At 36.3% G+C, this 57591-nt stretch overlaps 1 protein-coding gene and 2 pseudogenes across 1 annotated transcript; 1 reads left to right on the top strand and 2 right to left on the bottom strand.

The window, feature by feature from the left end:
- The first annotated feature begins 7026 nt into the window (after positions 1-7026).
- On the top strand, positions 7027-37733 carry LOC141518974 (vomeronasal type-2 receptor 26-like). The gene is made up of 6 exons (XM_074231397.1): positions 7027-7313; positions 8384-8675; positions 15234-16040; positions 22844-23062; positions 24064-24187; positions 36060-37733. Exons 1-6 carry the CDS (start codon positions 7069-7071, stop codon positions 36965-36967), a joined length of 2595 nt encoding a protein of 864 aa, XP_074087498.1. The 5' UTR covers positions 7027-7068; the 3' UTR covers positions 36968-37733.
- Positions 24146-30243, bottom strand: LOC141517181 (acyl-protein thioesterase 1 pseudogene; annotated as a pseudogene).
- A 7092-nt stretch (positions 37734-44825) lies between the features above and the next one.
- LOC141516649 (small ribosomal subunit protein eS4-like) lies at positions 44826-45597 on the bottom strand (annotated as a pseudogene).
- Between the last annotated feature and the right edge of the window lie 11994 nt (positions 45598-57591).

Consider the following 57591-nt stretch of genomic DNA (forward strand, 5'->3'; position numbering starts at 1 on the left):
TGCCTGAGTATGGAAGCAAGTGAGAAACCCAGCCCTGTGGGTCAAAATTAAAAGAATTCCATGTCTACCATGGTTGTACCCATGGTGCTCTGATATATGGCCAGAAAGTCTATCCAGTTACTGCAGAATAACAGTATATTGAAGACAGGATCTTGGCTTTGCTGAAAGTGGTAGGTTCCTGGTCAAGAAAACCAGTATGAAGCTCCTGAAAGCTGCAAGTTTATATAGCTTAGCTCACAATAGAAGGTAAGGATAGAGCTCTTATTACAGTGAATGACAAGGACACTAGGCTCAAAGTATATATCCATCTCAAGGAATAGTGGGTATGTCACAAGGTATTTGCCACAGAGACATATATAACAAAGAGAAATTGGAGAATAAGATACTGTGCAGCACAGACACTTCTTGAGTCTCCTCCCTTGCTATGTGACTGAAAATTGGAACCACAAACATGCTTTTAGTTAAAATGAAGGCAATGGACATTGGAAACACAACTGCAAACGTGCATTTTTCATGAGACCAGTGATAATATCCTGAATGAAGAGCATGTAGTGGAGGAAGCAGAGGGTGAGGGAGACAAACAGAGTATATATGAGTGAATGGAGACAAAAATGAAGAAAACATTGTATACCCTACCAAAAACATTGTGAGGTGATCAAACCTAATGGATACAGCTCCTCTCAGTAGCTTCACATACAGAGGAGGGAAAACTAAACTATGGGATCTGAGTTGCAGAGCAATGCATACTATATTCACTTTTTAATGCTTCTTGTATATTTTTTCTGGGTGATGTGGTTAGAGCACTGACCTTGGACTCAGTGTGACTGGAGTTTGAATTTGACCTCACTTACGCACTATGTAACCTTTGGCAAAACAGTCCAGGGACATTTCCATTCATCCTGATTCATATCTGAGAACTGGAACATATGGTTCTGGAGGAGAAAGTGAGGTTGGTGAATTAGTGCAGCACCCTCTCGCTGACATCCAATTCATGAGCTTGTCATGGTCTTACCTCCATGACATCATGGTTTTTTTTTTTGAGAATGAGGGACTACTATTATTCTTTCTCATGTTTTGTCTCCTTTCTCCATAGTTGTAATTCCTCTCTTACAACACAATTCATGTGGAAATATATTGAACACAACTGCACATGTCCTATTTTCACCAGACTGTTCACTGTCATGGGGAAAGCGAGAGAAGGGAAGGTAGGATAAAAACCATGAACTTATAAATTGCAAGGTGATCAGTGTTAAAAAAAACTGGTTTTGCAGGCTATTGGAAAAGTAAAATAAACTTCGAATTAAAAATAAAAGTAAACCTAAATAAAATGGTATTAGCAAAATTTGACGTACTATTAAGATCCATTTATTCTTTTTTTGTGATGTTGGGAGAAACTGGAGAAGAGCTAAGTGACAAGGGGTCATCCCCCATGGGAAAACTGATGAGAACACAGAGACCTGAGAACCCCAGGATAGACCAACTTATCAGAGTTGTAATCACAAATTATTAAGGAAAAGCTCACAGTGTCGAGTCCAATGATTTATTATGGTGAGCCAAGTGTTAATGTCACTATATTCACTGATATCATTTCTGTATCTGAAGCATGTTTAAAGATGATAAATTATTTAACTCCATGTTAACTTTGAGAATGAAGAGTGTGAATGCACTCCAACTGAATTTGTACAGTTATAGTATGACATGCTGTTATTTAAAGTTTCTCTCAAAAGTATGACTGCCTTTTTGACCATAAGATTTACACAAATGAGGTTACAGGTAGATTATGAAAAATGTGATTTAGCAAGCTAAATGCTTTACTGAGAATTCCCTTTGCATCATTATGATTATGATTATGATTATTATTCATTCAGTTAGATATGGTTTAATATGCACATCTAAACACCAAGCTTAATGTCATGAAGACCAGAAAAAAATTCTTTTCATTATGCATACTTGTGGGCCTAGGTCTTGACCCCTCAACCCCTTCACAGATTTAGTATAGGGAGAATGTAAGTAGTACTATAGTACAAGGTCAAGGTCAGTGAAACCTACTTGAAGGGACATCAGAGAGTCTTCTGGATAACTGAGAATTCAGGTATGAAGCCTCCAGAAATTGAAGGTAGGGAAGGTGTTTAACAGTCATATATTATCTGTGTTTTTAAAGTTCTGAAGAGGAATGCACTTGCAGACCAGCTGAACAGGAAAGTCCCTCACTCAATGTATTTTTCACTTACACACAAGAGACATGAAGATGCCGGGCCTCTCCTTTTCCATCCACAGGGAACAACAAGAATAATAACCAAAGGGCAAAAGTTTTCCTTAAATAATCCCCGTTCTTTTTAACTTTTGCCTTTGTACTAAACAGAGGTCTGTTGTATTGCTTCACATTCTGTTTCCCACAAAAGAGGGACTGTTTGAAACTTGAGAATCCTTTGTGAAAGAAAATTCCTTAGCAAAGATGGACAATGTCCCCCAATCACCTTACACCATCCTATTTTTTGGCTTATTAGAAATTTAGGATTTTGGACATGGGCCTGGATAACCTAAGGGTCTCGCTGGCAAGATTGTGTATGATCCTACTTTTGCCTCCAGTACATTTTGAGTATCAGATGGGGAAAAGTCCATGTCAAATAGCAAGAGCTTACAATCCAACATATGGAAAAGGAGACCTAATCTTAGAAGGTTTCTTCTCCTTGCTGAAGGAGACAGAGGATAAAATTCAAAAGGAAGGTTTCAAATACTTTCCTGTGATGACATATCCAAACATAGAGTAAGTCAATTTTTTCTTTTTCTAATTAATGAAATAGTCATCCATATTTCTGAGTGGTTGCCCTGCCAGTTCAGTTGTATTTTATTTAGACTTGCAGTATAGACTGAGTTAAGAGTCAATTACTGTTTCCAAATAAGGGAGCACTTATTTCTTATTGTATGCTTACCTGATGAAAAAGTTCTCTAGTTCACTTATGAATGCTCTCCTCTGAGGAGTTTTGCATAAGGGGTGCTTCTGGGACTTTATAGCCCAAATTGGGGAAATAAACTAAAGTTGCTATCTTACCCATCATAAAAGAAGATGAATTCAGAATCCTCCACTTAGTCCAGAATTTCACCCAATCTGCCAAAAGCGAGTTAGTTATCATTTTGGAAAACACCATGCATATTCACAGAAGAATTTATGCAGCTTAAAAGGAGTTCAAAACTTACTGCTTTCAACTTTTAAAATTTGTATTATCTTTTTTCCTCTTCATGTTTTCTGAATTTTGATTTGATTATTCTCTCACAATATAACTACCATAGATTAATGTCTGGCACCATTCTATGCGGGGGTCCAGCCTCCACGGGGTTCCTGGAACCTGACAGGAGGGAAGGAGTCGGCAAAATGAGTTGAGTCAACAAAGGAGTATAGGCAGGAGCATGTTGACTGACTGTTAGCTGCTTGGATTTATTTTTATAGTCTCAGCATCATGTATGTTTGAAGCAAGCTGAGATCATTTCCTTGGTTACAAGACGGTACAATTTTCATCATCGATCATATAGTTCATAAGGTTACAAATTTTAATCATGTGATTACAAGTTTAAGTAATAATCACGGACCACAATGACCTTCACCTGTCTGTTACCATGTTTATTTCTACATTGTTAATTGTTAATTCATTTAGGGTTATTAATTAACAATTCTTTTAATGGAAAGTTTTTTATCTTTTTTGTGTAGGTAATGTTTTTTGATATACTTCCTTAACAGTCTGTAGAAAGGGTCTTTATGCTTGCCCACCCATCCCTTAACTCTTACAATAACCAATTTTTCTTCCTGGCCTAGTTGGTAGAAGCCACAGTTTCTGTGACTTTTTTATTCTTTCCCATGAAACTAAGGATGCTGGAGTTCACGTATCAGTCACCTGTACTAACTGTTCTCTCACCATCTTTTTCATATATTCCTGTGTATGGTAAGGGGGGCAAAACTATTATTTTCCCTGGAATTCTTTCTGTCTCATCTTGTATCTGTTTTCCCTGTATATATTCTGGTATCTCCTTGGAATTCCCAGTTCTGGGTTTTCCAGAGATTTCATAATGTTGAAGCCTTTTTTTATGTCTCAGGGAGAGGCAGTCCTATTAAATTTAGACAGAGGTTTACAATCTGTTTTATTCAAGGAATTTTTCTGAAATCCTTCCTTTATAGTCATTCCAGGATTAGGGTGAGTAAATATTGTAATCAATAATAAAACTATAAATATTGGTATGCATGAAATCCCTATATATATTGAAGAAGGAAATGTTCCATCAGGCAGTGTGACTGCCTTGAGTCTTCTTAGTGTGACTGTGTCAAACAGCTTAGACACCCTGGCTCCCAACATTTGCCCTTTTTATTTTTAGTTTGATAGCAGAAAGTTCAACTTGGGCCATTCGAATTATCTTATTATAATCTCGAAGAGGACTGGAAGACAAAAAAAGGAGGATTAACAGAGATAATATAGCATCCAAAGATGCTATACTATACATAATTACATTGCGAGAATTAAAACAAGACTTCAAGTTTGTTAAACATTTGGAAGTCACATCAGCAGGAGTCAAAAGAGCCGATGGAGCAGAAGACAAGGCAGATATCTGGGAATGTAATTTTGATAAATCTAATGACAAATCAGAATGATTCCAGATATCAAGGACATGGTTCTTAACATTGTCCCAGGGAATAGCCAAAGCATTCCACGGCAGGGGGTAACACAGACAGATTTCAGGGGAAAATGACACCTAGCAGATTGACAAACTTTCAAATCTTGTAACTGATCCCCTAAATATAGAACTGTCTCCTCTATAGCATTGACTTTAGCTTCTAGCTTCCTATCACTAATTTCTTGTGAGCTTAGGGCTCGGGAAACATTCTTTGTAATCTGATCCACCATGTGTGCTGTATGCAATTCTTGAATAAGAGCGGTAGATGTTAAGGCAACAGAAGTTATAATAGCAAATAAGGCAGAAATTCCAAGTATCAGGGAAACTACAAATCTTTTTTGCCGGGAGACAGCATTACTAATAACATCTAAAGCAAATAACCCAGAATCCTCAGGCCATGTCTCATTGAGGGTAGTAGGGAGGAGGATAACAGAGGGCTGAGGGATTACAATAAGAGCATTTACATTGGATTTAGAATAAATGCAAGTAGAACTTATACAGGCCATACAGTTAACAACAAATAAATCTGGAGGCATTTCTTTTATAATAAAATCAGCTTTAGATGGAACTAACAAGAGAGCAAAAGGCACTGAAACACATGATCTAACAGAGGGAGAGTCTTCTCCTGGAGGCAGGTGGGGGAATAAATGCATCTTCAAGAGAGAGCTTCCAAACCTGGTTCACCAAGGAAGAAATAGGGACACCTTGTGAGTCATCATTCCTCTGGGGGTTTTGCGGGTTTGGTCTTTTCCTAATAATGATGGATGAATCGATCAGGGATCCAGATAGGTGAGTCCGCGTCCTTTGGGAATATACAAGCAAACCCTCCTCTGGATGTTAAAAGAACATCAGGAGCCAGAAAGCAAATCTTTCCACTTGACTAATGGCTTTGGAGTCTTTTCAGGTATTAACCAGTGATTGGCTGCTGGTGAAAAACCATTATTATCTACAAATACATGGTTTAAGACAAACATTGCATGGGATAAAATATGATGAGGAGAAGAATATTTGTAATCATTAGCTTGATGTTTAAAAATTTGTGTCTTAAGTGTCTGATTAGCTCTTTCCACAATGGCTTGTCCTTGAGGATTACACGGGATCCCTGTAATATGAGTAATTGAAAATTGAGAAGTGGCAACTTTTGAAGTATTATTGAGATCCGTTTATTCTTTTTTGTTTTCTTGGGAGAAACTAGGGAATAGCTAAGTGAAAGGGGTCATCCCCCATTGGAAAATTAGTAGGAACACAGAGAAATGAGGTTATCATGTCAGAGTTGTGGACAAAATTCTTAAAGAAAGCCCACAGTGTGGAGACCATTCATTTATTAGGGTGAGACATGGTAATATCAATATAATCCTTGAAATAGTATTTGGCTATGCTGTATGTTTAAAGAAGGTAAATAATTTAACTTATCAACTTTGAGAATGAAGAGTGAAAATGCACTTCAAGTAAATTTGTTCAGTAATAGTATTACATGCTGTTATTTAAAGTCTCTCTCTCTCTCTCTCTCTCTCTCTCTCTCAAAACTTTGGATACTTTTCTTTCCACAAGAATTTCAATAATGAGGTTATAGTCAGAGTGCTAAAAAATAATTTAACAAGCTAAATACTTTCTTGACAATTCTCTCAATTCTCTTTGGTTTATTGTTATTCATTCAGTTAGAAATGGTTCAATATGCACATCTAATCACCAAACATAATGACCTCAAGGCCAGAAAACAATGCATTTCATCATGGATACTTGTGGGCCTAGATCTTGTCACTATGATACTTTCTTCTCTTGTCATGTCACATTGACCTCTGACTGATACAAAATCTGGAAATTTTGTGTCATTGTGCAAAATTTAATATAGGGAGAATTTCAGTAGTACTGTACTACAAGGTCAATGAAATGTAATTTAAGGGAGATCGGAGAATCTTGTAGATATTTTAGAGCCCATGGAAGGTTTGAAACCTCCAAAAATTAAAGTTAGGGAAAGTATTTCACAATCATATTTTTCACAGGTGTTTTTGAAGTTCTGAAAAACAAGGATGCAGGTGCAGACTTGCGGAACCCGAAGGACCTCAGAGGCCCTCACTCAAAATATTTTTCACTTAAACACAAGAGACATGAACATGGATGACCTCTTCTTATCCATCCACAGGGAACAAAGAGAACAACAACCAGAAGGCAAAAATTTACTATAAATAATGCCTGTTCTTTCTAGCTTTTGCCTTTGTCCTAAATAGAGTTCTGTTTTATTGCTTCATATTCTATTTCCCATGAAAGAGGGGGTTTGAAACTTGAGCATTTCTTATAAAAGAAAAATCCTTAGAAAAAAATATGCCTTTGGATGAATGGACAACGACCCCCAATGAACTTACACCATCCTACTCTTTGACTCATTAGAAATTTAGACTATTTGCCATGGACCTCAATAACCTAAGGTTCTTGTTCCTTACATTATGTGTGGTCCTAATTTTGCCTTCAGTACATTTTGAGTATCAGATAGGGAAAAGTCCATGTGAAATAAAAAGAGCATACAATCCCACCTATAGAAAAGAAGGTGACCTAGTCTTAGGCGGCTTCTTCTCCTTGCTCCAGAAGAGAGATAATAAAGTTCAAAAGAAAGACTTCAAATTTTTTCCTACCCTTATAACTGCAACCCCAGGGTAAGCTATTTTACTATTTTTTCTGATTAATGAAATAGTTATCCATATTTCTGACTGTTTTGTTGGTAGTATTGTATTTTATTTAGACTTGCATAATAGACTGAATTCAGTATCAATTACTGTTTTCAAATAAGAGAAGAAATATTTCTTATTGTATGCATACCTGATGAAAAAGTTCTCTAGTTCACTTATGAAAGCTATCCTCTGATGAGCTTTGGGTAAGGGGAGCTTCTATGACTTAACAGCACAACTTGGGGAAAAAAAACTAAAGATAGCCATTTTAGGCATTAGGAAAGAAAATAAATTTACAGCTCTCCATTGAGTCCAGAGTTTCATCCAATATGCCTAAAGGGAATTAGCTATCAGAAGAAAAAGACAAAATATTTATCCTTTTTTTCATACTGGTTGACTGATTTTAGGAGCACATTGTTAAACTATGTATTTTTGCCATCTATGATTATAAGAATAACATTGAACTATGTCTAACTTATCAGTTAATCTAAAATTTACAATGTCCAAAAGACTCACAGAAATCAGACGAAGGAAAGGTACTTAAATTGCCTGGAGTTTGCAATCATTTTGTATCTAGGAAATACTAATTCTAAGGCAGTTTCCAACAAATGAAAAAGCAGAAGACTATGTGCAGGCCATGAGTTAGAGATTATAATGTCATGAATTGCTTTAATTCATATCATTGTAATGCTGCCTATTTTAGAGATAATCATTTATGCAATTAATCCCACATCTGAGTAATGAGAATCCTATAGTCTGATGACTAAATTGTGACATTAATTTTTTAAATAGGTGAGTTGTTTTAATAATCTCTTAGAAGATGTTTAGTGTTTCATTTTACAGATAGGGACAGTATTGTTCATGGTTGCTCATGGTTGTTCATAAAATGATTTGCTGAGGCAACACAGCTGGGAAATGTTTGAGGCAGCATTAAAGAAAGTGGCTCCTGATTTCATATTCAAATTTACTGTATTATGACACATTGTTGTGTCCATGAACATCGAATATTGTCTATTTTATTGATTTTTTTGTTTTGTTACATTTTCCTCTCACTTCAGGTTGGTTTTCGAAAATTACCAACCTTTCTTTGCTTTCCAATTTGCTGTGAATGAGATCAACAAGAACCCTCATTTGCTGAGCAACATCACTTTGGGATACCAGGTGGTCAGCAACTTCCAAAACAACCGACTAGCTGTGGAAAGCTCCATAATATGGATGGCAGGGAAAGGTCCAATCATCCTTAACTATGATTGTAGTGAGCAGTCCAATTCAGTGGCTGTCATTGGAGGCACGACATCTGCACAGTCCATATCCATGGCCACCATTCTAAATCTTTATAAAGTTCCACAGGTAAGGGGATCCAATGCTGTCACTCAATTTAATACAAAATATTATTTAAAAGAACAGAAAATCTTCATCATCTGTTCAGTGCAATGTTAGAGATTTGGCTTTCCTTTCTGCAGAAGTTCCAGGGACAGAAATCACAAAAAGCAATGCAAAAAGGGGCAATAATCCATTTCCTCAGGGAAATTCTTCTGTCCTCTAGATGAAGAATGGCTAAATTGGTTGAAATCTCATGGCTTTTAACCAAATTCAAATTTGCTTCTAATTTTTCTTAATAAATGTAAGGAACTTTGATGACTTGATTTTATCTATCATTTATCTATTCAGTATTTTATTTTTCCAGGGATTCATGTCAACAAATTCTTTTATTCCTTTCCAAATCTTACAGTTGTAAATTTCCTCCCTTCCTCCCACCCATGTCCCCTCATTTAGAAATCAAGCAATTTGATGTAGGTTATAAGTATGTTGTCATGCAAAACTTTTCCATAATAATCAGGCTATGAAAGAAAATATACAACCCCAGCCCATTAATTGGAGACTAAGTGGGCAAATTATAGAAAATTAATGTGATAGAACAGAAGTGTTCTAAAAGAAATCATGAAGGACCCTACTACAGAGTAGCCTGGAAATACCTGCATGAACTGATTTTGAGTGAAGTGAGTAGAACCAGAAGAACATTGTCAGCACTAATAGCAATGCTGGGTTAGGGTTTATTTCACTAGTACAATAATCAAAGAAAACTGCAAAAGACTTGTGTTGGAAAACATTACCCATATTGAGAGATAAAACTGTGGAGTGTAAATGTAGACCAAAACTTAATGCTACCAACTTTTAAAAGAAGTCTTATGTATAGTATTCTCTCACCATATAACAAATTTAGCTCTATGTTTAGAATCATTATACATGTATGCCCTATGTTGAATTGTTTTCTCTTCAGAAAGGGGGAGGGAAGGATAAGAGGGAGAAAAAGACAAAACTCTAAGCCTTTCAAAAAATTGTTTCTTGTAAACTGCCATTCCATGTCATTGGAAAAATAAATTAATTAAATATAAAATTATAATAAAGAAAATATATCTTCCTCAAAAATAAGACATCAAGAAAAATGAAAATGCAAAAAAAAAATCCTTCAGTCTATATTCAGATACCAACAGCTGTTTCTCTGGAAAAATCTTCATCAAAAGGGCAGTACCCATACTTTGGTCTAGGTTATGTCCCTTCTTCATTTATTATCCCAAGTTCCAGGTTCACTTTTCTGTGGTACTGATTTCATACTGACTGGACCAAATAGGAGTTATTTCAGTTGTGCTTGCCATTTTATTTTAATGGGTCCTATGGAGGAGTTAGGGAACTGGGTTTGGAATTTGTCTGACCCAAACAGGAGCTAGGTCATGGTATGCTGGGATACATACACTCTCTCCTAGGGATGCACAAGTGTTCAGATCTTTCAAGGTGATAGTCATTAAAATAATGTGTTTCCTGCTCTCCCAGCATATGCACTCATCTGAGAATGATAACAACATTTTTTTTTTTCGGTGCTGGAATTGGAACAGTTGTCCATGCTGCTCCGCCCTAGAAAACGCTGGTGAGCTACTTCTACTTCTGTTCCTTGAGATGGTGATCCAGGGTAGTGATCCAGATGCATTTATGAGCAAAGCAACAAGGTCTGCCTCAGAGATAGTAAAGTGACTTGTAATTCCCTTCAGATCTGTAGGCTGAGAGTTTGGGAGGAAACCCTTGTCCACTGGCATGGGATAGACACTTCCTGCTGACTGTCTCAACTGTCTTGTGAATCCATGGGCTGAAAGGTCTGGAAACCTCCACTGTTTCCTCTGAGGTCATAGATCCCAAGGCCTGCTCCTGGATTGTTGGGAGCCTGTCAGCCTGGTGTGTCTTATTCTGCACTGCACTCTTCTCTCATTCTAGTGAAATAGATTTTACCTGTCAAATTGCAAAGTTGTCTTGGGCTTTATGTTTTTATTCTGCCTTCATCTGCCCTCTAGAATGTGTTTAGAGTCATTACTTAGAGCTATTTGGAGGAGTTTGGTGGGGGGAGTTCTGCTAAATCCCTTTCTTAATTTGCATTTTGGCTCTTCCTCCTCTGACAACTTTAGTTTAAATAAATAGTTCTCTTCTTCATCTCAACTAATCCCCATGTACACACTCATTCCTTTTCATTTTAAAATGGGTTTGGGAATTTTTTTCAAAAAGCATGAGCCATTTGTCTTCACCAGTTTCTGGTAACTAGCAGCATGTAATTCTGTGTTTACAATGATCCTCCCATTTTGACTGAGAATTTGCTTCCTGTATGAATCTGGGCTTGATTTGCCAAATATATGACAGTATCCTTCTATTCAATCCATTTTTCCTATTTTTTAATTTTTTTCAATATGTCAAACAATAATTTTCAACATTTATTTTTCTAAAATATTCATTCTTTCATACTGTCCTCCCCCCATCGTAGGTTTGCAAATAATCTTATATAGGCCATGTATAGGTATGTTACCCTTATTAAAATGAGTCAAGCTGCAAAAAGAATCAGGAAGAAAAGAGAAACCATGGCAAGGAAAAACAATAGTCAAATTCAGAAAGTGAAATGAGTCGGGTTTGATCTGCAATCAAATTCCGAATTCCGAATTCCAAATTTTTCTGGATGAGGTTGTCATTTTAAATAGGAGGTCTTTTAGAGTTATTGTGTATCACTGTACTGCTGAAAAGAGATAAATCTACCACAGTTGATCATCACACATTTTTGTCACACCACTCAGCATTGTGAAACAAGGGAAACAAATATCTATTAAAGGTTTCATTTCTCAAATATGTATAAAATTAAGTATAATTTTCAAGTAGAAAGTCCATATTGATATGTCATTAAGCATATGCACAATCTGACATACAAAGGAGTCATAGCTATTTATAGAAATTTGAAAATTATAATGAATCACTTTAAATTGGAGAAATGCTGTAGAATGACACAACTGAGGAGTCACTTAACTTTTTTTTTAACATTTTCTTCCATTTATTTACACATTACTAAAATATTCTTGTTGTAGGAGTAAACATAAAACCACATCCCCGAACAAAAGTATAACACCTCATCAGAAATGAAGTGAAAAGAAAGAGAAAAAAATATTCAGTCTGTGTTCTGCTACCATCAGCTCTGTCTTGGGTGTATTGCATTCTTGATCATGAATTCATCATAGAAGTTTCTTCCAGTTTTTCCATAGTAGCTGAAGCTTATTGTAATTCCCTCCATCCATTCCTCCCCACCACCACCATCTATTATATTTTCTCTTTCCTTTCACTCAGTCCCTCTTTTCAAATGTGCTGTTAGGGTAGTTGTGTGCTACATTGGGCAGAGCAGGAGCCTTGGGGCCAAGAAGCCCCAAGCCTACATCCCACTTCAGAGACCCAGCAACCACCTGACCCCATAGTCCCAGAGACAACACCCAATCCCACCAGCATGCAAAAAAGAATATGTGTTGCATATGATTATCCTCTTCCATCCATTGTGCCCCCTATTTTTTTAAAGGAGATCATTAGCAATTATAATTAGTAAAATAAAATTTAAATTAATGCAATCCTTAAGCCTGTATATTTTAAGAACAGTATACCACTTCAGCATAATAGTTCAGACAGATAAATTGATTATGGAAAAACAATTCCTTAAGAATACTGAAAGAGGGCAGCTTGGTGGCGCAGTGGATAAAGCACAGGCCCTGGGGTCAGGAGGACCTGGGTTCAAATCCAGCCTCAGACACTTAATAATTACCTAGCTGTGTGGCCTTGGGCAAGCCACTTAACCCCATTTGCCTTGCAAAAAAAAAAAAACCCTTAAAAAATACTGAAAGAGAACTGTAAGGCAAAACTTCTTAAAAGTACAGATTTAGGTTTTTGAAATTATCACTGTAATGAAGACTATCTTTTAATATCACTGACTAGCTCAGGTATAGAGACACAAAAATGTGCAGGTCACAGGAAAGTTAGATTTGTTTGGCCAATTTCCTTTCCAAAAATGAGATCAAAGATAATGTGTATTTTCAGTTTTACTCAATATATTCATAAGGAATATGCATGAAGTGAATCTTTAATATTCAAATTAAATGTTTGGCTTTATTGGTTCTATTGTATTCTAATTTCTTTTATTAGTGTATCTTGTTTATTTTACTGTAGGTTGCCTATTATTTGATTTACTAGGCCTTCCACTGTGGGTGGCAAACTGATTTACTTGTATATGATACATTTTCAAATTCTCTTAAAGAACCAGGGGGTATGTGCTGTAGGTTATGTGGACTTCTAGTCACTGGCATGACGTATCAAATGTGACTTGGTTTTTGTTATTTCTATTACAAATAGTTTTGTTATTCTTACTGTTGTTTTTAAGCACATATTTCCTACACTTAATATCATTTTTCATAAACTGCTGCTACTGTTCCTGCCTTGTACGCTCTCCTGTCAGGTGTATGCTGCCTCCTGTAGCAGTGTTCTCAGTTTTTGCATCATGATATCTCAGGTCGTCTCAGGTACCCATAGAGGAGAAAGTATACTTTGCATTTTTTATTTTATAGGTAATAATTTCAATTCCATGTGGTATGTGTCACTTCCTTCCCACGTCCTCATTCCAGCAGAGCAACATTGGGAAGATTCAAATATTCAACAATAAATGTTTCAGTTTATGAAATCTTTGTCTGGAGGTAGATAAGACTTTTCTTCATCAGTCCTTCCTATGTGACTTCAATGTACTATTACTCAGAATCACTTAGTGACTCAATAATTGTATTCGGCACATGCCTGCATGGTATTCAATATACTCTTTGATTTAATCTTGGCCCTTTTCAGCATTTCATGGCAGTTTCTCCATTTTTTTTTCACTAACATCCATTTGTTTGTTTTTTCTTATACCTCAGTAATCCAATATATCACAATAATAAATCCAATAGCACAAATATAATCCATTATATCACAATTTATTCGTTTGTTCCCAATTGATGGACAACTATTCAATTTGGATTCTGTGCCATCCCAAAGACAGTGGCTGCAAATTCTTTAGAATCTATAAACTTGTTTCAGTTTGTTATAATTACTTAATAATGTACCTAATTACTAGTATAGCTGGGTCAAATTGTACTGAAACTTTTATATCTCTTTCAGTGTCATTTCCAGTAACTCCTCAAAACTGTCAGCTCACTTCACAATTCCACCAACAGTATGTTAGTATCCGAATTTTTCCATTTCCTTCCCAAATTCATTTTTATCAATTTGATAGGGAGGGTAAAGAATCTCAGAGTTGTTTTCATGTATATTTCTCTAATCAATAAAAGAAGATATATTCTTGGCATATGGAAATTAGGACCATCCCCAAACTATTGATGAAGGAATTTGCTTTCTGACTGGAGCTCCAAGATAGTACCATTTAAAATTACACAGCTGAGATCAAACTGACTATTATTGCTGGCCATATTCTGTATATTATAATCATAGATCTGAGCCTAAGAATAACTGGTTGTTACAAGTACATATGTCTTAAGTTATCACTTTTCCACCAAGCGAGATGAAAGATATTAGAATGAAGCTTTATTCTCTGAATTAGTTGTCTATGAGCTGGAGGGGAAGGGAAGAAGACTTCAGAAGGACATCATCTTGGGCACCTTTATCAGGGTATTCTTTCTGACTTGGTGACTGGGGTATGCCTTAAGTTACATTTCTGCACTACATATTTTATCTTATTTCTAGAAAATTGTGGGAGAAGGATAAATCAAAGCCAGTATAAAACTTTCTCTTGTATTTCTTTCTTCTGACACTGGTAGATTATTTTGGGTTCAGATCAGACATTTGTGAGCTCAGTGAATATAGAGGAGTGAATCATTCCTTAATTAACAGTTTTGTCACTAATAGTGTAAAGCCAATCTTGGCAATAGATTTCAGTGTGAGATCTCCATCCCCATCACGGATAGGGTTAGGACTAGAACATATTTCCTCCTTGAACAAGCAGGAGCACATAATTCTTAGTTTAAAGGAAATATTATTCTTTCTGGAATTATGTGAGGAATGGGAAATATGCAACAGAAAGACTGGATAAAGGAAATGGGGAGATGAGAAAGATCAGGCATCTATCTAGGCACAAAGAATTATCTAATAGGTGCATGAAGGAGACTGTAAGCATGTCATTCTTAAATAAACACAAGAGAAATAGGAAGAAGTGATTTGTTATTCCAAAGAAGCTGATTAAGGTACAAAGTTAAATCAAAAGATACTAATGGATAGCATGTTCTAAAAGAGGACTTTTTTTAGGAAGGAGCTTACATTTCCATCATTGGAAGCTTTCAAACACAGATTTAGTAATTGCTTCATGGAGGTATTGGAGAAGGGATTCTTCTTCAGGTAAAGTCTCAGAAATTCCTTCATATCAGTATCTTTCCTAAGAGTGTAATTGTGTGACATGAAACTATAAATTAAAATCAAAAGCTCTGATTTATTGCCTGCTCTGTGTAAGTGATTAATATATTTGTTTTTGGAAATGTGAAGGAACAGAAATGACCATTCCAGTCTTCTTTATTTTTCTTTTAGATAAACTATGGTCCATTTGATCTTCTCCTGACTGATAAGCTCCAGTATCCATATATCTATCAGATGGGCACCAAGGATTCCACGCTTCACCTTGCATTTGTGCAAATGATGCTACATTTTGGCTGGACTTGGGTAGGACTAATTCTTGCAGACACCATAAGAGGGGAGAGTTTCTTCAGGGACCTACAAGCAGAGATGGCCAGCAATAGTCTCTGTGTGGGATTTATGGAAATAATCTCAAGCACATTTGACCTTTATTCGGGTGAAAAGTATGGCATCCTTTCTAGGACCCTTGCATCATCATCCAATGTGATTTTCACCTATGGAGATTCAGATTTCCTTCAGCATCTTTTGCTTACATTGGTTGACTATATCCTATATGGAAAGGTGTTGGTGACCACATTTTCCTGGGAATTTTTTAGTGATCAACAGCTTGAAGAGGTTAATAATTTACATGGAACAATAATACTTTCTCCTCCCCAGAAGGAGATTCCTGGTTTCATAGATTTTGTAGAAAGCCTGAATCAAAGTGTGGTGTCTGAGAACATTTTTCTAAAACAATTCTGGGAGTCAGTCTTTACTTGCAAATTTTCAGAAAACAATAATTTCGATATGTTAATTCCTATTTGCCAAGAAGGCCTTTCCTTGGCTGATGTACAGGCCCCAGATTTTAATCTGATCACAAGAGAACTGAGTCTTAATGTTTACAATGCAGTATATGGAGTTGCCTATGCTCTGCATGAGCTGCTCCAGTCTGAGGTAAGGGAGACATCAGAACTTGCAAAAAGCCCAGGCCTCTCTTACAAGGTAAGATTTCTTTTTGACTCCTATGTTTAGCAGAGAGTACTCTCAACCTCCTATTGCTAATTATCTGTTGTATGAATGAAGCAGGAGTGGTGAGAGTCTGCAATACTACGTTTTGTTTCCTACCATTGCTTCTGGTATGTTTCTTACTTTGTGCTTATAAGGAATCCTGGTGAAAAAAAAAAACAATGAAATGATCTCAGAAAAAGGAATTGATTTCAGCTGATATGGCAGCCATGGGGAAGTTGTTGTTCTTTTTACACATCTCTCTGAGTTTTGGGAACTTCTTAAGGTCTCTTAAGTCCTAGCAATGGTGTTGATGGGACAGAAGCTATCCATAGTTTTAGAACCATTTGGGCACAGTTCCAAATTGTTCTCCACATTGGTTCCATGAGTTCCCCACTGCACCATCAATGCATTGGTGTCCCAGATAAAGCATACCATTCAGTATTGATCATTTTCCTTTTTTGTCATCTTGTACAGTCTGATAGATGGGAAGTCGTTCCTCACACTTGTTCAAATTTACGTTTCCCTGATCAATAATGATTTCAAGCATTTTTTTTCATGTGATTAAAGATACCTTCACTTTCTTCATCTGATAACATACATTTTGACTATTTATAAGTAGGGGAATAATTTGAATTCTAATAAATTTGACTCAGTTCGTTTATATTTTAGAAATGTGTCCTTTGTCAAGAACACTGTTTGTAAAAAAGACATTCCCACCATACTGATTCCTGTTTAATCATGGTTTCATTGTTTTTATTTGTGTAAGATCTTTTTAATTGATTGAAATCAAAATGATCCATTTTGTATTTTATAATATTCTCCATCTTTTCTTTGATTATTAGCTTCTTCCATTTCCATATATCTGACAAAGAAATTATTCCTTGAAATTCCGACTAGCTTAGCTTAAAATATCACTCTTTATGGCCAAATTTGGAATTCATTCGACCTTATAGTGGTATAGAGTATGAGATGTTGGTCTATGCCAAATGTCTGCCATATTATTTCCATTTGTCCCAGAATTTTTTTTAAAGGAGTGAGTTCTTTTCTGAGAAGCTGAAGACTTTGGTTTTATCAAATATTTGATAGCTATAGTAATTTGCTATTCTTTCCTATGTACCTAACAAATTCTATTGAGCTACAACCCTGTTATTTATTCATTTTATCTCTCAATATTCTTCTTTTTGTTCCACTGTATGAATTTAGCTGTTTTTTCTATCTTGATAAAATAATTTTCTTTTGAAATTTGATTGATCTGGTTCTAATCAAGTAATTAAATCTGGGCAAAATTATCATTTTTTCTATTAGCTCAGTCTAAGCATGAGCAACTGACACCTGTCCAGATATTTCGATATGGTTTGATCTGTGCGATTATTGTTTTACACTTTTTCACCTAGTCCCTGAGTCTGCCATTACTTTGAATGGAATTTCTCTTTGTATCTCTTGATGCTGGCTCTTATTAGTTATATACAGAAGTGGTGATGACATTTGTCTTTATTCTATATCCTGCAACGTGGGTGCAGTTTCTAATGTTTTCAAGGAATTGCTTTAGATAATTTTCTAAGATTCTCTAAATAAACTGTCATATATGAAAAGAATGAGAGTTGTATTTCTTCATTACCTATTCTAATTGTCAATTTATTTTTCTTTAGTGTTGAGGTTAGCATTTCTAATGAATTATTGAATAAAAGTGGTGACAAAGATATCCTTGTTTCAAAACTGATCTTATTGGGAATACTTCCAGCTTCTCCTCATTAGATATAATGACTGGATTTTAGATAGATTCTGTTTATTGTTTTAAGGAACACTCCATTTATTCCTACTCTAGTGTTTTGAAAGGTCTGTGTTTCATTTTCGCAAAAGCTTTTTCAACATCTATTGAAATAATGATATGTTTTCTGTTAGACTTTTTAATTATGGTCAGTGAATCTGGTCATTTTAATAATATTGAAGCAACCCGGCAATTCTCGTATAATTTGAACTTGATCACTGTGTATTATGTTTGTGAAAACATGCTGGAATCACACTGATAATATTTTATTTAAAATTTTTCACTCACATGCATTGTGGAATTTGGTCAACAATTTTCTTTATCTGTTTTGCCCCTTACTGGCTTAGGTATCAGCACATTAATGGTTTCATAGAAGGAATTTGGCAAAACTCCTCCTTCACATTTTATTTCAAATAGCTCAAAAGAATTTTAAAAAAATTTCTTCCTTTGATATTTGGGTGAATTTTCTTGTGAATCCACCTTACAAGTGATATTTTTACTTAAGGAGTTCACTGATGTTTTTTTCTATTTATTTTTCTGTGATGGGATATTTAAATATTTAATTTCCTCTTCTATTTAACTTGGTAGTTGATGTATAGTAAATATTTATCCATTTCACTTTGTTATCCAATTTGTTGTCATACAGGTGGGCAAAACTTATCTATATCATTCCTTTTTTTCTTCCTCATTGGTAATGAATTCAGCCTTTCCATTTTTGATACTGGTAATGTGAGTTTCTTTTTTCCTAATCAAATTAAACAAAATTTATCTATCTTATTGTTTTTTGATAAAAGCCAACAGTTTCATTTGTTACTTTAATAGCTTTTTTTACTTTTACTTTTATTCTTCTTTTCATTTTCATAACTTAAAATTTGAGGACATATTTGTTTTATCTCTAGTTTTTTGGTCATATGCAATTCCTTGTAATCCTCTTTCTCTATTTAATTCATGGATGCACTTCAAGTTGTAGAAGTTCCCACAATAACTGCTTTGACTGAATTTCACAAATTTTGCTATATTGTCTCATTGTTTTCAATGAAACTTCAATATTTTGATGATTTCATGCTTGAAACACTCAGTCTTTTAAATTAGATTATTTAGTTTCCAATAAATTTTAGGTCTTTATTGCAAGAGAATTTATCGAATTATTTTCTAAAAAGTATACATTTAATATTTCTTCCTTTATGCATTTGGTCATGAGGTTTTAATGCCCTAATATGAGGTCAATTTTTGTGTAGGTGCCATGTGCCACAGAGAGAAGAAAAAGTATATAGCTATGAATCTGCATTCAGTTTTTTACAGAGTTCTAGCATATCTGACTTTTCTCATATTCTATTCACTCCTTAATTTCTTTCTTCTTGATGTTATGATTAGATTTATCTAATTGTGAGAGTCAGAGTTTAAGGACCCCTACCAGTCTAGTTCTGGTATATATGTCTTCCTGTAACTCATTTAGTTTCTTCCTAAGAATCTGGATGTTATCCCACTTGGTACACACATCTACTATGAAAATCACCTCGTGGTCAATGGTACCTTTTAGAGAATGTGATTTCCTTACTTATCCCTTTGAATGAGATCTATTTTGCAATTACTTTTTTTGAGGTAAGAGTTGCTACTGCTGCATTTTCAGTTCAGGTGAAGTATAATATATTCTGCTCAGGGTTTAACTTCACTCTGTGTGTGTGTGTGTCTCTGCTTCACATGTATGTCTTTTAGCAGTATATGATAGGTTTCTGGTTTTTCATCCACTCTGCTATCTGCTTGCATTTTCATGGGAGAGTTCATTGCCATTCATATTCACTATTATAATTACTAACTCTTTTTTGTGTCCACTCTATCTCCCCCCCACTTATACTTTTTCCCTCCCTTCATGCTTATTACTCCTCAACAGTGTTTTGCTTCTGCATGCCAGCTCCCTCAATCTGTTCCCCATCAACCAGCTACCTTCCATTTTCCCCCCTCTTTCCCTATTCCCTTCCACACTTTTCCCCTTCTAATCTTTAAAGTGAAAAATAAATTTCTGAACCAATTCAGTGTTTGTATCATTCACTCTTTAAGCCAAATCTGATAAGAGGAAGTTTCAAATTGCAATTACCCCCCCTCTCTTCTTCCCCTTTCCTGCAATAGGTCATTTTGCCACTAGATGTGAAGTAATTTACTGCATTCTGACTCTCCCTACCTCCAATCTCATCAGAATCCCTATTATTTTAATGTCTTTACTTCTAAAAATCATTCCATCAAAATCAACTGATGTCCATACTTTCAAACTAAGTACATTTCCTCTAAGAGAGTTATGGTTCTCAACAGCTTTGAGATGTAGGCATAAAACCAGTTTAATCTTATTGAATAGCAGTCTTTCATTTCCTTCTCTTTACCTTTTCACATATCTCTTGAGTCTTCTATATGAAAATAGTTATTTTTTTCAGGGGTGGGTGTCAGCTCTGGTCTTTTCTTCAGAAAATTTTAAAATCCACCTATTTCATTAACTATCCATCTTTCCCCCTTAAAAGAGTGTGCTCAGTTTTACTGGTAGCTGATTCCTAGGGGCAATTCAAATCCCCTTGACTTTCAGAATATCAGATACCAGGCCTTTCAATCCTTAACATTATGATAGGAAGGTCATTTGTAATTCTGACTGTGGTTTTTCAGTATTTGAATTGCTTCATTGTGGTTGCATACAGTATTTTCTCCTTTGTCTGAAACTTTTGAGTATCCTACAGTTTTCCTGGGCAGTTTCATTTTGGATCCATAGAGGGGCTGATTTGCAGATTCTTTCCATGACATTTTACCTTCTGATTCCAGGATATTGGGGCAGCTTCTTTTTAAAAAAAAATTTCCATCCACATGCATATGTAGACTTTTTAGGTTTTAATGAGCTTCTAATTCTAGCTATGAATTTTTTAAGCTATAAATTTCCTTCTACCCTCCCTTCCCATCCCCTACCCTCAACTGTGATCAGTCAGGTTAACAATGGACACACATAATTTTGATAAAGGTTTACAGATTAGTTATTTTCAACATGAGGAAGTGGGATTAAGGGAAAGAGAAACATAAGAGATAACTTTGATAAAGTGCTCATCGCATTCTGATGGGTCGCACATTTTTGCTTTTCATTTTGTTTTATTTTCTTTCCTCTTGATAGAGGTAACATTGTCTATGGCTGGTATAATATGGTCGTTTTCGCACTCTGAACTGCTGAGAGGAGCTGCTTCTATCAAATTTATTCACCTCACAATGTTGTTGTTAATGTGTACATTGTTTTCCTGTTTCTGCTCCCTTCACTCAGCATCACATCCCTTAAGTCATTTCATGCTTCTCTAGAGTCTGACCATTTATGGGTTCTTATATAACAGTAGTATTCCATGGTATTCATGTACCATAACTTGTTTAGCCATTCCCCACTGATGTGTATCCCCCAATTTCCAATTCTTTGCTACTACAAAAAAGAGCTACTATCCATATTGTGGAGTAAGTAGGAATTTTCCTTTTTTTAAAGAATTTCTTCTGTATTTTGAACTGAAATTGGAATCCCTGGATCAAAGGGTATGAACAACTTTATTGCTCTTTGGGAATAGTTTCATATTAATCTCCAGAAAGGTTGGATTCATTTAAAACTCCACTAGAAATGCATCAATGTCGCAATCCTCACACAATCTCTCCTACATTGTTCATTTCCCCTTTTTCTCATCTTGACTAATCTGGTAGGTGTGAGGTGATACCTCTTTATTGTTTTAATTTGCATTTCTCTAATCAATAATGATTTGGGGTATTTTTTCACAGAATTACACATAACTTTAATTTCTTCATTTGCAAAATCTTTTGTAAATCCTATGACTATTTATCAATTGGAGAAGTCAGGAAAGTTCTTGATAATTTTCTGTGAAATGGAGTCCAAGTCCCCTTTTTGATCATGGCTTTCAGGTAGTACAATTATTTTTAAATTATCTGTCTTGTATCATTTTTCCATATCAGCAAGTTTACCAATAAGTTATTTTGCATTTTATTACATTTTGTTCAATTTTATTTAATAGATTCTTCATTTATCAGGAAATGATTAGCTTCAATTAATCCAACTCTTTTCCTCTGGGAGAGATTTTGTTCATCTTGGCTTTGCATTTCCTTTATTATTTGATCAATTCTATTTTTTTTCACAGCTCCTCCTCGTGGTTACGTCTGTGCTACACGTTCAGCCGCAATTCTCTAGTAACAAACGATAGAAATGAAAGTATAGTCTTGCTCAATTCTATTTTTAAAGTAGCTGTTATTTTTCTAATTGCTCAATTTATTTTTAATCATTTGTTTTCTTCTTTTAATTTTTGCATTAATTTTTGTTAATTTTGTCTTGCATTTCTTTCCACATTTTTTCCTGTTGTTTTTAAATTCCTTTCTGAGCTCTTCGAAGAAGTCTTTCTGGGCTGGAGCCCAACCTCCTTTAGAGGTTCACTTGTAACCACTTCTGTTCCTCTTTTCTGAGCTTGTGTTTGACTCATTCTTCTCTCCAAGGTACCATTCAATGATTCCTGGGGCGGGTATCTGTTCTCTGCCCTCTTCTCAACAATGATCTCCTGTGACAGATCTTGCTTGAAGATGTTCCCTTCTTTTTGCATTCTTTTTTGTATTCTGGCAATCCAAAATCTTTTAAGGGACCTGATTCTTGTAATTTCTGGGAAAAATGCCAGAGAGTTTATAAAAGAACCTGGCTTCTCTCTGTAATCTTGAGTCATGGACTAAAGTTTTAATAAAGAATTGAGTTTGCAAGTGATCCAAGACATTTGGAAAATAAGCTGAAATGTCTTCTGAGGGAAGTTCAATACCTACAATTCCTTAGTATCTGCTGATTCTGTGATGCTTCTGTTGTGCAAAGTTTGCAACAGATAATGAGAAAATAAGTGTAGAACTCTAGGAGGAGCTTAAGAAGAAAAAATAGAAAAAACAAGAGAACGATAATTTATGATAGTGCCAAAATAATTTTATGTTGATAATCAAATCTGGGATATAGGCATAAATACTTCCCTTGTCCTTGCTTTAGCTCCACCATTTTCTGAAGCACAAAGATCCTGTGAGTAGTGCTCGTGATGAGCTATGTGGAGATCCATTCACTGAGGCTGTTGAGACATATGAAATCCTGAATTTTAAATCTTTTCCTGATGATATTGTGACACTGGTGAAAGTGGGTGAATTCATCCCTCATGGTGCGGGATTCAGGATTAATCAAGAATCTATTGAATGGCCAGGAGATTTCTCTCAGGTAAGGCGACAAGTAATAATGTGAGATTTATCAGTTTGCCTTTTTAGAATCCTGCACAGTGCCGTTTCTTTATTGGCACCAGGAAATTCCCCATTGACCTTAGAAATGACTGTGACAGGGAGCTAGTATCTATTCACTCTTAATGCTCTGAGTAAGACAGAACTGTGATTTCCCTATTTACAATCCTACTTTTAAAATATTTCCAAGTTGCAAAAAGTTCTGAGTATTTCACGTTTAGAGAATCTTGAAATATATCAGTTGCATTTGCTCAAATTTGACATATAACAAGGAATGCATAGTGGAGAAAAAAATTTGCCGATTGGGACATATTACATGAAAAACTCTCCATGTTCTGGAATCCTGCAATTATATAAAGATTTATCCTGAGTGGAAGTTTAAAAATATATTCCCCTTATGTAGTCAATGATTTATTTCAACTTTACCTGTTTAAAAATGGAGTGAAGTGGGGCAGCTAAGTGGTGCAGTAGATAGAGCACTAACCCTGGATTCAGGAGTACATGAGTCCAAATCTGGCATCAGATATTTAATAATTACCTAGCTGTGTGGTCTTAGGCAAGCCACTTGTCCCCATTTGCCTTGCAAAAACGTCAAGATAAATACATACATACATACATACATACATACATACAACAATAAATAAATAAAATAAAAAGTGGAGTGAAATTTAGAGATATACTGGTACTTCAGGGGTAGAAAAATATATATGTCAGAAATACATAAGTGATAGATTTAAAAAAAGTAACAAAAAATTCTCAGGAAAAACAAGAGATTTAATTTTGCCCAAGGGAGGATTTTGTGCAGGTTAAGTGGGCAAAAGTGTCCATTGAAGAATAGACCAACCTTGCTCTGTTGAATTGCAAAAAGTTTGTAATAAATGTCTTGCCTAGTAGAGAAATGAATTCCTTGTGGACTCAATGTATCTATCTTTCAGCACTCGTTCTTACAGTGACTTTTTCTTCTTTTCTATGAGGGAAACATAGACTCCGATTGCCATGTGCACCCCCAGCTGTGGTCCTGGATTCAAGAAGACCATTCGTGAAAATCAGCCCATCTGCTGCTTTGACTGTGACCTGTGCCCTGAGGGACATATTTCCAACCAGACAGGTGATTTTTTTTTTCAGCTTTAAACTTTATTTCACATTTGATAGAAACTGTGAAAAAGATGTACATCTTCCCAAGTACAGCAAAACATTTCAACGGAATATAAGATTTCTTACCATAAATAAAGTAGTAACATTTTGTTGATTTTCATACCAACTAAAACAGTTTATGTTCTTCAAAATAAAGAAAAGTGATTCAGTAAATGATTGTTTTAAAATTTTAAGCCCAGACCTTAAACTTTTGGTTTCATTATTAACATTCCATACAGTACATTACTAAATTACATCCATTATGTGTCAATTAGCACCTATTTAATAAAGATGCACTGATAACATAGCAATAATAGAACAATTACAATTCTAAAACACCAAGCATATTTTTCTGCTAAGACTTAAAGTACTCTAATAACAGAATGCTTAGTTAATAGGGTTCTGACTAGTTACCCAACCCTTTTGATACATTAACAAATTTGCCTCTCAATTTTCTGAATGATCTGAGACTTTTGTCTGTATAAAAATCAATTTCTTTTATGTTTGCAAAAAAATTAATTCTAAAAAGCTTTTGAAAAAAGTCTTAATCTGACATTGCTCAAATGACAGAAAAAAAAATAAAGCAAATTCTGGTAAGGGCTAATGTATTTTCCACAGTGCTTGGTTTAGAATAAATCTATAAAACAGGTAATCTCAAATCTAAATCCATTAATCTACTGAAATCCAAGAATTCCTGTAATTGTGAGAGGGAAATAATTCAAACTAAACACTTTATGTTCATAATCAGTTTGACAGTTATTGTCACCTTGAAGGTCATCAAGGCGTTTACAGAATTGAAACTTGATGATTAAACATTCCAGGACATGGAACTGAATAAATTGTCTAAGAAAACTCAAGCGTTTTCTTAAAGGTACACTCCTCAGAAATGTAAGAAACCAGCTCTAACAAGGCAAACCATTACATTTCACAAAGGCAAACTATTTCCACTCTATTAGGGTTTCAAATCAAATTGAAGGAAATCCTTTAGGACCAAAATTCAGAAAGCATTATTTTTCAGCTGATTACAGCAAAATCTTGAAAATTACTCTCATCACCTAATCTGTAGAATGTGCTGTACTAACTGGATCTTAGTTTACATTAATATACAATTTGAGAAAAAAGCTAATTTTGAAAGTTGTGTTGTCTACTTTCTTCCTGTCAAATAAATATTTTTTGTATAATGTGTATAATTCAGGGTATCAATTCATAAAAACATATAAACACCAAATAGCTATGGTCTGAAGAAAATATTTGGTTGGCTAGAAGGATAATAGAGGAAGAATGAGTTACACAATCAGAGAGGAAAAATGAGACAAATTAATTTTGAAGAAAAGGTAACAGGGCCTGGTCCCTAAATATAAGGGCCATTAGGATGGAAGAGCATAACATTACTTACACATTGACACTTTAAAAGCATTATCCGATATTCTCAGGGATAATGTAATACCATCTCGTTCCTATTATGGATTACAAACACATATATGAATACATATATAAAAATACAGAAGATGCATGGTGACTAAGCAATTTTGGAACAAATCCTTATATGAAGCACAGCATGCACGAAGTGATTATATTTTAACTGCTCATTTTATACCTGAACAAATTTTCATTAAGCATACTAACACTTTATTTTTGAATTACTTAATCAAAAAAGTCAGATTGCAGTGTTTTATCTTAGTACGCTGAATTACTTTTGGAGAAAACCCAGCTGCCTCATTTATTATAACACTTGTATATTTTATAACAGATACCATACAAATATATGTATAGAAATTTGAAAGACCATAATTTTCTGAAGAAGAGACATTATTTCATCAGTATCACCGGCATGTATTTGCAAATCGGTAGCAACACTGCCATAGTAGAAGTAAAGTTTCAGGACTGGGCTTGTGAAAAGGTTTATTCTTGGCTACAATGATGCTGGTGTAGTTCTATAGAAGGCCTGTTAAATGATGTCAATCAATTGGAGGTAGGAGTTTATCCACGAATTGCTTAATATCCAACATTTCCTGGTTACACGAACTGTGCCTCATGCCTTCATAGGTGCGGAAGTTTACATTAGATGGATTTACCAATGTTTTTAGCTTTTCAACAGTAAGAGAACCAAACATATGGGGAACCAAAGGGTCACTGTCCCCATGGCACTGGAGCATAGCGCTATCTTTATTAACACCACCGATGGGACCCTGTGGAAATTTCCTATCCTCGAGGGCTAAAACACCCGCTAATTTGTGCTGTGTTGTAAGAGCAGTATACATAGACAAAGCTCCTCCCTGAGAAAATCCTCCTAAAACAATTCTATGCGACGGCATGCCATTCTTCACTTCTTGACCTATTAAAGCCTTAATATTTTCTGCAGCTTTATTCCATGTTCATCCTCCTGCGAGTCAGGAGAGAGTCCAATCATATCAAACCAAGAAGGCCCGGCCATACTCATATTTAAGGTAACGGGCATAACTGGTGCATGTGGACAAATATATTTGCTGTGTGAACTTCTAATACCTGCAAAAGCTTCTGCCCATCCACGCCCCGTCTCTCCTAATCCATGAAGGAACATGGCGGCGGCGCTTGCTTTCCTGGCTGCCGGCACTATAGCACGTTGTTGGCGCACGTGCACCGGGCTCGGCCGAGGACGAGGCTGGGCGGCGCAGGCGCAGCGCGGCCTCCTAACTGGGGGCACGCGAGGATCGTTTCCGGGACCAGACGAGCGCGCCCCCGCTCGAGAGCGCGCGGCGCCGGCGGCAGGCGCGGCCCCCCTCCCCCAGGTCCACGGCGCGGCCCCGAGGGACTCAGACAGGTGATTTCTTAAAGATGCACAGTACTTCTCGCCGAATAACAGCTGTACTATTTTGTAAGGGCTTGGGGGAATCTTAACCTGCAGTGACTTTTACTTAACAAAATGATATTTGCTGAACTGTAATAATGCTGTACTCATTCAATCACTTTCATTCACTGAACTTTTAAGACATTCCTGTAACTAAAAGGAGCATCCCCTGGTTGTATTTAACAAAAATATATCCAATGAGAACCCAACAGTATTTTACTTCTTTTGGATTTAATAATTCTTCCCTGCTTTTATAATGAACTCTAAACTGTGTATCTGCAAGAGAGCTTAATCTAGTGTTTTTCCCTAAAATTCCTAGCCCATAAGGTAAATATTAATAATCCAAAATACAAAATCTAAGCATTATCTAAGTGCATTTGAATTTTGATTGAGAGCCGGAATAGGCGTCTTGCTGGTGGACGTATCTTCATGAAAATTATTTCGTTGTTCTTGCTGGGTTTTTTGGATTCTTTGTTTAGGACCAGTTGTTTTTCTAGAGGTCAACCAAGATTTGCCCCAAAACACTGTGTAAGGGGGGAACCAGGATGACAGGCAGGAATTCACATAAGCTCTCCCTCAGACCACTTTAAATACCTTTAAAATGATGACTTTAACCAAGTTCTAGAGTGGCAGAACCCACAGAAAGACTGAATGAAACAATTTTTCAGTCCATGACAATTTCGAAGATCTGTGGGATGGGTCTATTAAACAGGGTTAGTACAGGCCCACAGGACAGTGGAAACCAGCTCCGATCATCCAGAATAGCTCACAAGTGCATCTGTGGGGGTGACTGGGTCTATGGCAATAACAGGGCAGTTTCCAGACCTTTCAGTCCAGAGTTTGCCAAGGACAATTCATCAGGAGATCTCTGCCACACCAGAGTGAGAGCAGAACCCAGTCCATTGCAGGCTTCAGAGTAGACTCAGTCCTAGAACTAGCAGCAAAGTAAAAAAAAATAATCAGAAGTACACCTGGGGAGCTGTCAGGCAAGAAGTCAACTTGCAGCTGCTTCCAAAGCACTCAACCCATGGATTGTAAGGGGTTGGGGGAAGACTGCAGAGGCTTCTTTTTTCCTATGCCCAAAGCACAACTCTGTTACTTTGCCCATTCTCATATCTGGATCACGGTCTGGAGCTCTAGTCTCAGGGAAAGAAACTTTACTGCCATATGAGAGACGGAACCCAGGGCAAAGTTCCCTGGAGAACTCTGGGGCAGAGGGGTGTGCTATGGTCATCCAAAAGAGTATAGGCCTGGAAAGCAGTTAGAGTTACTCAAAAGTCTTTGAAGGAATTGAGCTTCTTGAAAACACCTAAAAATACCCTCAAATGCCTGACATGGTGAATCTCCCACACTGGAAGCAGAGCCCCCAACTTTTTAAAAGAATTAATATCAAGACTTAAGAAATTAGCAAACAACTGTTGAAAAAAATCTAACCATACAAAATTACTTAACCCTATGACCTATTGAGGATCAAATTATACACCCAGAAGATAAGAAGATCAAAATTTCTATATACAAAGTGTCCAAGAAAAAGAGGAATCTGTCTCATGCTCTGAAAGAGCCCCAAAATATTTTTAAAATTAAGTGAGGGAAGTAGGGGAAAAATTGTGAAAAGTGTTTAGTCTGATGCAGGAAAATCATGAAAATGAAGTCAGCAAAGAAGATACATCAAAATACTAAAGAGAACAACATCATATAAGGCAGTTTGAGTCAAATGGAAAAAGTAATAGAAAAGACCAATGAGCAGAATTCCTTACAAAGCAGAATTGGATAGATGAAAAAAGAGATACAAAAGCTCTCTGAAGAAAACAATTCCTTCAAATGTAGAATGGAGCTAAGGGAATTAAATCACCTTGTGGGAAATCAACAGAATGAAAAAAATAGAAGAAAATGTAAGATATCTGATTGGAAAAACTACTGATCTGGAAACCAAATACAAGAAAGAAAATTTAAAAATTATTAGACTACCTGAAAGTCATAATCAAAAAAGACCTTTCACTTCATTTTTCAAAAAATTCTCCATGAAAATTGCCTTGATTTCCAAAAAGCAGAGGGTAAAATAGGAAGTGAAAGAATCCACTAATCACTTACTGAAATAGATCCCCAAATGAAAACTTTCAGGAATACTATAGTCAAATTTCAAAGCTTCCAAGTTAAGGAGAACATATTACAAGCAGTCAGACATAAATGATACAATTATCTTGAAGCTACAGTCAGATAATGCAAGATTTAGCTCCTTATACGTTAAGGACTGGTAGGGCTTGAAATGCAACATGCTGGAAGGCAAAAAGACTTGGATCACAACCAAGAATATATTATTCAGTAATAATAAACCTACTCTTTCAGGGGGAAAGATGGAAATTTGATGAATTAGTGAGCTTCCAAAATTGCCTATTGAAATGACTAGAGCTGACCAGAAAATACAATCTTCAAGCTCATGACTCAGTTGAAGCCTAGAGAGAGTGAATGGTAAAGACAAGTTATGAAGGACTTAATGATATTGAACTTCTTGAGAAAATCATACTAATTGTTCATATGAACATCTTATTTATTAGGGCAGTTGGAAGGAGCCTATATAGACAAAGCACTAAACGAGTTGAATTTGAAGGTATAATATATTCAAAAAATGGAGTTGATAGACATGAAAGGAATCTATTGGGAGTTAAAGAAAGAAGAGAGAGAATGGGGTAAGTTATTTCATATAAAATTGGCAAGGAAAGGCTGTTTCAATGGAGTGGAAGAGAGGAATGTGAGTAGGAGTGAGAGAGAATTTATTCTCCTTGGAAGTGGCTCAGAGAGGAAATAAGATGCACACTCATTTGGAAATATAAATGTATCTTACCCAAGAAGAAAATAGAGGAGGAAAGAGATGATAGAAAAGTGACAAAGGGCTTGGAGGGGGTAGTGGTTCGCTGTTAGAAATAGGGAAGGTCTAAGGAGTAGATAGTTAGATACATCACACTTTTGGGGATGGAAAGAGTAAAAGAAGGGAGAAAAGAGAGTAAGTGTGGGTATGGAGAAATAGAATGGAGGAGAACAAAGTTAGCAATACCAACTGTGGGAAGAAATTTTGAATCAATTTCTCTGATGGCCTTAGGTCAAATGATATTTTCTATTCCCCCCAAAATGTAAAAAATCTGACATCTCCCACATTCCCGATCTCTCTGCAATTGGGGTCCAGTGTCAAAGCTGAGAGGTGTCATCCAGATTTCTTACATAATTGGCATGCTAAATGTGAACTTATTGTTTTAGTGTCTTGTCTTCATCTGTTTGACGACTTGCATTTTCCACTACAATATCACCTTCCTTTAGTCTCTTGGAAGCTTTCAGTTTTTAGGATGATTTCTATTAATATTATTGTCAATCCAGGAGCATAGACTATTTTTCCAGTCATTTAAGTCAACATTTAATTCTTTAAAGAGTTTTTCACAAATGAATCAATAGGATTTTGAATAGTTCCAAGCATATTGTGATATTTTATACACTTTGCAGTTATTTTAATCAAATTTCCATTTATCTTATAACCTCTTAGATTTCTGATTATGATTTTATCAATTTTATGATTTAATAAGATTGCAGATTCCTAGGTAAGTAAAGCATTGTGTCAATAAAAATAGTGAAAATCTTCTCAGTTCTTTTACTTTCTTTACATTTTAATATTCCTACCATCATTCTGGCAGTATACCAATCATGAGGAGGAGATTTGTCATTTTAAATTAATTTTAATAGTTATTGGGAATGATTGTAGTATTGTAGTGAATGCCTTACATTAACTGTTTGTTACTTAAATATATAATATTATATTATAAAAGTCCCATTTAACATTTATTTGTGAAGTATTTTCATAATAAACATTCTATTTTGATAAAGTTGTTTCTGAACGTTTTGAGATTTTTGATTTATTGATGTTTTCAACTTAATGTCAATTATTTTATGATCAACAATATATGCATGTATAATATAAATTGTTCTTGGAGACGATCAATTCTATCTTAGATAAATCACGTTAGAATATCTGACTAAAAATTCGTCAAATTTTTGAATATTTAGCATGATATTAAATGATATTGCCTATGTTTTATGCTTCTTTAGTAAAGAAATTATGTTTCATTTGCCTCATAAAAATGCATTTGCAACTGCTGGCAAGGAAGGGAGGTATCTAGAAAAAGAAGGGCATGCCATATGTACCATTTTAAGCTTCCTATGAAGGAGAAAGCAAACAAATTTCTGGGAAATTGTCTAAGTAGTACGAACTGGTTCATCAAAATCTTGCATGTCCCAAACTAAGCTTGTAGTTTCAACAAGGACTATTGTGGGGCATTTCCTGCTGCCCTGGGTCCCAACACATGAAGTATATAGGTTGGCTTCTGAGTCCCTCAGTTCATTCCCTTTGGAATTCTAAAATTGTTGTGATTTCTATTTATTCCTGCAATGGACTTCCCATGGACACATTGGCTGTTTTCTCATGCTGCCACGTGGTGGAGTCACCCAATATGTTCCTTCTCCTTACAAGCTTTTTTTCAGGAGTAGTAAGTAAATCAACTACCCTTCCCAGACAGTGATAAAAATCAGTTACTCTATATAATCCTAACATAATACTAATAATTCTGTACCTTCCCAGACCAAAAAAGTCAACCCTGATGAAAACTACTTTTCCTATATTTTCTTCCTTTGTTGAAATGCAAGATTCTTGAGTACAGCCTTTGTCTTTTTTTATTCCTTTCTAAATTCTTGATAATAGTATTGTGGTATTGGTTCTAATTGATGTTGCAGTAGTAGTCCCTTCCTTGAGTGATTCCTTTACAATTATTACAATATTTACATCTGATATTGAATCATTTTAGAGATTTAGTTGATCTTCTCATAGTCTCCATGAGAAGAGAATTATCCCAATGGCATCTGATTAAGTGTTATTTATTAAATAACTCAGAGAAACATTTTTCCTACTACATTTAACTAGTAATTTCTTATGTTTCAGTTTTTGGTCCAATGTATTAAACATAAATATAATTAAAAATAAAAATTTTGAAATTTATTAATAGTCAAACAAATAATAAAAGGAAACTGCTCCTATGAAAAAAAATCTAATCATCCCTGAAGTTGAAGTTATGCATAAATACTCAATAACATTATAACACTAAAGAGCTGCAAATATGAAGAAAGGTTTGAAATCCCCAGTAACTCTTTTGTGAAACTTAGAAAATCATTGTGATTTGTGAACAAAATATTTTTTGAATTAAAAAACTGTCAATATATAATGGAACATACAATATTTGACAATTGTTTGAATTCTATAAACTGAAATATGTACCATAAAACTACAAGAATTTTTAGTACTGAGGTTACATTAAAAGAGACACATGAAATAGTTCTTCATATAAGTATTATTAATTCAAGGAAAAGAATAGAATTATGATTGTCAGTGTGTCACGTCTCTTTTAAATAAAGAAATTGGGAACGGAGCCAAGATGTCGGCTTAAAAGCAGCATTTCCCAGGAACTTCTTTCCCCCAAAACTCGAAAAGCCAGCAAATGATGACTCTAGCCAAAATTTAGATGGGCAAAACCCACAGAAAGATTGAGTGATACATTTTCTCAGTAAAAGTTAACTTACAGGTTCTGCGGGAAAGGTGTGTTTCACCAGGACCTGGGTTGGAAAAAAAGCCACAGCTGCAGTGCAGCCCAGCCCAGCCCAGCCCAGGCCAGCCCAGAGATCACAGGCAACAGCTTGAAGAGGAGATGAGAGAACTCTTCTACACCAGAATGAGTGTGGAGTGAGGAGCACCAGCAGTAGAAGCAGCAATGAGAATATAGAAAAAGCAGTCGGCACCCCAAGAGATGGTAAGGGGATCAGGGAAGTCTGCAGAAATTTCTCTGCTCCCCCTCGGGATAGGACTCTGCTGTTTGCCTTCACTCTGATCCAGGTTGTAGTTTGGGCTTCCACAGTAAGTTGCCAAGCAAGACAACCCCTTACAGCTCCAGGACAGAGGGAAGTAAGGTAGTGATCTACATATCAAAGCACAGGCAACAGAGCATAAGACCTTGCAAGAATAAAGGTCCCAGTGAGCTGTTCCTCCCAATGAGGAAAAAACCCAAAGCCCTCAAAGTGCTGTCTTGGGCTGAGGAAATAAATAAACAACAGAAAAAGAAGAATCCAAATCTAGAGAATTACTTTAGTCCCTTGGAAGATCAAAACACATACTCAGATGATGACCCAATTGAAGCTTCCATATCTAAAACCTCCAAGAGAAATAGAAAATGGTCTCAGCCTATGAATGAGCTCAAAAACAGACTTTGAAAAGCAATTAAGTTAGGTAGAAGTCAAATTGGGAGGCGAAATGAGAGCAATTCAGATGGATCATGAAAACCAAGTCAACAGCTTGGTAATACAAAAAAAAAATCCTGAAGAAAAGAATAAATTAAAAGTCAGTTTCGACCAAATGGAAAAACAAGCAAAACTAAAGGCAAATGAGAAGAATTCCTTATAACGCAGAATTGGCCACATGGAAAAGGAGATAAAAAACTCTCTGAAGAAAATAACTCCTTCAAATGCAGAATGCAAGCAAAAGAAGCTGATGACTTTGTAAGAAATCGGGAAGAAATAAAACTCTTACAAAAGAGCTAAAAATTAGAATAAAATGTGAAATATCTACTGGAAAAGCAATGGAACTCAAAAACAGATTGAGAAGAAATAATTTAAAAATTATTGGACTACCTGAAAGTCATGACCAGTTAAAGAGCCTAGATTTTAGTTTTCAAAAAATAATACAGGGCTGGCTCGGTGGCACAATAGATACAACACTGGTCCTGGAGTCAGGAATACCTGAGTTCAAATCTGGCCTCAGACACTTAATAATTACCTAGCTGTGTGGCCTTGGGCAAGCCACTTGACCCCCCATTGACTTGCAAAAAACCTAATAAAATAGAAAAAAAAGAAATAATACAGTAAAATTGCTCTAAGATCGTAGAAGGAGAGGAATAAATAGAAATTGGGGGAATTTACCAGTCACCTCCTGAAAGAGAGCCCAAAAGAAAAACTTCCAAGAATATTGTAGCCAAATTCCAAAGCTCCCAAGTCAAAGAGAAAATACTAAATGCTGCCAGAAACAAACATTTCAACTACCATGGTTCCATAGTCAGGATTACACAGGATCTGGCAGCATCTACATTAAGGGCTCATAGGAATTGGAAAATGATATTCCAGAAGGCAAAAGATCTTGGCTTACAACTGAGTATCAACTACCCAACAAAACTGAACATGGTCTTTCAGGGGTAAAAGATGGATTTTCAATGAAACAGGGGGCTTTGAAGCTTTCCTATTGAAACAACTAGAGCTGAACAGAAAGTTTGATCTCCAAGTTCAGGAATCTGGTGAACCATAGAGGGAGCGCATGAGAAGGACCAACTATGAGGAACTTAATGATATTGAACTGTTTGTATTCCTGCATTGGAAGAAGATAGTTAACTCATATGAACTTTCACATTTATAAGAGCTGCTGGAAGGGTCATATATAGACAGGACATAGGAAGGAGAAGGATCTAATGGTATCCTATAGTAAAAAAGAGTGAGTCAATGGGTAATAAAGGAAAGTACTGGGAGGAAGGGAAAGGAGATGAAGAAGAAGCTAATAAATTTCACATAAGGGTCAAGAAAAAGCTTTTTCAATGGAGTGGAATGGGGCAAGGTGAGGGGATTGAGTGAGCCTTCATTCTCATGACAAATGGCTCAAAGAGGAAATAACATACACACTTAATAAGGTGAGTAAATCTATGTTACCCTAGAGAGAAATGAGAAGAAAGGGCTGGGATAAGGGGAAATTGGGGTAGGGAAGTGGGGAATATGTGATAGAAGAGAGAGAAGATGGATGGAGAGGGTACTCAGATCCAACACATTTTTGGACAGGGCCAGGATGAAAGGCAAGAGAGAACAGAATAAATGAGAGTGGGGAGGAATAGAGTGGAGGTACAGCTAGTAATAGCAAGTGTGGGAAAAATATTGAAGCAGCTTTTCTGGTGGCCTAATGATAAAGGCAAATCACTCCAGGGTCAGAGACATTAGAATCTGAGCACAAACTAAAGTACATTTTTTTTCTCTCTCTCTATTCTAGAGGTTTCTCATCTTTATTTTCGGGGAGGGTTATGTTTACACTTAGAACACATTTAATTTCCATCAATGCATAACATGGAAACAATGTAAAGACTAACAGACTGCCTTCTATGAGGGGGGAAGGAAGGCATGGTGGTGGGGGATATTGTAAAATTCAAAACTTTACAAAAATGATAGGTAGATACTACAATTGTATATTATTGGAAAAAATAAAATGTTAAATTACTGAAAAATAAATACTCAGTGGGTTCTCAACTTCTAAGATCTCAGTTTCTGAATTACAAACTTGATGCTGACACCTGATTAGTTTAATCCCATCATCGTTTAGAAGTGCAAGAGATCCACTAGCTTGACTTTACCTCAGTTGCTGGGTCTGTAGGCACGCATAACCACACCAGGTAAATTAGCATTATTAGTATTAGAATTACAGTTATTTCAAGGTAAATTTAAAGATCTGTATTCCAGTTTCCACAAGTGGTATTACTACACACAATACTTCACTTAACTGTCAAAGTAATCTTCCTAAAGTAAAGGACTGACAATGTAGCCAACAGCCCCTCCATCCAATAAACTGCAAGAAAATGTTTTATTCTAAAATGTGTCACCCAAGTGATCATTGTAAGAGACTTACTATTGGAAAGACTTATGGATAGTTAAATTTTTGTTTGTCAAATATTTGAAAGGCAATCAATATGCTACCCAAATTATTGCATTCAAATGTGAAGATATGCAGATACTGAAATATGTGATTGTCTTTTACATCCTCTAAATTTCTTGTCCTTGTGACACAGAACATTGAACAGAAAATGAGTCTGAGCTCAATGTGCAAGGTCTAACAGTGTGCCTTACTGAAGAAGGAAAGCTGATCAACATGGGATTTACTGAGATTTTTTTGTTTTACTTTTGGATGCAGATGCAGAGCAGTGTCTGCAGTGCCCTGAACATCAGTACCCAAGTAAGGAGAAGGATAGATGCCTTGACAAGACTGTGACTTTTCTGGCCTATGAAGAACCTCTGGGCATGACTCTGGCCTGGGCAGCTCTCTGCTTCTCTCTGCTCACTGCTCTGCTCCTGGGAGTCTTTGTGAAGCACAGGGACACCCCCATAGTCAAGGCCAATAACCGCAGTCTCAGCTACATTCTGCTCATCTCCCTCATCCTCTGCTTCCTCTGCTCCTTGCTCTTCATTGGCCATCCCAACTCTGCCACATGTCTCCTGAGACAAACCACATTTGCAGTTGTTTTTACAGTGGCCATAGCCTCCATTTTAGCTAAAACGATCACGGTGGTTCTGGCTTTTAGGGCCACACAGCCACGGAGCATGCTCCAGAGGTGGTTGAGCCCCAAAGCATCTTATTCTCTCATTGTTATATGTTCTCTAATCCAAATATGTCTTTGTGTCATCTGGCTTGGGACATATCCCCCATTCCTTGAGATGGACAATCACTCTGAGCCTGGCTTCATCATCATTCAGTGTAATGAGGGCTCCATCCTTGCCTTCTACTGTGTGCTGGGCTACATGGCCCTGCTGGCCTTAGGGAGCTTCACCCTAGCTTTCTTGGCCAGGAATCTGCCAGATACTTTCAACGAAGCCAAGTTCCTCACATTCAGCATGCTTGTATTCTGTAGTGTCTGGATCTCCTTTCTGCCCACATATCAGAGCACCAAGGGCAAGGCCATGGTGGCCGTGGAGATCTTCTCCATCTTGGCCTCCAGTGCTGGGATTCTCGCCTTCATCTTTGCTCCCAAGTGCTATGTGATCCTTCTGAGGCCAGATAGGAATACCCTGGAGATGCTTAAAAAGAAAGCTTATATTTCCTGAAAAGTCAATTCTTTTCTAAATCTACAGGATCAAAAATTCTTCCATGGCATTGAAATAAATATCATTTATGTCAGATATACTGTACCTTTCTCTGTCAAAAAGTTATGCTCATATAAAAAAAAAACACACTCCCCCAATGACCATAGTAATATCAGAGTTCTCAGAATCTCCTTACATTCCTTCACTTGAGACTCTTACTGTCAATTAGGTTGAGGTGAGAGCACCTTGATTCTCCACTCTAAAACTCTACCCAACTTAATTTTATCACAGCTAATAACTCTCCTGTGGGCTTGCATATGGATTTAGGGCATCCAGAGTGAGATGGGGTTTCCTGTTCATACTGCTGAGGCAGTTGCTTTCTTGTGAGGAGGGCTCACTTCCCATATAAGCCCTCGGTTTTTGACCTCTTGAAAATATAGAAAAGTTCAAGCATAAAATGTAGTTTAAATTTTTTCTCAGTTTTCTTGTCAGATATCTAGGTACTAAGATTTTGGTGCACCACAGCTGGGGCTAGTGATCCTGTTATCTTCATTAAAGACACCTGTTCCCTCCTCTTATGAGGTTTGATTCATTTTAGATCTTGACATGATGAATAAGGCAGCATATGAGCACAGTAGTCACTTAATAAATACAGAATAACTAACTGTTGGGCCCTAAGGACAAAGTTCCAGAGGTTTAAGAAGTAATAATTTAGCAAAGGCAAGAGAGTAGAGCAAAAAAGATTGAGATAATAACGAGAATTAAACAGGTTGTACTGAATACTATTCTCTACCCTTTCAAAAGGTGAAGTCTCATTAATTATTGGGTTTATTTGCCTAAATGATTATCTGAAAGATAACCAGTATTGTAATGATAGTATATGAAACAATTCATCATTTTATTAATTTGTCATTTGATAATTTTGATAGTGGAGTTTATTTTTCCTAAAGATAAAAGAATTGAAAGTTCCATGCAATAAAAGAAGCTTTCACTGGTAATATTTTCCTGGTACTTTTGGACATTTTAAAGCTCATATTATTGAGATTTTAGACATATTTCAATGGTATGTTTATAATTATAGAACTCTAATATGGAGTGAATTCATCAAAGTGCTCCTAAAACCTATCAATGGATTTAAGCAATCATAAACATTTTGTCATTTTCTGCTGCAAACACCATCAGACAAATGAGGTTTAAAACTTTAGATTAGGTAAAACTTTGGACTCAGTGGAGGATTCTGAAATCATTTTCTCTTCTGGTACCTAAGAACATCATCTTTAATATCTTCCCCCAGTTTGTAGTATAAAGAAATTTTTCATTAGGTATGAGTACAAGAAGAAATATTGCCTCCCTGATTTGATTACAATACCAGATTATGAACTAGGTCCATTCAGTGAGAATAAATAAAACATAAATCTACTGACAAACTTGTTAATAAGAAATATGGATGATTATTTCAGTAATCAGAAAAAGAAAATTAGACAATTATCGTATTGCTACAGAATTCAAGAAAGGATGAAATTTAGTCTTCCTTGAGAACTTTACTTTCTGACTTCACAAAGAAAAGAAGACATGTATAACTAGTGGCTCAAAATTTCCAGATGTTGCATCAGTCAGAGCACAGTGTCATGTGACCAAAGTAGATTGGGTAAATGGTAGTGTTAAGGCCCATAAGTCCTCAGAGTGGAATGAGATTTATACTTTTCTGGCCTCGATGATATTAAGTTTAGTGAATAAATGTACACACTATAGTATAGGTAACTGAATATTAGGAATCAAAATAGAGCTCTCAATATATTTCAGTTGATAAGTCTCATTTTTATAATCTATTACCTCATTAGTGAAATCATGTGATCAGGACGAGAGTTGTAGTTTTGAGAAGGATAAGTAACAGGATGTCATAACATACCCATCCTAGTTTATTTGGAATTCACTCAAACCCTTCACTCGGAATGTTACTATCACTAGGCTAACATCAAGGTTAAATAATTTACCTGCAATAAACATTCATCATCAACAGCATCAGAAGCCATAACTAAAATTTTATTTATTTTTTATTTTAATGTTTTTCATTTTTTCAGTTACAATGCAAAGATATATTTCAACATACATCTTTTGCTAAGCTTTTGAGTTTGACAGTTTTCTACCTCTTTCCCTTTGTTTTCCCCTTTCCATGATAGCAAATTATCTGACATAGGTTATGCATATGATATCGTGCTGAGCATATTTGACATATTGGTTATCACTACTCCGGGGAAGCCAGATGGCACAGTGGGGAGAGTGCAGGTTTGAATTCAGGAGGACCTGAATTCAAATGTGGCCTCAGACACTTAGAAGCTTTGGGCAAGTCACTTAACACTGATTGCCTACATCCTATGCAGTCTCCAGTCATCATGATTCTTATATGGCTACGAAATGAAGGTGGCTCTGAAGTAGAAAGTGAGATTAATGATTTAGTAAAACCCCCTTTACACCAAATCCAATTCTCATCCTTGTCATGACATCAACTCCCTAATGGCTTCTTGAAAAATGAAGGGCAAACATGATTTTTATCCCCGTTCTTAACATGTAATCCATCTTCCTCAAATTTATTAAACACATTTAATAAATGATTACGTTTTTACTGATTTTCCCTTCTTATAGATTTTCTTGTAAATTTTCAACAGCTGTTTAATATATATATATATATATATGAAAAAAGCAATTCTAAAACATATTGCCATTTTTCATTACAGAACTTGAATTAGATCTGCAATCACATAATAACCCAAGCATCAAGATTTATATATAATTGGATGGAGGTAGTAAAAATAAGTAAAAGATTCTCCACAGCTGCTGAGCTTTGGAAATTCTAATGGTGAAAAGTTCTCCATTGCCTCAGCCTTTTTTCCAGTTGGATTGATGACTGACGGGTTTACTTTGTTGACTTTTCATCCCCAGTGAATACTCTCCCTTCCTTCTCTGGCTCCCATTTTCATCCTAGCCTTACAGCTACTAAATGAAAATCTTCTGTTCAGTGTCCTACCATATCTCATAGCAAAAATCCAAAAGCTCTTTTTTTCTCATCTTTCTTTGTGGGAAGGGAAGTGTCTTGGGTAGGAGGACACACATTAAACAAAAGTCATCAGACTCAATTCAATCTTTTCATTAAGGAAAAAATATTGAACCAAAAGCTATCTAAAGATGCACATTTAGCAAATCTTAGTGGATGAGATAGTAAACTTAAAAGTCAGGTTCCTAAACATAATTTCTAGCTATTTTACAATCCCCATTTTCTGCATGAAATCCTAAGATGCTCTGAGGAACAAAAGTACATTACATACTTCCACAACTTCTTGAAAGAAAATAGGAAGTGTTAAATATCTTTAAGACATAAATCTTATAACAGAACCCCGCAAAGTTCTGCTTCTGTATTACTTCTTCTTTTGTTCTTGATTCAAAGTACCAGCAGTAGAGAAAGTTTAGCACCTTTCCAATAATCAGATTTCAGAGAGGAATGAAGAGAAATTTGGAAAGTTTTGATTAATTAATTATCCCAAATGATTCTTTAGATTGTAAGATGTTCAGAGATCTTTGACTCCACCAATCAATCACCAAATATTTTAAAATATTCAGTAAAGAGTTTGGGAAAGGAATTCAAATTGGAATGAATATTTGTGATCCTCTGGCCCAAATGTTTCTTTTTACGGAGAGAAGCAGAAATCACATATACAGAAGTAAAATTTAAACACTGACTCAATAACTTCAATTATGGATTCTTTCCATTTTCAAATATCGCCTCTCCAGGGACCCTTACTTGAAAAAATTTTCATTGTGTCCAAGTTTTCTCACCCTATTTTGAGTTTTCGTACGGAAGATTCTACAGTGATTTGTCATATCTTTCTCCAGTTAATTTTACAAATGAGGAAATAGAGGAAATCTGGGTTAATTTACTTGTTTCAGCTAATTCTAGTTGCATCTAGGGTCAGATTTGAATTCAGGTCTTTTTGATGTTAGGTCTGGTACTCTGTCCGCTGTGACATCTAGCTGTCCCTAACAAATTATTGTCTTCCTCTTGGTATCATTTAATAATATTAGTATTTGATAAGTCAATTATTGTTCAGAGGACATGCAATTGATAAAGGATGACACCAGGATGCAAAATAGTTCCTTTTTTCAGAGAACTACACTTTCCATCCATTTCCTCTTTATAGAGCTTAGCAGAATTTCGAATTGATGGCCCTTTTTAATATTTTTGTATAGAAGATGTCTCTCTTCCATATCCAGAAGAAATCTTAAAAAATGTGAAAACTCCTATATGCTTCAAAATATTCCTTAGTAGCTCTTTTTGTAGTGGCAAAGAATTGGAAGTTGAGGGTATATCCATCAATCGGAGAGCGGATAAACAAGTTATGCCATATGAATACTATCGACTATCATTGTTCTATAAGAAGCCATAAATAATTGCCTCAAGAGAAGCATGGAATTATTTATAGGATCTGATGCTGAGTGAAGGGAGCAGAACCAAGAAAGCAATGTTCACATTAATAAAAACATTGTGCCCATCAGTTGGGCAATCTCTAACAGTTATGGAATGTGAATACTATGGAATACTATTATTGTATAAGAAACCATAAAGGGTCAGGCTCTAGAGAAGCATGAAATGATTTACAGGACCTGATGTTGAGCTAAGGCAGCAGAACAAAAGAAAACCAAGAAAACCACATTATGAGATCAATAATGTGGATGGACACAGCTCCTCTCAGCAGTCAAGAGAGCTAGGACAACTGTGTTTGACTACTTATGGACTATATTATGCCTAGACAGAAGGAGAAAAACAAAACAAAACAAAACAGAGAGGAAAAAAAACCTTCGAAGGCTGATGAACTCTATAAAAATTATCTCTTGTGAATCACTTTCCCTTAATCCTAATTCCTTATCTCCAAAGTGACTAATTTGTAAACATGTTTAACAAAATATATATGTAAAATCCTAACATGACTCTTCCCCAGGGAGGGGAGAGCGAAGGGAGGGTGGAGGGAAATTTTTAACTTGGACAAATGCCGGTCTATATGGATTAAAATTAATAAATAAATTAAAAAAAACAGAAAATAAAATAACGGCAGTGTGAGATGAGCCCCATTGATGGAAGCAGATCCTCTCTGCAGTTCTGGGAAGTAGGACAAACTGATTAGACCTGTTATAGACAATGTTATCCCCATCCAGAGAAAGATAAACAACCAAAAAAACCCCAACAAAATAACCACCCAAATAATTCAGAACCTTATGAACACTTTATAAAAATTATCTCTTATGCATCTCTTTATCTTCATCTTAATTTCTCAAAACAATTGCAATCAAAAGGTAAAAATGTTTATCAAATATATGTATGTACGATGCTGACCTAACTGTTCACTGTTGAGTGGAGGGGGTGGGGGTGGGAAGGGAGGGTAAAAGGGAATTTTGTAACTGAAGAATATACATGTGGATGAAAAAAAAATAAAATAGTTTTTTAAAGGGTAAATGAAAAGGCTAAGGAAAAAAGAAAACGAACAAAACTCATGTTAGGCGACACAATTAAATTGTATATAACCGTATAAAGGAAATTATAAATATATTATTATAATATATAATATGAATATAAATGTAATATAATATATAATATATGAATTTATTATATTTTATATGTAAATACATTATTATATTATAAATATACATATGTATTATAATTATACTGTTATTTTATAAATAAAAAAGAATATTTCTCTCTGACACTGGCAAAAGGCTAACAGAGAATGAGAGAAAAAAAGAAAAAGAACAAAGATAGAAGAGAACAATAGTACAATTTTATTAAGGCCCAGGATCTTCTTCGTTGTGAACAAAGAGAAATAACTTGAGAAGATATGATTCCTCAAGGATTTTCAGAATCCCCAGGTTATTTCTGCCTGAGCATGGAAGCAAGTGAGAAACCCAGCCCTGTAGGTCAAAATTAATAGACTTCCATGACTACCATGGTTGTACCCATGGTGCTCTGATATATGGCCAGAAAGTCTATCCAATTACTGCAGAATAACAGTATATTGAAGATAGGATCTTGGCTTTGCTGAAAGTGTCTGGTATGTTCCTGCTCAAGAAAACCAGTATGAAGCTCCTGAAAGCTGCAAGTTTATATAGCTTAGGTCACAATAAGAAGGTAAGGATAGAGCTCTTATTACAGTGAATGACAAGGACACTAGGGTCAAAGTATATATCCTTCTCAAGGAGTAGTGGGTATGCCCCAAGGTATTTGCCACATAGACACATTTGGACTAAATAACAAACAAAAACTGGAGAATAAGATACTGTGCAGTCCAGACACTTCTTGAGTCTCCTCCCTTGCTATATGACTGACAATTGGAACCACAAACATGTTTTTAGTTAAAACGGATTCAATGGACATTGGAAACACAACTGCAAATGTGCATTTTTCAGGAGACCAGTAGTGATATCCAGAATGAAGTGCATGGTGAAGAGGAAGCAGAAGGTGAGGGAGACAATCAGAGTATATATGAGTGAATGGAGCAAAACCAAGAAAAGATTGTATACATTACCAACAACATTGTGAGATGATCAACCAAATTGGATACAGCTCCTCTCAGTAGGTTCACATGCAAAGGAGGGAAAACTAAACTATGGGATCTGAATGGCAGAGTGATGCATACTATATTCACTTTTTAATGCTTCTTTTATGTTTTCTCTGGGTAGTGTGGTTAGAGCACTGACATTGGACTCAGCAGGACTGAATTTTGAATTTGACCTCACTTATGCATTATGTAACCTTTGGGAAAACCATCCAGGGATACATCCATTCATCCTGATTCATATCTGAGCTCTGGACCAGATGGTTCTGGAGGAGAAAGTGAGGTTGGTGAATTAGTACAGCACCCTCTCGCTGAAATCCAATTCATGAGCTTGTCATGGTTTTACATCAATGACATCATGGATTTTTTTGAGAATGAAGGACTACTATTATACTTTTTAATGTTTTTTTTTCCTTTCTCCATAGTTGTAATTCGTCTCCTACAACACGATTCATGTGGAAATATATTGAACACAACTGAACATGTTCTATTTTTACCAGACTGTTCACTGTCATGGGGAAAGGGAGTGAAGGGAAGGTAGAAGGAAAAACCAAGAACTTATAAATTGCAAAGTGTTGAATGTTAAAAAAAAAACTTACTTTTGCAGGTAATTGGAAAAATAAAATAAACTTTGTATTAAAATAAAAAGAAACCTAAATAAACTGGTAATGGCAACTTTTGAAATACTTTCTAGATCCATTTATTCTTTCTGTGATGTTGGGAAAAATTCCAGAAGAGCTAAGTGACAAGGGATTATCTCCCATTGGAAAATTGATGGGAACACAGACACCTGGGAACCCCACGATAGATTAATCAGGGTTGTGATCACAAATTATTAAGGGAAAGTCCACAGTGTGGAGTCCACTGATTTATTATGGTGAGACAAGTGTAAATGTCACTGTAATCACTGATATAATTTCTGTACCTGAAGCATGTTTTTTTCTTTAAGTTTTATTAATATCTTTTGTTTTAACATCAGCCATTTTGCAATATTCCTCAAGCCATCCTCCAATCACAGTGAGACTTCACATGTAACAAGTTAAGCAAAACCAATAGAGGTACATCTTCCACGTCATTTTCTGCAACAGTCATACACAAAGTACTCTAATTCAAGGAAAGAAGAAAAAAGCATTATGGCTTGTTCAATATTGCTTTATAAAAATGAGCTGTTTAAGATTCTTAGTTTTTTGGCATAATTTGTGTATTTGTAGGATAATCATTTTAAAAACTGAATTTAAAAACATTGAAAACCTACAAATTCTCTCATGATTTACAATCATTTAGCCATTGCTCTGCTTAGCTGCCAATCTCTTATCTCTCTCCTCAGCAATTGTAAGATAGATACCCTTTCCTCTGGGAAGAGAGATCCAAGGCTTATTACCTTTGCCAATAACAAAAATGTTTGAAAGCCTAGTGGCAAAACTATTGCCATTGGCATCTTTTACATGAACAACATCAAAAGAGCCAGGATGTTTCTCCCTATTTGTAATCACACCAATTCGACCCAAGTTGGCTCCACCGGTCACCATACATAGGTTTCCAGTATCAAACTTAATGAAATCAGTGATTTTGCCAGCTTCTAAATCAATCTCAACTGTATCATTCACTTTGATGAGGGGCTCTGGATAACGGATAGTACGGGCATCATGGGTCACCAGATGGGGAATACCCTTTGTACCCACAAAGATTTTTCTCACTGTGCATAACTTATATTTAGCCTCCTCAGCTGTGATATGATGAACAGCAAAGCGTCCCTTTGTGTCAAATACCAAACGGAAATGTTCCCCTGTCTTCTCAATGCTAATGACATCTATAAAAGCAGCAGGATATGTGATATCAGTGCGGACCTTGCCATCAATCTTGATGAATCGCTGCATCTCCAGTAAGGGCATACTTGAGCCTGTTTCTCAGGAAGATGATGAGGGGGAGACATTCTCTCAACTTGTGGGGACCTGTAGATGGTCTTGGAGCAAATACTCCTGTTAACTTATCCAGCATCCAGTGCTTTGGAGCTGCTATACGTTTCAGCTGTTTCTTGGGACCACGAGACATGGCTACACTAAATCTGGGATAAAACAGGAAGTTTATTCGACTGCTGGTAGGGTCAGGGACTACTTAATGGCTGCGTTTGGCCATGTCACTTTAACCCTCTGGGCCTCGGCGCCTTCTCCAGAAGCACGACCGGCCGGTCCCAAGGCCGTGCGGCAAGAGCCTGAAGCATGTTTAAGAATGATAAATTATTTAACTCTATGTCAACTTTGAGAAAGGAGATTGTGAATGCACTCCAACTAAATTTGTGCAGTGATAGTATGACATGCTATTATTTAAAATTTCTCTCAAACCTATGACTGCCTTTCTGACGATAAGATTTACGGTAATGAGGTTAGAGGTAGAGTGTGAAAAATGTGATTTAGCAAGCTAAATAATTTATTGAGAATTCTCTTTGGATTATAATGATGATGATGATTATTATTATTATAAATATTATTATTACAATTCATTCAGATGGAAATGGTTTAATGTGCCCATCTAATCACCAAGCTAAATGTCATCAAGACCAGAAAAAATTCTTTTCATTATGCATACTCGTGGGCCTAGGTCTTTTCCCCTCAACCACTTCACAGATTTATTATAGGGAGAACTTAAGTAGTAATATAGTACAAGGTCAAGGTCAATGAAACGTACTTCAATGTAGATCAGAGAGTCTTGTGGACAACTGAGAATCCAGGTATGAAGCCAACAGAAATTAAAGGTAGGGAAGGTGTTTAACAGACATAATTTTTTATCTGTGTTTTTGAAGTTCTGAAGAAGAATGCAGGTGTAGACTTGCTGAACAGGAAAGTCCCTGACTCAAAATATTTTTCACTTACACACAAGAGACATGAAGATGCCGGGCCTCTCCTTTTCCATCCACAGGGAACAACAAGAATAATAACCAAAGTGAAAAGTTTTCCATAAATAATCCCCGTTCTTTTTAGCTTTTGCCTTTGTACTAAACAGAGGTCTGCTGTATTGCTTCACATTCTGTTTCCACAAGAGGGACTGTTTGAAACTTGAGCATCTTTTATGAAAGAAAATTCCTTAGCAAAGATGGACATTGATGCCCAATCACCTTACACTATCCTATTCTTTGGCTTATTAGAAATTCAGTATATTGGACATGGGCCTGGATAACCTAAGGGTCTCGCTCACAAGATTATGTATGATCCTACTTTTGCCTCCAGTACATTTTGAGTATCAGTTGGGGAAAAGTCCATGTCAAATAGCAAGAGCTTACAATCCAACATATAGAAAAGAAGGAGACCTCATCTTAGGAGGTTTCTTCTCCTTGCTGAAGAAGACAGAGGATAAAGTTCAAAAGGAAGACTTCAAATATTTTCCTATGGTGAAATATCCAAACATAGAGTAAGTCATTTTTTTCTTTGTCTGATTAATGAAATAGTCATCCATATTTTTTAGTGGTTGCCCTGCCAGTTCAGTTGTATTTTAATTAGACTTGCAGTATAGACTGAGTTAAGAATCAATTACTGTTTCCAAATTCGGGAGGACATATTTCTTATTGTATGCATACCTGAAGAAAAATTTCTCTAGTTCACTTATGAATGCTCTCCTCTGAGGAGCTTTGCATAAGGGGAGCTTCTGTGACTTTATGGCACAATTTGTGGAAATAAACTAAACTTACCTATCTTGGACATCATAAAAGATAATGAATTCAGAATCCTCCAATTAGAGCAGAATTTCACCCAAGGAGTTAGTTATCATTTTGTCTGATTGGTTGATTGACTTTAGGAGCACATTGTTAAGCCACACCATATTTAAGAACGATAATTGGAAACAGGATATTTAAGTAAAACTAAAATATCAGATAATCTAAAGTTTACAATGTCCAAGATTGCCACATTAATCAGACCAATGAAAGATTCTTAAATTGCATGGAATTTGCAATCATTTTCTGTCTAGGTAATATTAATTCTAGGGTAATTTTCATGACTTGAAAAAGCAGAAGACTGTGCAGGCCATAAGCTAGAGATTACCAAATGACAAATGAATGGTGTCATGAATTCTTTTTATTCATATTATTGTAATACTGCCCATGTTAGAAATAATCATTTATCCAAATAATCCCTCATCTGAATAATGAGAGTCCTAGTCATATTCTAATGCACAAAATGTGATAATAAAATTTTTAAATAGGTATGTAGTTTTAATAAGATCTTTGAAGCAGTTTAGTGTTTCATTTTACAGATGGAGACAGTGATGCTCATGGTGGTGAAATGATTTGCCCGGCCAACACTTTTGGGGAATGTTTGGGGTAACTTTTTAACCAGGAGTTCCTGACTCCATATTAAATTTAATGTACTACACATTGTTGTGTCCATGCATATAGAATATAGCCTGTTTCATTGTTCTTTGTATTTTTTGTTTTGTTACAGTTTCCTCTCATTTTGTGTTTCTTTTCCAACATTATCAACCTTTGTTTGCTTTCCTATTTGCTGTGAATGAGATCCACATGGACCCTCATTTGCTGAGCAACACAACCTTGGGATACCAGGTGGTCAGTAACTTCCACAACGATCACCTAGCTGTGGAAAGCTCCACAATACGGATGGCAGGGCAAGATTCAGTCATCCTTAACTCTCATTGTGGCGAGCAGGCCAATGCAGTGGCTGTCTTGGACGCAAGGCCGCTAGACTGGCCACTTCCATGGCCACCATTCGAAAACTTTATAAAATTGCACAGGTAAGAGAGCCCAATACTGTCACTCATATTCTTCCAAAATGTTATTTAAAAACAAAACATCTTTATTATCTCTTCTGGTTCAGAGTTAGAGACTTGGTTTTCATTTACCTAGCAATTCCAGGCACAGATTTCATAAAAGGAAATACAAAAAGAGGAAAACAATCGATTCCCTCAAAGAGATTCTGTCCTCTATTACACTATTGTTGAAACAAATTATATTCTGTCCAAATAGGCTTCTAATTCTTCTTTTTATTTGTAAAGAATTTTGATGACTTGGTTTTATTTAGTAAATATTTATTCAATATTTTATTTTTCCTGCAATTCGTGTAAACAGCTTTTTTTAGTTTTCATTTCCAAATCTTCGGGTTCCAAATTCTTTCCCTTCTGCCCATGCCAAGTCCCTTCATTGAGAAAGCAAACCATTTTGGTAATAAGTGTGAAGTCATGCAAAGCAATTCAAGAATATTCATGTTATGAAAGAAATCATCCATATTTTGGGGGGTATGACTGAGCAAATTGCAGTATAATAATGTGATGGAACAGTATTGTTTTAAAAGAAATCCTGTGAAACAGAGAAGCCTAGAAATACCTGCATGAACTGATGTTGAGTGAAGTGAGCAGAATCAGAAGAACAATGTTCAGCCGAACAGTAATACTGGGTGATGACCAACCGTGTTCTTGCTCGTTTCAGAAGTATAATAAAAAAAGAAAATTCTACAAGACTTGTGATGGAAATCACCATGCATATTCAGCAAACAATTTATGCAGTTTAAAAAGAGTTCAAAATTTACTGCTTTCAACTTTTAAAATTTGTATTATGTTTTTTCCTCTCCATGTTTTCTCAATTTTGATTTGATTATTCTCTCACAATATAACTAATATGGATCAATGTCTGGCATCATTATATGCGGGGGTCCAGCCTCCATGGGGTTCTTGGAACCTGACAGGAAGGATAGAGTCGGCAAAATGAGTTGAGTCAAAAAGGGAGTATAGGCAGGAGTAGGTTGACTGACTGTCAGCTGCTTGGATTTATTTTTATATTTTCAGAATCATGTATGTTTCAAGCAAGCAAGCAGGCTGAGATAATTTCCTTGGTTACAAGAGTGTACAATTTTCATCATCAATCATAGAGTTCATACGGTTACAAGTTTTAATCATGTGATTACAAGTTTAAGTTATAATCATATAGTTAATTAATTTCTTATCCCTACTTGGACCACGATGACCTCAAGCTGCCTGTTACCATATTTATTACTACATTGTTAATTGTTAATGCATTTAGGGTTATTAATTAAGCAATTCTTTTAATGGAAATTTTTTTATATTTTTTGTGTAGGTAATGTTTTTTGATATACTTTCTTTCAGTCTGTAGTAAAGGTCTTTATGCTTGTCCACCCATCCGTTACCTCTTACAATAACCAAATTTTCTTTCTGGCCTAGTTGGTAGAAGCCACAGTTTCTGTGACTTTTTTATTCTTTGCTATGAAACTAAGGCTGCTGGAGATCACATATCGGTCACCTGTACTAACTATTTTCTCACCATCTTTTTCATATATTCCTGTGTATGGTAAGGGGGGCAAAACTATTAATTTCCCTGGAATTCTATCTGTCCCATCTTGTATCTGTTTTCCCTGTATATATTCTGACATCTTGGAATTCCCAGTGCTGGGTTTTCCAGAGATTTCATAATGTTGAAGCCTTTTGTATGCCTCAGGGAGAGGCAGTCCTATTAAATTTAGACAGAGTTTACAGTCAATTTTATTCAAGGAATTTTTCTGAAATCCTTCCTTTATAGTCATTCCAGTATTAGGGTGAATAAATATTGCAATCAATAATAAACCTATAGATATTGGTATGCATGAAATCCCTATATATATATATTGAAGACAGAAATGTTGTTCTATCAGGCAGTGTGACTGCCTTGAGTCTTCTTGCTGTGACTGTATAAAACAGCTTAAAGACCCTGGCTCCCAACAATAAAAGATCTCCAAAGGCAAGATCTTGACTGCATAGGGTCCAGCGTGACCAAGGACAAGTCAGGGGTAAGAACCCAGGCTCAGCATAAAAAGATTGGGTCTAGACTCCCTCTACCCAAGATTTAGAGCTCAGACAATCAAAGGAAGGAAAAACTTAAAAGGATGTTTACTATATAAAGTTATTATGCCATCTCAGAAAAAGAAAACAGTGAACAATAACCCACAGGGCTAGTCTCAAAAGAAGTCTATGAATTGGACTCAAATCCAAAAGATCACTGAAGAGCGTAAAAAAAAATGTAAAACAAAATCAGAGGGGCAGCTAGGTAAGGAATTGGATAGAGCACTGGCCCTGGAGTCAGGAGGATCTGAGTTCAAATCGAGTTCAGATACTTAAAAATTATCTAGCCATATGATCTTGGGCAAATTGCTTAACCCCACTGCCTTGTAAAAAGAAGAGAGGAAAAAGAAAAATGGAGAAAAGAAATGAGAGTCATGTAGAAAAAATATGGAAAATTGAACAAAGAAATCAACTCCTTTAAAAGTAAAAATAACTCGGGGTGGCTAGGTGGCACAATGGATAGAGCACCAGTCCTGGATTCAGGAGTATCTGAGTCCAAATCCAGACCCAGACACTTAATAATTATCTAGTTGTGTGGTGTTCGTCAAGTCACTTAAAACCATCGCCTTGCCAAAAATCTAAAAAAATGTCAAAATAGCTAATTGTTAAAAGAATTAACTCTTCAAAACATAAAATCCAGCAACTGATAAAAGGGACCTGCAAATCAGCAAAGAGTAAAATTAATCAACTGTAAAAGGAAACACAAAGAGCCAATTGAAAAAATAAAACTCCAAACATGATAATTGGATAGATTAAAACCAATGAATCTACAAGAAGAGTATAAGATTCCCTCAAACAAATTAAAAAGACTGAAAACATCTATCAGAATTTTGAATTGATTGTAATGGAATCACTCAAGGCAGGGGCTTACCCTTACATCTGATGGATTCCAAGGGGAATTTTATGAATCTCATAAAAAATTATTACTACTGTTACAATCATCATTCTCAAGAATTTAGAAAAGAATGAACATACCAAAAACACATGGGTGTCCTCTAGAATCTTGCATTCCAGGGGTGGCTAGGTGGTGCAGTGGACAGAGCAGCGGCCCTGCATTCAGGAGTACCTTGAGTTCAAATCAGGCTTCAGACACTTAATACTTACGTAGCTGTGTGGCCTTGGGCAAACCATTTAAACCCATTTGCCTTGCAAAATAGTTTTTAAAAAAAGGATCTTGTATTCCCACATAGACAAGGTAGTGGTCATCAGGGTAGAGTATTTTGGTTTGAGAAGGCACAGGTATAGTTGATGAAATCATAGAGCAACTGAGTGACATCATTTTCTGAGAATGGTAGTAGATTTGCTTACCACTACCAAAAAAAAGGAGAGGTAAGGAGTTAGGTGATGCTTTCCTGTAGCAGCATGATAAAACTGCCATGGGTGATCTCAGAAGGGTGCTGGAGGCATATATGAGACATGAAGAGTGTAGAGCCCTGAAGCTTCGGATGGATGTTGGGGGAGCCAGCTAACATGCTGCATGGGTTGATCTCCAGGTCTGCAGGTACTGCTACACAGTAGTCCATGTTGCAACTAGCAAGCTTAACTTTGGGGAGCAAATTTTTGTGTAACCAGTCATTACTGATTAGATAATTTCAAAGAATTTCTTTTTCCAGGGATCTGTGTGACATGTCCCTCTTAGAAATCCTAAAATAGCAACTATAGTGTCGCAGCTGATTTTTTTCTTGGTTTCAGTACTGCCCTGTGAGGAATCGCAGCTTAGACTGAGGAATGCAGATTTTGGAAAGAAAATAGAAATTTATTAAAGAAAGTGACACCATATTAAGAAAGGGATAGTAAAGTTAGAAAGAGTTTTAAGAGAAGACCACATGGATATCTGATTAAATTTTTACCAGGCCAGCTGGTCAGGGTTCCACAGGAGAATAGAAGATCAAAGAGGCCACTTCCCACCTTCTCTCCCAGAGTCCATTGGAGGGGGTGGTGACCTGGGCATGATCCAAGTGCCTCTTTGGAGATTTTGCATCTTAGGGGGGACTCTCTCTTTTGGGGTGGCCTTCTAGGACCTGTGCTCCCTGGCTGCCCCACCAAAAGAGAATGGAACCCAAATCAGGTTGAAAGTCAAGTCCTCTGGTGTAGCCTAAATTAGATGATAAAGGAAGATTCCCTTTACAATGGGAACAAAAGATGTACAAAGTTTGTCTCCAATTGATCTCATCATTCCCAGGCCCAGTTTTCTCTGCATCAAAAGCATACCCTTGTTTTCCTACAGTTCTCCCTCCCTTGTCAGCACTGACCAGGCACATTTTATGAGGCAAATAAAGCCCTCAGATCTCTTTAGGGACCCAAAGGGCAGAATATCAGCTTAATCCTACTCACCAAAAGTAGAATGTGGAGCTTGTGTTAAGTGATATGAAGGGTTGTCCAAACTGGTTTTGAATGGTGTGAACCCAGGTCACCCCCAAATTGAAAATTATGAAGCCAATCATGATAGGAACTACCTAGAAGAAGGTATAGAAATTGAGAGCCATTGCTCAGGGCTGAGTCACCTTTCTGTAATTTCTAACCTATTGACTTTATTCCCAATGCTAACCTGCTCTATTCAGAGAGAGTTTTTACCCAGATGAACCTGATACTTGTGACCTTGGTGCCACTACCTTCTTCTCCCCAAGGCAGCACAATCCTGGCTCCTCCCTTTAGTATTTCTTCCTGCCCTTTCTCCTTCAGTTTGCCCTGTCACCTACAAACATACCTAGATATAATGAGGAGCACATCTATTAAACCAGGCCAAGTTTCAAAGTGTTCCAAGTGATTAGACCTGCAACAATGAAAGTAAGGGGAAATGGAAAGGGGGCATTTTCTGACTCAACAATACTGCTTTTCAAAATCATCCTCCCAGGTCTTCTTGCTTCCAATGGGTCCTCTTTGTAATTCACTCTCAAAGCATTTCCTAAATCACAGAACTGACCTTTCAGTCCCTATACCTCAGGAGAAAATGAAAATTACATTTCAAGTCCCTCATGATTAGAAGCAACCTACCTTTCCAGCAATATCATACAGTATTCCCCCTTCATTTATTCTACAATGTGGAAAAATAGACCCTTTTTGGCACTTGAAAATTAGTTTCCAAGTCTAGAAAGCCCTCTCTCCTGTCCTTTGCCTCTTTGAATCCCTAATTTCCTTCAAATCACAGTTTAGCCATCAGCTTCTACAAGAAGTCACTCTTAATGACCTGAGATGCTCTCTACTCACTTAAAAAAGGTACCTTCCATAATATGTATGAACATGTGGTCTCTGCCCTGGAGGGCAGGAGCTGATCTATTTCCTTCATATAGCCCTGCCCATAGCACAGAACTTGGCTCATAGACAACCCTAACTCCAGCTCTCCTTTTCACTCTACCTAATCCACATCCTTTGTCATTCTCTGAGGCTTTCACAGAATCAGCCTCTGCAAACCTTTCCCTCTTCTTGACTTCTCCATTACTATTGTTCACACTGCTGTTGTCCCAGTTAGTCATGCTTCCAACTCTGTCATTCCCAAGTCACTACTCTCATTCACTCCACTGAACCAACTAGTGGTGAAATATGACCATTTCTGTCTCTTCACATCTCTAGTGTGTCCCTTCCCCATTCATAAGGCAATTTTGTCTGAGAATTTGAGAATAGTCTGGGAAAGGCTGGTATCAGCTCATGTTGGCTTCAAGGACAAAATGTTAAATTTTCAGCATAACTATCTACTACTTGGAAATTGACAAAGTTAAAATCAGAGATAGAATATTTTTAATTGTTGAAATTCAAGAAAGTCACACAGAAAACTATAATAATCCAGATTAAACAATTCAGAAGCCATATGCTGACCATTTAATTGATCTTTTGGACTCAAGTCTACTCCTAGGCTATTCCATCCTCCCCAGATTTACAAAAGAAATTTTGCTATGAAGAGGCTACCATCATATCATCTCTCTGCTGAGGAAACTCCAATGGTTCCCAATTGCATTTAGAATGAAATTAAAATGCATTTTTTAAATCATTTAAAACTTTACATCTTGCCCTTTTCTTGTCTCCCCAGTCTTGACTTCCATGGCCCTGCTGTTCTTAAATGAAAAGAACCTATGTCTGGTAACATGCTTTGCACAGCCCCAGAACTAGAATTCTCTATCAGTTGAATGTTTTGTTGCTGGAGGTGTAATGGAACCAATCACCATCAAGTACTTGGTCTTCTGCTTCATTCACCTACACAATGGCATAAATGCCACCTTAGTTATCTGAAGGCAAAAGCCTACAACTGTCAGGTTTCTTATGGTCCATTCCATCTCTAAAATATAGAATTTTTGTACTCATTTACTCAGTTCTTTTTTTTTTTTTTTTGCAAGGCAAATGGGGTTAAGTGGCTTTCCCAAGGCCACACAGCTAGGTAATTGTTAAGTGTCTGAGGCCAGATTGAACTCAGGTACTCCTGACTCCAAGGCCAGTGCTCCATCCACTGTGCCACCTACCCGCCCCCTGATTTACTGAATTCTTTAGCAAATATGTAAAATGTGATCTATTGTGGTTAATAATATAGAAGAGGCTGAAGCCTGGAAAGGTTTGTAGGTACATGAACAAAGAAAACATGGGAAATGTAATTAGGAAAGACAATGCTTACTCCTATTAGAAAGTTTTCCTTTTATGACTTTTCACTCTTCCAATCATTTATATGGGAGAAGAGTTGTGGTCTTAAAATCATTACAAGTTTGCCTGAAGGTTGTAGGGATTCTGACCAGACTCTTTGAAATAAGAAGTGAATTAGATGACCTCTGAATCTAAATCAGACAGAGATTTTTAACAGAGATATGCTCCAGGATTCCACAGTGATTAGGAAGTATAGATGAAGAGGTTTAACTCAGCTTAACAAAATGATGCTAGCTTAGTATTATTAAGGCGTTATCTGGATAATGATTTTCCTTCTGGAAAGAGGATACACATTCTCCTCAAAGCTCCAATAAATAAGCACAGTTTCCTTTGGGGGCAGAAAAACCTCTTGGAATTTTGTACGGTTTCCCTCCCTAGACTTATGACTAAGGGTGATCAGGTTTCTCTCTTCCCCTAAAGCAGCTACATCAAATACAGCTCCTCCTGCTAGACAACAAAAGGTCAGAGGCAGGACTCCTTCTGTCTCTTAGAATGAGGTCATAATTTGCTATGTTCAGTTGAATGGCATGTGGGCATGGGGAGGGGGGATCCTGTAATAAAAGTAACAATAAACACCTCACATGGAACTACATAAAAGGCAGAAGTGGGCAGCATTTCCTCTAGAATCTCTTATACAGATGGGCCTAAGAATAACTGATTCCTTGCCTTCTCTTTTCCCTGCTTACACTTTATTACACTGCTTTCTAATCTCCTTCCTTCCTAGTCTTCTCTCTCTTTGGTCCTTTCTTTTCTGAAGTTGCCCACCTTCCATCCCCAATCCTCTTGCAGAAGATCAATGAGAGAAAAAAATAATAAAGGAGAAGCTCCTTTTCAGGGTTCTCTCTAAACTCAGAAAAACAGATGTGCCCACAGAGGAGAGATAATGGCCTCATGTGCCCTTCTCACTTCTCCCTGTAAGCTCTTAAGACAGTGAACTCTGGACAGGAGCTCTTATAGAGGGGAGACATGGCCTGTGCAATCTCTATCTCTGTCCCTTAGGAATAGAACTCATCAATCCCTTCCCTGGACTTATAAATGGCTCCTGTTATGACTGCTGGAACACTTCCCAGGTACCTGGCTTTCCCAGAAAAGGAAAGGAGAGCCCTTGGGATATGGTAAGAGCATCCTCTCATCTCCCTAGACAGGAAATAGTGTCCAGGAGAACACTGACTTACCCCCAGAGCCTTGGGCATCCCCATCAGGAATTTCTGTAAAACTTTTTTTCTTCTGATACAACTGCTTGGGTGTCTTCATCAGCCCTATCCTGATGCCTCTTGGACATCTCTGTGGTTTGGTTGGAAACAGTCAGACTGTTCTCTGTAGTGCTGCCCAAGACCCCATGAGGTTGCCTGTGATCCTGGAGAAAAAAATAAAAGGAAATTACCAGAAGAACTGACCAGAGACAACATAAACTTAGGAAGCGGGCATAATTGTAGAAGAATGAGCATAGTCAAGCTCTCTTCATTTACCTTTGTAGACTTCGGAATGGCTATTAGGGCTATGTGATAATGGCAAACCCCTTAATCTCATAGCCCCAATTCAAAAATCTCTTTTTTCTCATGTTTCTTTGTGGGAAGGGGAGTGTCATGGGTAAAAGGACACACATTAAACAAAAGTTATCAAACTGAATTCCATCTTTTCATTGAGGAAAAAAAAATTAACTGAACCAAAGACTATCTTAACTTGCAGGGTGACAAGTATTGATGGGTGAGATAGTAAACTTAGAAGTCAGTTTGTTAAAAATAATTTCTAGCTCTTTTCTAATCCTCATTCTTTCCATGTGATCCTGAGATGCTGTGAGGAAGAAAAGTACATTGTATATTCCAGAGCTTCTTGCATGAAAACAGAAAATCTTAAAAATTGTTCAAGTCATTAATTTTATGAATGAACTCAACAAAGCTTTTTTTTCTGTATTATTCTTTGCTTCTTTTCAATACTATTTTCAGCAGCAGTAAAAGTTTGGCAATTTCCCAGGAATCAGTTTTCAGAGAGAAATGAAGAGAAAAAGATTCATTGTGTCCAAGTTTTCTGACCCTATATTGAATTTTCTAGACAAGATTATACAATGATTTGTCATTTCTTTCTCCAGCTTATTTTCCAAATGAGGAAACTGAGGTAAATAGAGTTAAGTTATTTGCACCAGCTAATTCTAGTTGTACCGAAGGACATATTTGAACTCAGCTTCCCAGTATGGTACTGTCCACTATGACATCTAATTTTCTCTAACAAATTAATTTCTTCTTCTTACTCTCATTTTATAATACCAGACATTGGTAGGTCAATGAATTTTCAACCCTAACCCTAAGCCAAACCTAACCCTAACCCTAACCCAAGTGGTTAGAACACTGGTCTTGGGCATGACACTTAACCCACATCCAAGGCCATCTCTAGTCGTCCTGATTCATATCTGAGCACTGGACCAGGTGGTTCTGGAAGAGAAAGTGAGGCTGGTGAATTAGTAAAGCACCTTATCACTTAAATCCAATTCATGGTCTTTTTTTGAGAACGAAGGAAAATATTGTTTCTTATTTTTTTCCTTTCTCCTTAGTTTAATTCCTCTAGAACAACATGATTAATATGGAATAT

Source organism: Macrotis lagotis, chromosome 3 (assembly GCF_037893015.1).
Source record: "Macrotis lagotis isolate mMagLag1 chromosome 3, bilby.v1.9.chrom.fasta, whole genome shotgun sequence".
NCBI lineage: Eukaryota > Metazoa > Chordata > Mammalia > Peramelemorphia > Peramelidae > Macrotis > Macrotis lagotis.

Excerpts from the sequence above, each read along its gene's own strand:
- LOC141518974 (XM_074231397.1), top strand. The coding sequence starts at position 7,069 with ATGGACCTCAATAACCTAAGGTTCTTGTTCCTTACATTATGTGTGGTC. Across the intron at positions 8,676-15,233 it reads ATCTTTATAAAGTTCCACAG|ATAAACTATGGTCCATTTGA; the intron begins GTAAGGGGATCC and ends TTTTTCTTTTAG. Across the intron at positions 16,041-22,843 it reads GCCCAGGCCTCTCTTACAAG|CTCCACCATTTTCTGAAGCA; the intron begins GTAAGATTTCTT and ends TCCTTGCTTTAG.